The sequence below is a fragment of the Myotis daubentonii genome, chromosome 1 (assembly GCF_963259705.1).
Source record: "Myotis daubentonii chromosome 1, mMyoDau2.1, whole genome shotgun sequence".
NCBI lineage: Eukaryota > Metazoa > Chordata > Mammalia > Chiroptera > Vespertilionidae > Myotis > Myotis daubentonii.
Window position 1 is genome coordinate 189,041,520 of NC_081840.1, and position 67,782 is coordinate 189,109,301.

General features: G+C 38.3%; 3 protein-coding genes and 1 pseudogene across 3 annotated transcripts; 1 reads left to right on the top strand and 3 right to left on the bottom strand.

Moving 5' to 3' along the window:
• The first annotated feature begins 592 nt into the window (after positions 1–592).
• JCHAIN (joining chain of multimeric IgA and IgM) lies at positions 593–9,737 on the top strand. Its single transcript, XM_059669443.1, has 4 exons — positions 593–749; positions 4,043–4,169; positions 7,966–8,046; positions 8,739–9,737. The coding sequence occupies exons 1-4, from the start codon at positions 686–688 to the stop codon at positions 8,941–8,943; spliced, it is 477 nt and encodes a 158-aa protein (XP_059525426.1). The 5' UTR covers positions 593–685; the 3' UTR covers positions 8,944–9,737.
• Positions 9,738–16,262: 6,525 nt separating this feature from the next.
• Positions 16,263–30,027, bottom strand: ENAM (enamelin). The gene is made up of 8 exons (XM_059682239.1): positions 29,974–30,027; positions 28,028–28,096; positions 27,861–27,905; positions 27,141–27,182; positions 25,418–25,693; positions 24,352–24,414; positions 22,693–22,743; positions 16,263–19,112 (listed from the first exon to the last, which is right to left on the bottom strand). Exons 1-8 carry the CDS (start codon positions 30,025–30,027, stop codon positions 16,263–16,265), a joined length of 3,450 nt encoding a protein of 1,149 aa, XP_059538222.1.
• Positions 30,028–31,972: 1,945 nt separating this feature from the next.
• On the bottom strand, positions 31,973–32,101 carry LOC132223315 (U4 spliceosomal RNA; annotated as a pseudogene).
• A 13,717-nt stretch (positions 32,102–45,818) lies between these two features.
• Positions 45,819–55,567, bottom strand: AMBN (ameloblastin; the record flags this gene model as incomplete). Its single annotated transcript, XM_059706155.1, has 12 exons — positions 45,819–46,397; positions 47,294–47,338; positions 47,963–48,007; positions 48,092–48,151; positions 48,417–48,455; positions 48,810–48,848; positions 49,201–49,239; positions 50,140–50,376; positions 51,655–51,765; positions 52,253–52,300; positions 53,614–53,664; positions 55,487–55,567. Coding segments are annotated over 12 exons (1,335 nt in total), but the record flags the coding sequence as incomplete, so codon positions are not given.
• Between the last annotated feature and the right edge of the window lie 12,215 nt (positions 55,568–67,782).

Sequence of the window (67,782 nt, forward strand, 5' to 3'; positions counted from 1 at the left end):
ATCGTGTGCTCTAGAGCATGACACTTTGTTCTTGCTAGACTTTCAATACATATTGATTGAAGGAGAACAATTATGTGCTAGACTTTATAGCTTTCATTCTGCTGTTTTCTACTGCCAGCTATGAAATCTGTTTGCCTACTTATGACCCTGAAGTATTTTTTTAGTGCCTCTCAAAATTCTAGGAGACTCTTAAAAAATGAGAGAACTCAGAACCCAAAGTAACATAGATTTGATGTTGCATGTAAAAGTAACCAACATGCTCATTTATCCTCCTTTATTTATTGTTCCACGCCCAACAAATATCATCTATATTTGAAAACTTTATTGTTTAGGGAATAACATTAAACATCCCTACTTAACATTCTTAATGGACTCTTGCCTTGAAATTATTATTAGTCTTCTGCATTAATTAGATAGAGTAAATGTAAAATAAAAAGTGATTACATCAAGATGGCTTTGGGGGGATGCTTTGGGAGAAAACAGGTAAATCTAAGCCATACATTTCTTTGCAGTGCAGCATTAAAATTTCAGACTTTAGCCACAGTTGTGATTGGTTTTAGTTTGTTAGCTGCCTGGAGCGTTATTTTAAGAAAGCAGAAGCAACATCATTTGCACACTCCTTATAGCACACACACCTTAACCCTGACTGGTTTTAGGTCCAGTTTTCAAAAGAAGTGAAGGCAAGATGAAGAAGCATTTGCTTTTCTGGGGAGTCCTGGCCATTTTTGTTAAGGCTGTTCTTGTGACAGGTATGTAATATTTTGAAAATAAACCCAGATGAAAGGAAAAATATAGCACAAATCTGTTCTTCAGATCTAAACATTAATGTTTGTGCTTTAGTTGGCCAGCTAGCTGGCTACTTTTCTCTAATATGCCTTAATCTTTATATGGGCAGTGATCTTTAAGCAGACAAGACTCATTATAATTCTTTTTCTCTTATCTGTTTGAGTACAATAAACTAGAGAATAAGAAAATATATATTTCTGAATAAGTATTGATAGCTGTACTTATATGAATATCCATATTGATTCTTAAAAATCAGTAGTCCTCTTCTTGAGTGTCTTAAATTCGTATTCAGGGAAATTAAGTAATAATTACTTTAAATACAACATAGACTCCATTGGAATTTTATTTTCCGAAACAGACTAAGAACTTATTAGTTCTAAGAACTTTTCTGGATCTGGGCCTACAGATTTATTAATAATGTTCAATGTTCTACAGGGCCTATAACTTGATGACCGAACTTTGGCTATTTTATTTATTAACCCTTCAAAGTATTATAGAAAATAAAGTACATTCTAAATATAGAAGTACAGTTTTTAATAATTTTCATCTAGAAGGGCACATGATTAGTGTGATATAACTTGGCTGGATTGTTTCTAAAACTGAGTTTATTCTTATTTCAAGACTGACTATGATATAATTAAGAATAATCCTTTAAAATATATTTCATACTAATTTAGCATTAAAATAATGAATTTCTAATTATATTTACAATATAAAGATAGCAGTAAAACATGTATAGTACATGTACCTATACATATGTATAAATACACATATACACATATGAGCTGTCATTTATTGAGCACATATTAGGTTCTAGGCATTATGCTAACTACTTTACATATATGATTCTATTTATTTATTTTTTAAAATATATTTTATTGATTTTTTACAGAGAGGAAGGGAGAGGGATAGAGAGTTAGAAACACCGATGAGAGAGAAGTATTGATCAGTTGCCTCCTGCACACCCCCCACTGGGGATGTACCTGCAACCAAGGTACATGCCCTTGACTAGAATCGAACCTGGGACCCTTCAGTCCGCAGGCTGACGCTTTATCCACTGAGCCAAATCAGTCAGGGCTATACTGTTCTATTTAATTCTCACACAAGCATTTGAGGATAGGTGCTATTATAATTTCTACATATAGTTGCGCCCATTGAGATTTAGAGAGGCCAAATATCTTACTTAAGCTCACACAACAAGCATGTAGTAGTCAGAACCCAGGCCCTCTGACCCTCTGACCCATACTCCTACTTTCCTATTTTTTCTGTATAAGAGAATCGCCTTTTAGTAAATTAATTATGCTCATATGTAGAATATGTTGTTAAGTCTATTTTCTTATTTGTTTGAACTGAATTAAATTAAATTTAACAAATTTTATTGAGCACCTACTATATCTCAGTTGCTCTTTGAATTAAGTAAGGCACAATCCTTAATAATAGATTTGTTAGGGAAAATGCTGCCTGTCAGTGAGAGAGAATGTTGAATCTATACATCTTGGTGAATTGAAAGTATTTGTACATTTTCTAGCAGGTATGTAGGCTGCCTAATATTTCTATATAACAACTGTAATGTTAGTTTTTTTCCTAAGTTTCAGGTAAGAAAATAAATTATATGCCATAAATAAAATATAGACATTTTCTATTTAAGACTTAATTGTCAACTCACATATTTGATTCAATTTTTATTTTGGTCAGGTATTTCTGGCTCATTTGTACTTTAATGAGAAAGCATTTAAGGTTCATGGATACAGCAGCAGGGAAAGGACCTGCTTAATTCCTCTTACTCTTCAAAATGTTAAGAAAGTTATATGATGATCTTGAATTGACTTCATACTGTTTCTTCTCCAGTGCTGTAGACTTTTACCCAAAGGTTTATTAAGAAGTTATGAATAATAACATTATAAAATACTTCTGACAATTATAAGTACAATAACAATGATCTTAAAATGTTTTTGTAATAATTATCACGAAGACTGAAATATGCAATTAGGTCCTCTCAGCTCTGAGACCATTTCTGGAAAAATTAGGCTTTCAGTAACATTGATATCTATCCCAGTCATTAACCTTTATAACTTTATGTGCTAAATTTTTGTGTTGTTGCTTTTTTCAGTTGAGGCTTGATGTGAGGGAATTTTAAAGGTTACTTAGCTAAAATTATAGGAACAAAATATATTTAACATTATTTTTACCTAATTAGCACTATTAAATAAAGCTATTTACTCTTCAAACATCTGTTAACTGATCTAAGTCCATATATTAACACCTTTTCTTTCTTTATTCTTTGCAACATCTACCAGACCTCTTTGTCTAATATTCAGATTAAGGCTTTAAGGGTCATCTGTGAATTTATTCATTTATTAATTTTTTCTGCATTTGGGCACATTAAATTAAATATACATTTACTCAGTATTTTCTGAATTGTTTTTGCAAATTTGTAACATTTTATATCTCTATATACTGAAACTTTAAAAATAATTCTTATGAGAAATATTAATATAGCACCTGTTATTTTGATTGGATCATTATATCATAATAACCTGATTGTTACTACAAAAAAAGAAGAGTAAATTAAGTTTAGGAAGACTGTAGTGGAGAATATTTAAAATTGTAGGAAGGAAGGTTATTTTGGGGGAAGGGTATCTGTGCTCAGCTCTAATGCAATGTAACAAACTATGTATATAAAGGGGAGTCCAGTGAAGGACGTGGCATTTCACACTGGGTTTACAAAGGCTAATGTTAGTTTTTGTTCACTTTTGAATGGAATGCTTTGGTCTGAGAGAAATCCAGTCTAGCTTTTTGTTTTTTCTCTTATTTTGGCATCTGGTACTCACGTTTACAAGGCTACATCACTCAGAGACCTGTGCTCCATTAAAAGCATTGGCTTAAAACCAGAATTCTTTCAGCTCGGGTGCACCTAGACTGGTCCAAGGGAAAAAGAAAATTCCTTTTGGATGTCCTTCACTACGCTGTGAGATTCTACTCAGCTATTTTAGATTAGGAAGGAGAACAAATGGAGAAAGCTGAAATGGATCAACCATAAAACTGATTTTTTCTGCAGGAAATAAGATTAACTCAATACAAAGCTGATAAGTAGATTTTCATCCCCGTTTCTTCTTCTTTTAAAATATATATATTTTATTGTTGATAGTATTACAGGTATCTCCCATTTTCCCCCCTCCTATCTCCCTCCTCCCAGCTCTTACCACCCCACCCCCACCCCAAGTCCATTTCTTCTTAATACATTGTATTTTTCCAGCCCAAGACGAAGATGAAAGGACTGTTCTTGTGGACAACAAATGCAAGTGTGCCCGGGTTACTTCTAGGGTCATCCCTTCTCCCGATGATCCTACTCAAGACATTGTGGAGAGGAACATCAGGATTATGTATGTGGTATTTTATATTTCACTTCTTCATGTTGTAAGCAGAGATACTCTGTCATATCAGTCATTGTTTGAAGGTAATACCTATGTCTTGCTCCTCTTTGTGATACGTAGCACTTGACAGGAGATTGAATCTAGTTAATGGACCTGAGTCAATTATGCACAAGCTGGGAGCAGGAACAAGGTTTCCACACAGTCTAAAACCAGTCAGCTAGGTCAGATGATTATAACTGAAGGTTCAGATCTAGTCATCAGCATGCCCTGTTTGTATGGAGTTATTTCCATTTGAATCTGAACTTTTAGTTGCTCTTGATCAGTTCAAAATGAAACTTGACATACCACTAAAAGCTTTATTTTGTACACCTGAACTGCAGAGTATTTTACACAGTACTCAAGTGGCAGCGTAAGAGGTAAGGCAGACGAATCAAATGGACTAATTTGGTTTAGTTTTCACTTGTCCATTGGACTCCAGATATTCATTTCATTTCACATGTAGTCCAAGTTATAAGTTATGAGTCTTGATATTTAACTGCCAAAATGCTAATAATATTTAAGAAATGAGATTCCTATTGGATCCAATCAGTAAAGCCTTCCTTGTGAACACTTCTGCCTTGAATAGTTTCCTAACAATTGGGTACCTCTTTCTGAAACAACATAGCATTCAATTCCACCTAATCAATGGAAGAAGTATAATGTTTTAAAATTTTGTTTCAAGTTCTGGTTGGGTCACTGGTTGTGCTCTTGTATGCAAGTTACTTAACTATAAACTTCAACTTGCTTATCTTTTTAAAAAAATATTTTTATTGATTTCAGATAGGAAGGGAGAGGGAGAGAGCTAGAAACATCAATGATGAGAGAGTCATCGATCGGCTTCCTCCTACACACCCCCAACTGGGGATCGAGCCCACAATCCAGGCACGTGCCCTGACCAAGAGCCGAACCTGGGACCCTGCAGGCCAGTGCTCTATCCATGGAGTCTAACTGGTCAGGGCAACTTGCTCATCTTTAAATAGGGGGAAATAGTATATATCTCATGGGGCTACTATAAAGATAAATTGAGATCTATTCTTTTTAGAAAATACTAAAAAAAGTATTTGCTGTTATTCATCCACCTAACCTACATGCCAATTATCTTTATGTTACTATACTTATTTATTTATTTTTTGTCTAAAATTTTACATATGTCTCCTTTTCCCCCGATTGTTACTACACTTCTTAAAATACCTTGGTTTACCCAACATTGTTACTGCGATGAATTACAAATGCCTCGGCCTAACCTACAACAGTGAGCATAACGCTCACGCTCTTCCATTGACACTTTTTTTCACCTCATGTTTGAAAATCCAGAAATATTGTAGTGCCCTTATTTTTCCCCACTCACAGTGCTTTCTTCCTCTTCTATTTTTGCATGTTGTTCCTCTGCTTGAAGAACCCTTTCTCCCACTCCTCTTAGCCTGGTTAACTTCTTCTCAACCTGCATGTCTTAGGTTAGACATCATTTCCTCTGGCAGGTTTTCTCGGACCATTCAGACTCTATACCACTGACCTCCCTGTTAGAGAACAGTTGGAGAAGCATGCAACTGGAAGGGATGGATGGCATTCATGACATTAAACATCTTATGTTTAAATCTTCAGATTTTTAAATGGCACTCTATAATTCTCTAATTCATCTTTTTTTTCTATGACCATTCTTTTTATGATATATTTTTTTCTGAATTCAGATAATTCAGTTACTTCATCCACTTTGCCTGATGTGTATTAATGGTTCTCTGATTTCATTTCTAAAAGTTCTATTATTATTGCCATGTCATTATGGCATTATTCCCAACTCCATCACTTCCTAGCGATATGACTTTGGGTAAATTACTCGACTAATTTGAGCCTGTTTCCTAAACTATAAAAAAGGGATACAATATATGTAATGTAGATATACACATATACTTTATAGGGTTGTGAGAATTAAATGTGATAATGTGTAAAAGTGTCTAGAACACTGACTCAAAGTAGACATTCATACATGTTTATTCCCTTACCTCTATCAATATTTAAAGCCTTTTCTGATATTACTAGAGCCTTTCAAGCTAATAAAGAATAGGTCCATTCATTCATTCAACAAACATTTATTAAGCGCTACTGAATGCCACTGAGGGTTGGAGTTGGGGACTGTTGGAGAATTTACAGGTGAGTAGGGAACTGTAAACAGTTAAAAAGCCAATTACAATACAGTATTGTAGATGCTATGATGACAGGAATAGGCATAGGATGTTAGAGGGCACCCAGTCCAATCCTTGTGGGCTGGTGCAGAGTGGCAGTGGAGGCAGGAAGAATGTTCGGAGAAAGTAGTGGAAGTGAACGATGGCTGTTAGCTGGCTGAATGGGAATTAATTTTGTAAATGTGTGGGGAACGACAGGGTTGATAAGTGAGGAAGATCATTCTAAAGGAAAAGGAATAAGGGTTGCTATAAGGATTATATGAGATCATCATGTAATATATTTAGCATAGTACCAAGTACACTGTAAGCGCTTAGTAAATGTTAGAACTGTGTGTTTTTTGTTTGTTTGTTTGTTTTTATTATTAAAACTTGGAGACGAGAAAAGCCTGGTAAGTTTGTGGAATTGTCAGCTGTTGTTTAGAGCTGGCATGTCGTGTAAAGAGGGTGGCATGGTGAGAGATGAGGCTGGAGAGTGACAGGCATGTCATTAAAGATACCCTGGTATTTCTGGAGAGACACGGTAGGTTTTAAGGAGAGAAGGAAATTAGGCTCGTATTTTAGAAAGGCCATTTTGGCAATAATGTAGCCAGTGCATTGTAGGGGTCAAGACTGAAGGAAGGCATTGCTAGGAGAGAAGAGGCAGTGTCCTGAACCAAGTGGATGGATTTCACAGATGCAAAGAGTTTGAATCAATTGAACTGTGACATGGGATTAAATATAGGTCATGATAGAAAGGGAGGACTCAGGGATGGTATCCAGGTTTTTGCTTGGATATTTATATGAATATTATTGCTAAACACTGAGTTAGGAAACACAAGTTTTTCTTTGTATCTTTTGGTAGGGATGAGTGCATATGAGGAGAAAAATGACATAGATGAAAAAATGTACAAGTTAATAAGATCACCTGAACTATCTAATTTTTCTAATTTTTCATGGAAATCACCAAATCAAGAGATTTGGATTCCAGCTACAGCTTTACTACTTAGTAGTTGTGTGATCTTGGGAAGGTTGCTAACCTCTCTGATTTATAATTTATGCATTTCAGAATTGTGGGTACTAATAACTGTCCATTCATTCCACAAATATTGAACATATTCCACATACTACACAAGTAGTGAGGCACTGGGAATACATAACTGTTTTTGCCTCAAGGAACTATGTAGTCTAGGGAAGTTATGCCTCAAGCAGCTATGATATGGTGTTTGTTATAATAAAGATAGATGAGCTTAATAAGACTACAGAGGAAGGAGTTTATAGAGGGGTGGAGATGGGATCTAAGTTATCATAGAGACCATAGAGAGGGTAAAACTTGAGCTGATTGCTAAAGGGAAAAATGGATTTGCCAAGTAAGCAAACATCACTGACAGAGGAGCTGTTGTGAGGTTTATTTTGAATGGGAAATGCTTAAATTATAGCAAATTACTGTGAAATCTGAGTATGAGCATCACCATAGATTCTTTTACTAGTAGAATGCTAAATTCACTAAATGCCCTCATGAAAAAGTACTGCCCTAGCAATATACCTATTACCAAAAAATAGCAGTATCTGTTAATTTCATCATTTTGACTTGTTCTTCTCTTTTTTAGTGTTCCTGTTAACAACAGGGAGAATATCTCTGATCCCACCTCGCCAATGAGAACCAAATTTGTGTACCATTTGTCTGACATGTAAGAGATTTTCTTTCAACTACTACTAATACATATATATATGTGTATATATATGTATATATATATATATATGCATATATATATATGCAAGTTAATAACTTTAAAAAATTAACTTGTTAGTAAGAATGTTTTGGAAAATATGTTGAGGTCTAAACATTTATCAATATAATTTTAACTTTTGAATACATTAATTCTCATGTTAATTATTAGGTACCATAAATTCATAAAATGTAATCACAGATAAAAGTTAGCTATAAGTTTATTCTAACAAAGAAATACTTGCCATTAGTACAGGAAGGGCTGATTTGTCTTAATAGCTCAGTAATTGGATTTCAGGCATATTAACATGTAGGTGTTTTTTTTGGAAACTACAGAATTCAGTATCAAACAATTTCTTTAAAAATATTCTTCCTTCTTTGTCACTGTAAATAACTTACTTAATTCCAATACACAATTGGCAATTAATCTAACAGAGTAGAAGTTGCTATATGGTGTAGGGAAAACAATATTGTTTTCCCTACACCATATAGCAACTTCTACTTATATTACTTACTTTCTTTCAATTAATTTTTATATTAAAGGTTGAAAAACATCCCATAAACCATTCTACACTGTAGAGCACTGCAAAGAATGAATTTATTTTGGATACAACATTTGATGGGGATTGTCTAATGCATAGATTTGTTTTTCAGGTGTAAAAAATGTGATTCTACACAAGTGGAACTGGGAAACCAAGTGGTTACTGCCACCCAGAGCAATATCTGTGATGAAGACAATGAAACCTGCTACGCCTATGACCGAAACAAGTGCTATACAAATAAGGTCCCATTTTCATATGGTGGTAAGACCGTAATGGTGGAAACTGCCTTGACCCCGGAGTCCTGCTATCCTGACTAATTAAGTCGTTGTTGACGGCACAGCTTATCTTGAAAGGCTCTCCATTTTGATCCAGAAAGTTAATATATTATTACCAATGAATTTGAAGCCACAATATTTTGATAATGTAAAACTCCATCCTCCAAGTAATTAAAATAGTAACATTGTTATTTTTATTAGGTAATTACTTCTCAACTCTTAAGTATTGTATGTTCACATTTACAGTGTTGAATCTCTTATTGCCCTTGCCTGAAGGGGTCTATGTTAATAATATAATTTCTAACATTTAAAAAAATAGACAATGAGAGAGAACAAAACTTAAGTTTAAAAATCAGGATACAGAATTATATTTTGTGGGTGTTTTTTGTACTTTTTTCTTTTCTTTTTTTTTTTTTTGCTTTGCCTTGGAGAGCCAGAGCTTTTGCACATTCCAGGCTATTCTCTTTGACAAAAAGTAAAATGTGTAGAGAAAAGTGATATGCAAACACAAGTCAATTATAGATCTTCATTAAATAAGTGATTAGAAAACATGTTTTAGAAATATTTAAAAATAATTAAAATTGGATCTGTAATATTTGTGAAACCAGTGAGCTGAAAGTTACATAATTAAATGCAGAATTATAAAATTTGTTTTGACATAACACAGATTTGGTAGCAGATGATACATTTTTTTGGATAAAATTTAAAAAAATCAGGGTGATGTAAGAAATTCCCATTGGAAATCATCAATGTTGTAGCTGAATCTAATGAAATATGTATTCCACAATATGTATTCTCTAGCACAGTTTGAACAATTAAATAGATTTTTAAGCATATACCTGTGTGAAATAATTTATTGGAAAAAAGTTTGTGTTAACTTTGTTGTATGTAAGTTAAATATAATTGATTACTTATGAATAGTTTGTAAGTATGATGTGGTTATGCATTAATCACTGAATTCATACATGTACTTATCTGAGATAGCTTTGTGATTTAAAACTAAAATTAAATAAGAAGGCAAGGTCCCTCAGGACAAACATAGTGTTCCTAAGTTTAGTTAACATCTCTCACCTCATACAATTACAAGCAATTCTGTTTCTTGTGATAAGAACTTTTGCGGGGAGATAGTTTCTGGAGAGGCTCCTCTCTGTCTCCTCATCTTTGCCTTGGTTTTTTTTTGCCTACCTAATAGGAAAAGGTTTTGTGACCACACTGCCTCATTAAATGCCAGCTAGAAGAGGACCTCAGACTTATAGTCCTGGGACCTTCCTTCTTTTAGAAGTTCAGTTAAACTCGAAGATCCTCATATTAGTAACAGTTTAGTACTCACCATTAGCTAGGCATCAATCAGTGGTTTAAGTATTAACTCATTCAATACAAATCCAAAGTAGCTGGTGGCTCTTAAATGAGAGTTACTGAAGAAAGATGAAAGCGTTCCTGTTAGTTTTACTCATATGTTTGCTTGTATTAGTCAACAATTAGCAAGGAAACACCAAGGAAGCAACGCAGAGGAGGCAGCTCTGAAAGGAGCCTCTCGGTTGTTTGCAGGGAGCGCATTTGACCAATGGCTCTGGTACCCACCACTGTGTTTGTATGAGGTACATGGGCTGCCTGAGAGGGTAAGGATTCTAATACAGACCAGTGCCTGGGACACACAGGATTCCTCTGATGGGTGACTGACTTGAGGACTCCCCATCAGCTTCACTGGAAATTTCTTAGCACCACACCTTCATTATATATTACTGATGCAATCTTCCTTACCACCTTCTTTCCTCCACACAGGTCAGACCTGAGTCAGAGTCTGATGGCTCTCCCAGCCTTCTTGGGCTCCTGCCCCATTTTCTTTCACAGGTGTTTTTCCTAATAAATATCTTGTACCTTTAATTTCATCTTGGATTCTGCTTCTGTGGGGCCTGAATGAACATAGTAGCCAATTATGAGGTATCTGATTTAATGATGATGATGTTGATACTGAACATTATTCACGTCCATGTGATTCACCTATGTTATTTAATTTTATCCTCAGAATGACTCTTGGGCTTACCTTTATGTTATTGAGAAAATGAACTCAGTGCATAATTAATAGTCTGGTTCACTGGTCTCTTAAATGGCAATGAAAACTCAATCACTGCCATAGTCTCAACAAATATCAATAGAAGCCCTCTGATAATCATTTTGCCCACTATAACATTTTTTACAGTTACTGTGACATTTTGAGGTTAATGTGACCAATTTACTGATCTGTTATAAGTCAATTATTTCTGTCCTTTTCAAATGTGAATTAAATGGATGCTGTTTTTAAAGGACAGGTATAAGTGGGTATTAGTGGTGAGAATGTTTTTCTTCTGCATAGTGCTTAGCTATTACTTACTAGTAAGTGAGCACACTCAGCACCAGCCAGAGAAAATTACATTAATTAACAATAAGAGTAATGTTCCTTTGTGCCAGGCCCTTGAAAACCAGTAGACACAAGTCAAGTATTCACTTTAAGACTATGGATAGGAATGATTTTTAATGATCTTTCCAGGTCTTGGCTTTGGGTGGCTGTGTAGCTTAGTGGGTAAATTCATGGCCTAGATTCTATACTTAGTGACTAAATGACATCACTAAGGCAAGTTCATTCAATCTGATTAAAAATAGGAGTAAAAACAACTCTCTCATAGCTTGTAAAAATAAGGATACATGCCATCATTTATGTACACCACTCATTACAGCTATTATAGCATTCAGTAACCCTCTGTAAATTGCAGTTGTCATTGTGTGTTAATTGACTTCTGGCTCTTCTCTTTATCCAGGCAACAAATCAGAAAACAATGTGATCGTATAGGATCACTGATTCTCAGTTTTTAGCATGCATGAGATTCACCCCGAGGACTCATTGAAACAGATTCCTCCCTCCCAACCCCCATGATGACTAAGTAGTTCTGGGATACAGCAGGAGCAAGTACATTTTTCAAAAAATTTCCAGCAGCTGCTTGGAATCTTGTGAGAACCACGGCTTTAGAATTATAAGCTTCCATCTCCTCCTGGTGGTTGATTTATGAAGTACAATGCATATTCATTTTTAACATGTTTCGTTTAATCCTCAACTGCCCTAATGAAATAAGTACATTTTACAAATGATGAAACTGAGATGCAAAGAGATGAAGTAATATTCATAGGTTTTACAGATAGTGTATGGAGAAGTGGTAATTGAATCCAAGACTGTCCATTTTCTGATGAAGCACAGAAAAGAAGGTGCTGGGTCTCAGGCAGATGAAATGGACACTGAGTGCAGAGGACCGTGATTGGGGAAGTGATGGGCTTTGAGAGCCGCTTCGTCTATTTCACAATCATATCTGTGCCCAATTACAGCTCAGCTTTCTCCTTTATTTGAAGAATTCTGCTCTGCCAAATGGGATTTTGTTTGTTACCCGCTAAATCCTGTTTCTAAATCTTATTGGCCATGATTTCAAAATGAGAGATAAAGGTCTAGTCAGTGGCTGATGTTACAGGGCTAAGGGTGAGAGGCAAGGAAGAATGGGTGGACCAAACCAAAAGCTTTGATCCTGTTGTGAAATGGTGATTACCTATTTCCCAAAAGTGCAGTTTTCTGAGTTTTAATGGGGCAGTTGGTCTGAGTCACAGTGAAACCTCTGAGGTTTTGTGAAGGAGGGTCACAGTTGTTGATTTGAATCCAACATTTCTAGTTCCCTTTTTGGCTTTTAGAAATGAAGTTTGGCTTCCTGAAGGCAAGCTGAATCTTCTTTAGGGTCCTTCGGGTCATGACTGAAGCAGCCTGGGATATGTCAAAGCAAGCAATAAAAGTAACCCAAAGGTCATGTCTTGTGAATTTCCTTTGAAGGTGTATTAAGTTAAGACTCTGATGTGAATGATTAAAGTGAAATGTGTTCAGGGCATTCAAAAAGCCAGAGGAAGAATCTTCATGATGACGGCTGCTAGACTAAGTGTTCAGAGGTGGCTGGACCCTACATTCATTATCCTACTTCACTTTCTGCTTCAAGTGGAAAAGTTCAAGGTTTTCCCCAGCCAACTGGGTCAATGGCCAACTACCCTTTAAAGAAGTCTATTTCAGACTGTGAGACAGAAACACTTATAAGTCAGTTGTATTAGCCTTGCTGGATTATCTCCTATTTGCCATCCTCGGGTGTTATTTTCTTTCTTGTTTATTTACATTATCATCTAAATATATGGCTGGGATATATCCAGCCATTTAAAAATCAGCAAGTGACAGCCACAAGATGTAGGAACTTGCCATGGAAATGGAGAAATGGCAGTGGGCTGGGAGTGCTAGAGACAAGAGGGGGTCACCTCAGAGCCTGCCATCCCACTGCATGCACCTTAACTTTAGAGCTGACTTTAAAAACTTTATCAATAACTTAACACGGGCACACAGAATAATTCCTTTACTGCAAGGAACTCAGGCCTGGTATCCAGGTTTGCAGAAGGATACCTGTGCTGATGAAGAGTCATTTTCTACAGGGACATTTTCTCTTTTTATTTTCTCACTATAGTCTCAAATTTAATAGATGTTTTTGTCCCCATTGTTTATATTTTACATTACAGAGGTCTCAGATGATAAATTAAGTTCCAGTGACTCATAGATGAAGATTGTCAGCATATCTGCTAAGACAAGTGTTTGATCCATACATTTTGATGAAATAGTGAAGTGAAAGTATTTTTACAATGAAAGGCATTCATATCTAGATTAAAAAGTCATTTGAAAAAAGTAGTGAAACAAAATGTAATTTTATTTTGATGAGGATAATTCTTAAGAGACAGTTTATTTAGAATAAGTTAATGATTTAGCTATGAATGATTCAAATATAAAACCGGTGGTGCATTTATTAAGGAACTAATAAATGGCCTAGACAGTCTACCTCTAAGATCCCTTCTTACCCTGAGATTCTATAATGCAAATGTTGCCGAGTACATTAAGCTACAGACTGTGGTGGCTCATTCAGCACCCCCAATGGTTTAACGGGCAGGAAAAGCACACTGTGGTATTTTCATGGGAGCTTTAAAAGCTGTTTTAAAAAACAGTCAACCAATAAATATTTATCAGATATCTACTATGTGCAAAAGACACAGAGCTAGGAACATTAGAAGACTCAAAGGACAAGATTCGTTTCCTCAGGAAGTTTTCAACACTCTATTTTCTCAAATTTCAGAGGTTTTATGAAATCTGTCCTGATGGTCACACCTCAGAAGGAGGACAAGGGAGGGTGAGAGAGGGTCAGTATGAGATCAAACAAAAGACTTGTATGCATGCATATAAGCATAACCAATGGACACAGACAGTGGGGTGAGGGCCTGTGCTGCAGGTGGTGGGGGGTGGGGAGCAGGCTGGGAGAGGTCAGTGGAGGAAAAAGGAAACATATGTAATACTTTCAATAATAAAAAATTAAAATAAAAAAGAAAAGAAAAAAGGAGTATGACCTAAGAAGAAGAAAAAAAAAATACAAAGAAATCTGTCCCAGGAAATTTCTCCTAAGAATTCCTTAGAGTTAGAAGGTAACTTTCAAAAAAAAAAAAAAAAAAGGTAACTTTCTAGGTAATTCTGAGAATTATTTTTCTCTCGGAAAGAATATATAGATAGTGGGCCAAATGCCATTAATAAAAACAAAATACCTAGATGTATTCTAAGCAAGGCGATATAAAAATGTCTACTTTACAAAATAATTTACACTATTTAATCAAGGTATGAAGAAAGTGTGTCTGCAAATAATTCTAGTAGGACATGAAGAATGAAAATCTTTATGTTTCCCTGGCCCATGCTTCTAAGCAGTTAGAGCATCAGCCCACACACTGAAAGGTTATGGGTTCGAATCCTGGTCAAAGGCACATATTTGGGTTGCAGATTTGATCCCTGGCCCTAGTCAGGGTGCATGAGAGAAGCAACGAATTGATGTGTCAGTCATCAATAGTCCAACAGAGCCACCAGCACAGCAAGGGCCTCTCTCACATTGATCTTTCTTCTCTGTCTCTCTCTGTTTCTCTCTCTGTTTCTCTCTCTCTCTCCTCTCTCTCTCTCTCTCCCCCCTCTCTTTCTCCCCCCTCCCTTCCACTCTCTGAAAAAATATCCTCATGTGAGGATTAACAACAAAAACAAAAGTCTTTATGTTTCTAGTAGCACACAGTGCTAGAACCACTTATACTGTACTATTAAAGAAAACTAACTGTTGAGTGTTTCCTTTATTTGATTGAGAACAGTGTTTCCCAGATGATGAGTTGGTGATGGGATATAACAAGTCCTTGTCTTTTTTGTCTAAGTGCTCAGTCACAGAATGGCAGTCTGTCCCTATCTACTTTCCTAAGCCTTGTTCCCCTGCTGCTTGTTTTGGGTAACAAGCCTGTTTCCTCCTATACTTCTCCTTGAATGTGTTCCTTTGACTGAGTTGTGTTTACTTGGTAAGACCCTAAGAATATAAAAAATGAAAGTAGGTACCAGTGTCTACTATTTCTGAAATATATTCTACAAAAATGTTTAGGCTAGGCCAAGAAAAAAAAGTAGGAGAGAGATATGCAGTCTTAAGATAGGAAAATGGCACAGTAGGGAGAAAGATAAATTAAAGGGAAGAAAAGAGTCAGAGAAGAAAGGGATTGGTTGACAAGTGACATATTAGGAGACAGAACAAAGGGGGAAGAGAGGAAGACAAAAATGAAAAAGGTAGATGTAAAGACTAGTGATGGTTAAAGATAGCTTACTATGTAAGAAGTGATATAAAGATGGAAAGGAAAGAAATAGAAAGCTAAATATGGAATAGTTGAGATAGAATTGAAAGAAGGAAAATAAGAAAGTAAATAATAAAGGTAGAGAAAAAAAGAGGTAGTGGAAGAAAAAAGTGCCAAAAGAGAACATTACCTAGGGAAAAACAAAAACAAAAATGGACAAAGACCAACACAAGAAAAAAATGTACAATCATCAGGATTATACTGACACAGATCTCCATACACAAAATGGAAAGTTCATCTGCTTTTCTGTTTTGCAAAACCAGAGCATTTTGCAAATATGGGACTTTGAGAGAAAAAAGAAGAATCAGCAAGCAAAGGGAAACTAACCCAGACAAGTGGCTTCCAAGTTTCAAGGTGGTGGTGGTCATAATCTTCCTGCCTTTTTGTTTGCTTGTTTTTTAAGGTCTGCACTAATAGTGGTAGCACTGGTTGTAGTGACTCCAAGAAACCCAACCTCATCAGCACCACCTGGGTCACTACTCCTATTGTTGGAATGGGGGAAAACATAAGGACCACCAAGCGGGACAGATATTTAATCAAGTCTTCAGGGGAAAACTTTGAGAACCACTGTAAAATATCAGGTATTTTTCTTCTTCAAAGAATGCTCAGTTGATATACAGTCATTCCTAGGCCTGAAGTAGTAAGCAGTCTTGTGGATTGGTCCCTATTTGAAGGGAATCAAATGGAATGTGTTCATCTACATTATATGGGTCTACAATTATACTCTGAAACTGGGTGCCAGTAGCTAACCCAGCCAATGAGTCAGGAATTTCAGTAGGCATTATTGAATCTCCATTGAATGGGCTTTGCCTTCCAATGCTAGATGGAGTTCCAGGGCTGGAGGAGTGATACTTTGCTAATTTGGAGCCAAAACACGGTAACTGTAGAATGCTAGATGGTCTTTGTTGCTGCCTTTCACCCTCATTTCCTTGCACTTCACTTTGGATTTCTTCTGGCTTGGGGCCTTCATCAGGTGTGCTGATAACAAGCTGCTCGGGAGTAAGGTCAACAGTCCTTTCATTAAGCTGGTTGCCTTCAAATATTGGTTCCAAAGCATTGTTTCCATCTCCTCCAAGGTCATTTTTGAGACAAGGTGTATTCTTTGATTGAAGGGAACTGGCTTCAGAAAAAGGCATAATTCCCCTTTGGCCCAGTTGATTCTTTATAGAACACGGTGTGTTCCTCCTCAAAGTGGACACATCATCTCTAAAAGGACTTGGGTTTTGACTTTCTCCAGGCTGTCTTTTCTCTGAGCTGTTTCTTGGGCTAGGTAGGCTGCTTGTCGGGGAGATGGTATGTCTTGCATGCTTAATGTGGCTATCTTTTGTATACAGGGGACTGGTGTCTTGGTTCTCCCCTGGTGCAAGACCAAAGGATGGAGTGTAGTCTTGTAGAGCGAGTGGATTGTCCTTGTGTCCAACAGAGCCACCAGCACAGCAAGGGCTTCTTTGGCGTTGGTGAAATAAATGTGCTTCTTTTTGACCTGCTGAATAACTTGGAGGAATTAAGTCCTGGAAAGCCAAGTGGTCGTTGTCTGGTGAATTTAACCTAGTATTCTGCATTCCATAATTCAAATTCTCACCTTCACGCCATATTGGACTTTTCTGAAGCCCAGCTGGGGAGTTACTGGAATAGTGCGGGCTCTCTTTCTGGTGTGGTGGACTAGCAGGGGCTTTGTGTAAATTGGTTGGCCGATCCCAGAAATTTCTGTTAAAGTATGGTCTTCTTTCTTTCTGCCCTTGGGTTTCTATCCTGTGGTCCCAGGAGTTCCAAGAAGGAAACAGAGAGCTTTCTTCTTGTCCAACAGGCCTGTTGGCATAATAGCCCCTATTCTCCACAGGCGGTGGCACAGTGGGAATTGTATTATATGATGGGAAATTCTCATCTGCGTTCCAGGGGTAAAATTCACCATAAGGAAAATCCTCCCTGGGTTTCGACGGATTATCTAAGGAATAGGGAAGGTACTCCTTTGGTCGATTTGAGGTATACTGTTCATCTTTGTAGTGCCTACCTGGGGTGCCTTCTTTAAAGCGGGACTCCTCCACACCCCATCTACTTTGTCCTGGAAAAGGTTCGTCTCCAGTTGGATCAATTGGGTCCTCTTCATTATAAGGCACTGTCTCTTTTGGGTCTGGAGTATTCATGGGGTATAGCGGATCTTCCGGTAGTCCCATATTATTGGGCGAATCATCTCTTTCATCCCATGTATTGCTTCTAATGTATGGTGAGTTTTCCCTGGGATCATAGGGGTTATAGTCAGGGTAGTACACATCTGCCCTAGAGCCATGGGAAGGATGAGGTAAGTGTTCTTCCTGTCTGCTGGGGTCTTCCTTAAAAGGTGGAGAGATGTCTTGGTGGTTCCAAGTATTTCTTCCAGTAGGAAAACGTTCTCCTGCAGGGGAAGGGATGTCCTCAGGGTATGCAGGCTGATACGTACTGTGCTTCAATTCTGGTTGATTAGTTTCTGATTCATATGGGATCCTTCTTGGCTCTAAAATAATCCCTTTGGGCAAATTCTGGCTCTGGGCTTGTCCATCAGCATTTGGGGCTCTTCTGGAATCTCCTCTTGGGTAATAAGAATTTTCACGATGATCAATAGAATTAAAATTTGGGAGTTGCTTGTTACCCTCAGGAGGAGGCAGTTTATAGTTTGATTTATTAGCTCCATTATCTTGAGAGTTTCTCCAGGGGCCAGTTGGATCTCTTGTAGGAATGACGACTCGTTCTTTTTGACCTAATGGCTTTTCTCTTGGATTTTGAATTTTTTCATTGCGACCAACAGTACCATGTTTGGGACCCAAAGGGGCAACATTGGTTCCCATAGGGTGTTTATTTGGGCCCTGAGGTTTTCTTCTGAAATTTGCTGGATTTCCTGCAAGATTGGGAGAATTGCCTCTTGCAGTGGAAGCATACGGTCTGCGATAAATTGGATATCCGGGACGAACAGCTTGCTTGCCTTCCCAAGCATAGGAGTTCCACCGAGGACCCCTTTGGACTGGATTTCGGTAAAAAGGCCCATTCGGTCTGTGTCCCATGGTGGTGCCAGTGGGACGCCATTGTCTTCCCACAGGAAAACTTGGAAAGTTGGGATTTGGGTAATTTTCACGAATATTTGGCTGACCCGAGCCCCATGGGATTTGACTTCTTGGTGCCCCCTGGCCTGAAACATTAACTGCAGGGTGTGGATTGACTCCATTTTGAGCTGTAGGGTTGCCCCCAGTGTTGGGCCCATGGCCACTGTTTCCTGTTGGGCTGGTGTCATTTCCACCCGGACGCCCTCCAGGATTGGGTGCATTTGGTTGGGTAGAATTAGTCTCAGGAACTGTTGAATTAGACGAGGGCTCAGTGGCTGGACTTTCCGTTTTAGGAGGGTCTTTTTCTTTGGGTTTTTCAAAATCTTGTTCAAACATTTCTTCTGAATAATAGGGAGGACGACCCCCAAATCCGTGATATCCGAAATATCCAAAGTAAGGATTCTGTAGGGAAGAAGATAGACATTGATAATTACTCTCTGCTTCCCACCAGGTGGTGCTCAGAATTTTTAAATGTGATAGGGAAATCTTATCAGCCACATGCTTCTTTTAACACTAATGACTTAAGCTTTCTTTCTTGACATTTGATTCCTCCTTGGGTTCTATGACCCTTTTACCTTCTGGTTTTTGTACTTGCTGACCATTACTTCTCAGATTTCTTTTTCTTGTCCTGTATTCTAAACCTATTTTTTTTTTTAAAGGTTTCCATCCTCTATCCTCATTCTCCGGTTCTCATTTTACACATTTGCCTTGAGCAAGCTATTGCAGCCGAATTCTTTTACTGCGAATACATGCCAATGACTCCCAAAGCCACACCTCTGGCCCATCCCATTCTCTCCTGAGGTTAAGACAGTAAAACAGCTTCACTGAAGATCTCATGAGTCCCTCCAACAGAATGTACCCAGATTAGACTCATCTTTCCCCAAACCTCCTTCTCCAATATTCTATATCTAAGTAGTATTCACCATGATTTACTCAGTTTCCCAAGTTGTTTCTGTTTGTCTCCTTTATCTCACCTAGTGATTAATGACCACATCCTATAAACTCTAATTTTTAATCTCCTTCTTTTGTTCCCTCTTCCTTTATCCCCCAAACCCCTGAACTATTGCAATAGTTTTCTTACTGGTTACTCTGGATGTAATATTACCTACCTCTAACCTTGCCTTTCCATTGCCACCAGAGTAGTGGAGGTTGGGGGTTGGGTGTGTGGGAAAGTTCTGTCACTTTCCTGTTTATTTTTTAATTTAAAAATATTTTTATTGATTTCTGAGAGAGGAAGGGAGAGGGAGAAAGAGGAACATCAACAATGAGAGAGAACCATTGATTGGCTGCCTCCTGCACACCCCCTACTGGGGATCAAGCCTGCAACCTGGGCATGTGCAATGACTGGAAATTGAATCCTGACTCCTGGTTCCTGGGCCCATGTGTAACCACAGAGGCATACTGGCTGGGCTAAATATAACTTAAGGTTGCCCTTGCCTTACAGGATAAAATCTAAACATTTGGCTAACATACAAAGCAGTACAGTGTCATGCTGAAGAGTGGGTCTCTAGACAGATATGGATTAAAATCCCAGTTCACCAGAATTAGTAGTATGGCTCTCAATACACTTATTTGAAAAATGGAGATAATAAAAACAATCTACCTCATAGGTTTTCATGAGAGTCAAATGAAATAATATATGTAAAGCTCAGTGCCTAATACTGGTGAGGGCCTAACAAGAGTTATAATTGAATAATAATGAATAATAATTTTAAATAATCACCTGGCCCATAACTATTGCATTCAGCCTCATTTCCTCCTCCTTGTACTTTATGTGGTTGTAAATCACAGCTGCTACTTGCAGCATTATTCACAATAGCCAAGACATGGAAACAACCTAAATGTCCATTAACAGATGAAAGGATGAGGAAAACGTAATATATATATATATATATATATATATACATATATATATATATATATATATATATATTATTCAGCCCTAGAAAATTGCAATATATGCCAACATAAATTAACTTTGAGGGTATTATATATTAAGTGAAATAAGTCAGTCACAGAAAGACAAATACAGCATGATTCCATTTATATAAGGTAATTGAAATAAATACATAGAACCAAAGAGTGGAATGGTGATTGCTCAGGGCTTGATGAGGGGGAAATGAGGAGTTACTAATTAATAGGCATAACGTTTCAGTTAAGCAAGATGAATAAGCTCTAGAAATCTGCCAACATTGTACCTATAGTCAACAATACTGTAGTGTATACTTCAAAATTTGTTAAGAGGGTAACAAATGTGAAGTGTTCTTATCAAAATACATAAAATAAAAAGAAAATTACAACTAGTTCTCTGAATGCTCGATTCTCTCTGTCTTTCAGTGCCTCTGCACGTAGCTTCTTCATAGCAAACCTTCTCACTGACACATCTGTACCTCCTGGCAAACTTGACTCATTCTCAGGATTCAGTCTGAATGCTCCCTTCTCTGTCCTGACTTCCATGGGCAGAATTAGTTCTACTCGGGGTGTCCCCAGCAGCATAGACTTCTGCTATAACATTACCCCACTGAACTGCAGTTGCCCATTTTCCTGGGATTCTCCCACTTGATTCTCCCATGTGAAGGTTTTGAGTGAAAACATTCTTTTCACCTTTGTTTTCTAGGTACCTAGCACAGGGGAAGTGTTTAATAAACTTTTCATGAGTGATGCAATCATCATGAGCTCTGTTAGTGTGTTTGTTAGACATTTGTGTGGCATTTAGGTCATTTAGTTTTTCTTTTAAAAACAAACACACTCTGGGGAAACGTATTTTTAATCTCTATTTGTGGGTGGAGACGATGAGACAAATGGCTGTGGCGATGTCTCTGACATGTAGGAAATCAGACAAGGTCTCCGGAGTTGGAATACAGATTTCTTAATACCTACGCCAACTGCCTGGGTCATTCAGCCTCACTCTCTCATGTTATAGTTGTGAAAATTTGAAGTGTTAGTTTTTAGGCTGCATACAATTATCTGACTCATTTTTATTTGGGATTATTTCACAATGATTTTTTTTAAAGCACCTAATGCCATTACTAATAATAGTTTTTTTTTTAAAAAAAATGTTTTTATTGATTTTAGAGAGGAAGGGGAAGAGAGAGAGAGAGAGAGAGAGAGAGAGAGAGAGAGAGAGAGAGAGAAACATCAGTCAGCTACCTCCTGTGCACCCCCTACTGAGGATGGAGCCCAAAACCTGAGTATGTGCCCTGACCGGGAATCAAACCAACCACCAACCTTTCAGTGCATGGGATGACGCTCAGTCAACTGAGCCACATCGACCAGGGCTAACGTAGAATTTTTAATGTCACTGTTTTAACTCCCCACTTCCCAGACCTATCAGGTTTCTGCATTTCACTGAGGACGTAGCACATATCTAGGAAAAAAGAAGTGGCATGCTGTGCCACCATCACTGCAAGGACTTTTTGATGACACAGTGCTGGAATACATTAACAGCCTATCCCTCTGTGACATGCATTTGGCTCTCCTAGTGTGGTGTCATAAAAAACTCATTGAACTTTTGTCAGAAGACATAGATTCTGGGTCCAGTTTATCCACTAAATCAGTAGGTGAAATTAATTAGTAATTTATCTTCTCTGGGATTTGATATGTTTGTACACTGAGGGAGTTAGATGATTACTTCTCTTGTGGGGATAACATTCTAAGATGCGTTTACTTCTTTTTCTGTTTACTAGTTGCTCCATCACTGGAGCGTAGGTTATTAGGTTAGCCCTCTTTGACAGAGAGGAGAGTAAGAGAGAGGGAGGGAGGGTGGGAGGAAGATTCCAATACCTGTGGAAGAGAAATGATGTATCACATTTATTGTATATTTACTGGCTTGATTTATTTCACTTTTTCTCCCTTGTATGATGGGCACTTGAGCCATAGGTTCATGTGTTGGATTTTAGTTTTCTTATTAGGCAGGGATAAAAAAAGTAGAGACTGAAAGGTTGTAATTGCTAATGGGGAATGTAGCTTTACTTGTACTTACCCCCCCTTCTTCATTGCTGACTGGTGGACGTCCATAACCTGGTGGTACCCTCTGAAAGGTGAAAAACACAATGAACACAAGAGAAAACCACTTCCTATGCTGCTATTTGTTTGTTAGACTTGAGGTGTCTTAAAATAGTTTGTATCAGTGATTGGGTGTCAGCACTGTTAGCTTTTAGCATCTGAGTCATTAGTTCTCACAATCCAGCTATTAATACTTACAACTATAATTATAATCTCACAGTGAATACTGGTAAATACAATTGCTTCAGAAGGATCCTAGCTCACCCTACTGAAAATATCATCTCCTAGCATTCACCTGGCCTGTCACCTCAACACACACACACACACACACACACACCCAGATGGGAGGGGTGAGGGAGAGGAAGAAAGTGGGTTGAGTGCCATTAGCGTCCAAACATGTAATAATGAAGATTAAATAATGATGCTATTTTTAGATAATCTACTTCACATTTAGGGTGACAAATTGACAATCCTTCCTGGATTATTACTATAATGTTTTTATTTGACCAAAGTTTATTTTTCTACTCAAATTTGGAGGCTGGGTTTCTACTCAGAGGAGGGTTAGAAAAGCAGTTCAACTTCCACAGATCTTCCAGAATTTTATGGTTAATAGCTACTTCAGCATGAGACTCATGCTCATCTGCTTTTTAACTATTCACCCTTCGTTTCCTTACTTCAGTATGCCCAGTAAAAGGAAGTAACTTTCTTAAGGCAAAAAAGTAAGGAACTCTTATTGAAATGAGTTGTTCCATGTTAACAAGAAACTTTCTTGGTTATAAGGGTGATAAATAAGAAAAAACAATGAATGAAGTCATCAAATATTTATTTATGTTACTTTAACAGCAACTGGTCTTTACTATTTCTTTAGTTTAAATAGTTTATTTTGCAATTCATTTTTTTTAATGCCTGTGATGCAATTTCAATATTATATTTTATTTGATTGACTTTAAACTTTAAAGGATTCTTGTAAAGATTATTTTGTATGTTTTTTATAATAAAATTGCTGTGGCTAGGAATCCGATATGATGGAAAAATCTTTGTCTAATCATAGCTTATCTTGTGATTTTCAAATTCCATTTTGTTTAAATTTCCCCATTACGTTAAATGAGGATAATCTTTGTGTTGTCAAATCTCTTGAGGAAGCAGAAAATGGTAATGAGTAGTACAACCTTTTAAAATTAACTCATTAACTAAGTTACTAGCAGTTGTTTGATGATTTAGGGGCTGTGTTCATGCCACCAATTTGAGTAAAAAGGTCACTTAAAAATTCTTTTTTCCTACATAATCACTGATGTAATGATTTTGTTCCATACTCTCTAGGATTGGCACATAGCATTCCTTTTAGAGCAGGGGTCCTCAAACTATGGCCCGTGGGCCACATGCAAATACAAATATTGTATTTGTTTCCGTTTTGTTTTTTTACTTCAAAATAAGATATGTGCAGTGTGCATAGGAATTTGTTCATAGTTTTTTTTAAAACTATAGTCTGGCCCTCCAACGGTCTGAGGGACAGTGAACTGGTCCCCTGTTTAAAAAGTTTGAGGACCCCTGTTTTAGAGTGTATAAACTTATATTAGTTTGAGATATAACATGCTAATATTATTTTTCACTTCTCATACTGAGAAGAAAAACTCACATGTGGAACTTGCCATGGTGGCTGTTGATAGGGAAAAATCCCATTGCCGAATGGTGGGAATGCCTAGAGAGAAAGAAAGAATCATCATGATGTGGAAGTGAGAATACATGAAAAATAAAACAAAGCTGGTAAATACAATTATTTGAAACTTGGGAGTCTTCATCTCCCTTTGCACTAAACTGTGCTTTTTAATTGTTGGGCAGAGATGATAATAATAACAACAATTAGTATTAATATTATTGAACACATGTCCTAGGTATTGTGCTGAGTATTTTATATTGGTAAGCTTACTTAATCCTCACATAACCAAAGAAAATATGTGCTATTATTATTCCCATTTCACTTAAGATTCTGAGGTTCAGAGAAGTTATGCACTCGTCCCAAATCTCATAGCTGATAAGTGATTGAAGCCAGGGGAGTCTTTTCATTTAATTTTCTCTACATCTGTAAGAGTGTCTAATAATAAATGCTAACTGACTAAAAGACAATCGTGTAGAAGCTCCACACGAGATGAGATCTTGAGAAACCATTTATCAGTTTTCGTGCTTTAAGTCAGGACCATCCTGAAGTACTGGAGCAGTACTGCCTTTCAGGGCAACATTTTAGAAAATCAAAAGGTAGAACTTGGAAGGGGCTTAGACATCATTTTGTTTATTTATGGGGAACTTGGAGTCTAGAAAGGTGCAGTGACTCGCTCAAGCTCATACTACTACCATCCAGTTCTGCTGAAGGTAGAACTTGAATCTCTGTGTCCAGACTCTTCCATTAGTGCTCAGATTCCTATCTCATGTTACCTCTGTATTTTAAAAGGACCTTTTTAAGGTGAGAGTTTTTGAGTAATTTTAACTCAAACAAGAACTGAAATGGGCTCACCAGACAGTTTTGAATAGGAGGTGACAACATCACCTTGGAAGAAAATGTCAAAACTAAAGATTCTGTTTTGCTCATAGCAGTGCCTGTGCTGAGCAGCAGCACCAAAGGAAGAGTGTATGTGTGGGCAGCAAGGCCCTCCGAATCACTTTGAGGCCATACGAGTTGGTTTGAAATTTTGCTGGGCAAGCCTCACCTGAGGTGGCTGGGCTTCCTCTTGGGGCGGAGTTGGGGCAGGCGTTGGCTGCTTTAAAGGTCGCTTTGGTGGGGACTTTTTTGGTTGAGGCTGGTTGGCCTTCGGGGTCTCTGGGGCTAGATCCGTCTTGCCCTGGCGTTTGGATGCTGGAGGAGATGAGGGTTTCTTTGGGCGCCCGGTATTGGGTGGTGGCTGGGGCCACATGGGCATCTGGTACTGTGGGAAGAGCTGAGGGGGTTGCATACCATAACCATATGAGGGGCCCATTTGTGTCATCTGCAAGGGAGCAAATAGCAGTAAGGTCACACAAGGGCTGAGATTCCGGCTCTCCCCACCCTCTTGTGTCAGTCTCTATACTCAGCCAGGAATCTTAAAAATCCCATGGAACTTAACAATGGAAGCGTCAAGATCTTTAGCTAGCATTCCCTTGCATGTCATCTTATAGAAATGAATTTCATTCAGTCTTCTAGAAAACCAACCAACCAACCAACCAACCAACCAACCAACCAACCAACCAAAGCAAAGGACAAATCGGGTGAGAAATTTCAGTTTAAGAATAAAGCCCTTACAGTTAGGAACTGTAGAAGTCAGGTTATAGAGGAGTTGATGTCAAATTCAAAACCCCTGTGATGTGTTAAGAGGCTGGAAGAGGAGGAGAAAAAGCAAAAGGAATAAAGTGAGAGTGTTAAAAAAGCAAATTATGAGAGAGAGAGAGAGAGAGAGAGAGAGAGAGAGAGAGAGAGAGAGAGAATAAAAATTCTGTTTGTGTAAACACCCTTAATGGTGCCTGTGCTTCTTGATTGCAGGTGAATCCTCATTAATTTCATTTTCATTATCAGAATCTCCACAATTTCAAAGTTGATGGGGAAGCAAGAGTAGCAATAATCTGAAAACGCTAATCTAGAGATTGACCTCTTACAACATCAGTTCCCATTCAAATGCTCCTTCTCTGTTTTCACACCAGTTTCTATCTCCAGTCTTCATTAAGTAGTCTCTTGCTGTCTATTGGATGATGTACACACACATAGTGCAAATGCCATGTGAACTGATGGAAGATAAAATTGCAACTCTTGCATTAAGATGTAGTATTTTATGACAATTAAATTGGTGAACACATCAAATTACAGGCAAAGTCACTAAAACCGAGAATGAGAGTTTAAAAGAATTAGGTCAACCAATAGTCAAAAGTGAGAAAATTGACAATGATGATAATTTTAAGTGAGGGGCTTTAAAAGAGAATGACTTGTTTTTTTAAAAAATGTATCTGTATTGCTGAAAATATTACAGATATCCCTCCTTTTTCCCCCATTGACCCCCTCTACCCTGCACCCATCTCCCACACCCCAGACCTTCACACTATTGTCTGTGTCATGGGTTATGCATATCCTATATAATGAAAGCCTAATATGCTAAATGTCTGGTCGGCTGGTTGGCCATTTAACCAATCAAAGCATAATATATTAATGATATGCTAAGGCTGCTCAACCACTCACTATGACGTGCACTGACCACCAGGGGGCAGACGCTTCGACCGGTGGGTTAGCTTGCTGCTGGGGTCCGGCTGATCTGGACTGAGTGAGATGGGCCGGACATGCCCTGGCCAGCCTCCCACGTCCCTCCTTGAAACTCTTATAATTAAAATGTGTGTATAGTTACAATGTAATTATCTTTATGTAAACAAGAAATCATCAGAAAGCATAGATCATTAGACATAATAACTTACATGTGGGGAGTTCATGAAGTTGAATTGACCATACCGCATCATCTGTGACCAAAGGAACCCATTAATGTGGCACAAGTGAAACATTGTCATTCAATCAATCCACAAATCATAATAAACAAGTTGAATTTCTGATTTTAAGGTACAAGAGTCATAATATATTTTACTGGTTATTAATAAAGTTAAATGCAATAAAAACTTCTATGACATTTTAATTTTTTACTCAGAATTTTATTTTGAGAAGAATAATAGAGAATAAAAATCTTGTCTACTTTGAAGCTGTTAAATGTTCAATTCCGCTTTTTTTTGGAATTCAGGATTTGAGAGTGTGATAATTCTATAAAAAGATGATTCTCCTTTCTGATGAGTAATGAGTTTGGCTAATAATCCTGGGTATACGTCATATAAAAGTTATTTATATACTTAAATGTCTAACAACCCTTGGTAAAAATGGCTACCTTTGCGGCTTGAAAACTTAGCAAAAAAGCTATCTAATGTAATACATTTAATTTGAGAAGGAATATTGAAATACATAAGTAGGATGGTGCTGAAGAGATTATTACTTTGCCTTAATTTGAGCGTTTAAGTCTTTCAAATCTCACTCCTTCTACCTCTTTCTTAAGACATTTTATACCAGAAAGTTTTCCAACATTTTCCTTTTTTTAAGTGAACTCTCAGGACAGGGCTCTGGAAAACTTCTCTCCAGACACTGCACATACATACCTCCTCACTTTTACTGCTAAATCCAGGCATCCGGGGCATGTGCATCTGGAAGTGAAAGGATACCAATGACAAATTCAGAATGTCAGCTGAAATAAGCCCAATAATTTTCTTCAAGCTATGTAACAATAGAGCACACAAAAAGTCCTAAATTTTAAAAATATACTCACTGGCATAGCAATAGAATTACCAAGCAGACCCAGAAAGGCCAGGAGAATCCTCATTTTTCCACTTGGTACCTGAAATAAAAAACTGGATTTTATTTTTGGACTATGAAATAATTGTGCTTGGGGTACTCTGCACTTATTTAGGCACCAGCCCGCCTGTCTGTCAAGGAGAGTGCAGAAACGGACAGTGAGGGGGGCCTCTGCTGCCATTTTAATTTTACTTTAAGAAACTATTCGGTAGTTATTACCTGGTACTGTTCTAAGCTGCCCAAAGGGTCACAGTATAAAGGAGAGATGAGAGGGAGGAAGTATACGAGGGGAGGGAGGGAGGGAAGGAGAGAGGGAGAGAAATGAGAGAGAGAGAGAGAGAGAGAGAGAGAGAGAGAGTTGATGCTTGATGCTTGAGAATAGAGAAGATGGCTCATACATAGCACTGGAATGTGGAAATAAGAAATTAGGAGTTTTCCTGAGAATATGAATCCTGCTGGTTTTGAACGTCTAGTTGCTAGGCTGGTTTAGAAAGGCATAGTCATGTCTGACTATATTCATGGTTCAGAATATCTCAGTTTCAATGAGGGCACACTCCAAAATCAGTACTTTAAACTACGTTCTAAGGTGCTGTAGACAACATTCCAATATATAGAGGCTAATTAAAGAAGCTGGAATACCCCAGAATCCTATCATTTTCTTCTATTATTTTTTCATTATTATTATTATTATTATTATTATTATTATTATTATTATTTTATCTTAAAAAATCATTTCTGCTCAAGGGCTGGTCAGGAAAATAGAAAAAACATAGGCAAAACCATAAATGTATTTCTGTTAGATACTTTGATTAAACATATGGAGGGAAATATTGAAACTGAAGACATATATGAAGCTTGGAGATTGTTTTTATTTATCTTACTTTAGTTAATTATGAAAGTCATGCATAATTAGAACTTGTATTTTACATATTTGAACAAGATTTATTCTGAAGCATTTCCTTAGCTAATTCCTTAAAAAAACACACAACTGTTCTATTTGCATATACAATAGAGGAAAATAAAGGATTTAGTCAGAATGATTTATTTTCATGGTATATCAGGTAAAACACAATTCCTAGCATAGTTACCAGCATAAAGACACCATTTTTATTCCTTTTGTGCCTGCTTCTTTCTAGGCATGAAATGCATCTAGTAGTGATTTGAGCCAAAGCTCAGCCTTCCTCTTGCTTTCCAAAAATATAATTAAAGGACACTTTAACATTTTCCTAAATTTTAAGTGTAATCAATTACCTTTTATATATCAGAGAAGTTGGGAAAGTGTAATTAAACAAAGGAAGTAGTAATATGCAAATACCTTTTCTCCTAATTAAAGATTTTCAGAATCATAACATTGTGGAGAATTAAAAATTACAACTGAAACTAGTGAGTTTAGTATAGGAAGCTACTAAAGAGAATATTAGTGAATGCTTTCCCCCCACTAAACATACTTTCTAAGATTATGGCCTAAGATTTGGGGAACTTTAGGATGTTTAATTTCTTTCTTGCTTAATCATCCATTCAATCTCTATAGTAGCTGTCACTTAGATTTTTGATGTTATACACTCATGTAGGAATATGTGGTGTTATATTTTATAAATATAAAATGCCACTCATTTTCTCTTTTGTAAAATTAATATATTATGTTGGATGACTTTTAAGATTCCTTCCATCTCTAAAAAGTTTATAATTAGGTGAAAGTCTTTGATTAGTTATTTTTTGAGCTGAAAATAATACTCATGATTGCTATGGAATACAATGACTGCATAAGTTCTTACTTCTTCCATCCTATCTGTCAACTCAAAAAATTCTTTGTTTCTTCTGACATATTTAAAGTGTTTTATCCCCTCAAGTATATTTCTGACAAGATTTAGTTTGATATAAAACCTGTGTGTATAAGGAAAAATAAATGATAATACTCACCAGGTTATCTAGCTTAGGAAAAGAGGTTCCATGTCTGCACTGAAGCAGCAACATTTTTTCACCAAAATTTTCATAAGCCTTTAAGAAAAATACACATTTGGCATGAGAAAAACTCAATATAGAAATGAAACAAGCAAATGAAATGAATAGTAAAGCTTCAGTTCTAAGGCTCAGATGAAATGTTAATTATTTTGCTCAATCATGTCCTCATTAGGGGTCTTCAAAAATCAAGCTTAGTGTGTTGCTCTAAGGAAATGTGAAAACTAAATCAGAGAGAAAATGACCCAGGCATTGTACTTGGGATACTTCTAGTGCAGTGTTGACAAAACTTTACTGCTTTATTGGAAAAATGTATAAAATCACAGTGTTAAATGAGATTAAGTAGGTTGGAAGAAAACTTATAAAAAAACCCCAAATACACCCAATATGCCAACGAGTTTCAAGTTTTATCAGAAGATCAGTCTGCAAAACATGGTTATACAATGAATATCAAAGAATGCAATAAGGAAGTCAACCAATATCTCTGACCTAAGTTCCTTTTTTGGCTCTATATTATTTGTGTTGATAATCTCTAATCCATACTCACCCAATTAGAAGCTCCAATATTTAAAAAATAACTTGTACTTTGTTAGTCTGTCTTTGAAATATATTCTTAATGGTCTGCAGTGGAAATGACTACAAATTGCTGAAGCCAGAGAGATTTCAAGAAGCAAGACACATTTATTTCTTAATAATAAAACAAATTCTTCATGAAGATGTCATGTTCTGTACCAAAAGGCTCCTCCTTGTCAGAAGAGCTTGGGATAGCAAGGTCTCATTTAAGCACTGCTGCAGACCTGCACAACCAATCAGCTTTGAGGAAAATGGTCTTGCCGCCACAAGAGTTTAAGGTAAAAAAACACATCCAATGTAAAATCTGTAATGTGTTATTATAGGAGCTGTCAAATCAAGTCTCTTATTATGTATAATAACAGTCTAGGAAAATGAGCTTGTAGCAGTAAGTTTTAGACGATGCTTTCCTTGATGAATTTGGGGATTTTCAGGTATAGAAACTGTTTATACAAAGACATCTAGGAGACAAAGATGAATATTGACTATATGCTATGGTCATATATCACTGAACATCATTAAAAGGCAGGTCATTATATGTATTTAATGTTTAATTAATGTACATTTAATATATAATTAAAATGAACTGGAATGTCATGGACAACTCAGTGGGTTGATTTTATTCAAATTACATAAGGTTACACAGTGTTCTTTCTGAACTCCAATATAATTCAGCCACTGGGGATTCAGAGTTTTAGAGGCGCTGGGCAAAACAGCAAACTGACTCTCAGCTTTTCATGACAATACAACTTCTTTACCCTATGAGCTGAGAAACTCACTGAAGGGGTGATGTTATGGATTTTTTGGGAAACCTGACTTATCATAAAAAATATTTTATTTCTAAATAAATGGGACAATGATACTTTTCATTGACAAGAACAAGCTTTACTATCTTTGCTGAACTTGGATTCTGCTGTTCTCTTACGGCTCCACAAGAGAAAACATTTCCAGTGGTGATGTTTGCTTATTATGTTTGCATTTGAAAATTAAGAATGTTGAAATTTGATGGCAAAAGCTGGTTCCTACTTTGTATGATTGTGCATATCAGTTCACCCAGTGGTTGCCCAGGCCACTGTTCTCCAAAGGCAATGGAGGTGCCATGTCCTTTCTCTTGAGCCAACTAACAACTGTATTTCTTTCTTTTAAAAAATGTATTTTTATTAATGTAAGAGGGGAAGGGAAAGGGAGAGAGAGATAGAAACATTAATGATGAGAGAGAATCATTGATCGCTGCCTCCTGCACGCCCCACACTGGGAATCGAGCCAACAACCTGGGTACGTGCCCTGACCGGGAAGCAAACGGCTACCTTCTAGTTCATAGTTTGATGCTCAACCACTGAGCCATGCTGGCCAGGCTAAAACTGCATTTCTTAGCCCCACTCCCTCACCCTGAATTTAGTACCACAAATTAAAATTGCTCCAGAGTATTTGACTTTATTATTATTATTATTTTATCAATTAATAATAATCTTGCCTCGGGTAAACCTCATTGGCTATGATACTGCCACTGCGCAAAGCTGAGAGTATTTGACTTAAGCTTTAAATATCTTTCAAGTCTGTATGTTTCCAAGATGTGCAAAGGTATATCTGCTCCAAGTGCCTGGCTGTTTTTGTTGGATTTTGTAGAAACTGAGTAGAAATTATGATACTGTACATACTGTATGTACATTAAGATGAATTTTCAAGTGGCAGGATGCTCAGAGTACAGTGTATTCATGGAGGTGAAATGTCCGCTGACCCTGGCCTCTTGTACCCTTCACACAGAAGCTGGAGTTTTTATTTTGGCCTTAGACAGATAGGTTATTGGGAGATATCACTAAACCTCACTTTTTACCCTCTTCTCTATCTATCCTGTTCCCTCTGCCACAGGATGGTTAGTGGTTATGAAACAATCTGTTTTAAAAATCTAGCCAAGCTATTGAATGGGTAAACTCTTAGTAGTGGTAGCTTGGATTGAGAGAACAACCAAGTCTCTTTTTTCTTTAAAAACTTGATATAATATCTTGAAACCAGTCCTTTGTAACCTCTTTCTTTCTACACCAGTTATCTCTACTTATTTTATAAATTCTTTCTCCTCCAAACCATTACAACTGTTTGTGGACAGTTTGTGGACATGTTTATAATTTGGCTTTTTAAAAAGTTTGTGTATTTGTTCCCTGTCCCTTCTCTCTATTTGTTATCTTGTCCATAAAACAAGTCTTCCTAACTGGGATCTGTAATCCATGACAACATTGTATATAAGTATTCGTGTGTGTGTGTGTGTGTGTGTGTGTGTGTGTGTGTGTGTGTGTAAAAGCACTTTTATTTTTCCCTGAAAGAGAACTCATATCCTCTAAGAATCTGTGACCTCCCCTCTTTTCTTTTCCTCCAATTATTAAGATTTTCTCATTGTCCCTAGAGTTTAAGCCACTGGGAGCAGCAGTCTTCTGATTTTTTTACTCTAGGTGTGGTAGAAAGAGACGAGACTTTGGCATTGCCAGACCCTAGTTGAAACTTTTCGCAGATTATCCAACTATTCAATTTCCTGTTCAGTAAATTAGGGAGTAATAAGTTTATTCTAAGAAAGAAATGAAATAATGTATATAAAGTGTCTGGTACCTAGCAGGCACTGAGTGATGATCGATGACTAATGGATCAATACATGGGTTACTTGTATGGTTCCACATTACATCTTATAATGATTTACTAAGGACTAAGAGTAATAAAAACAGTCATAATTCTTAGAGAAAATAAATTCTCTCTTTTAAGCACTAATGTTGAGCTGAAGGTCTTTGTATTATTTTTAGCAAAATACTCCAACACTGCAGACTGACTGAACTTGAGACAATTGAGATAACATTGTCTTAGGAATTCATTTTTGGTGACCAAATAGTGTCTAAGAATTCACAAACTTGACTTCTCTCTGGAACCATTCATATAGCATATCCTCAGGCCCTACATTTGAGAAACTCTTCCAGCCTAAGAGAGAGGAGTGTGATTTAATTTCTCACATATTAAATGGTTAATAATGTTTTATTCCATAAACATTTCCCGAGTGGCCTCTCATGCCAAGCCCCAGCTTAGGTGTCCACCCAATCTGCACAAGGTAGGACATTTTCGGAGTCAGAACTCAGAATTGGGCTTCAATTCTGGCTTCATACAATGATTTACTTGTTTTCAAATCTTGGTCAAGTGAATTAATCCCATTAATCTCAGTTTCTTCACTTGTAAAGTGGAAGATAACAATAGTCTTTTCTTTATTGGTTTGTTGAGAATTTAATGGATAATATTTAAAGTTTTTAGCACATAGTGCAAATAAGTATTATAAATAAATAGGTATATAAAGGTTACTTACCTGTGATTATGATTAGGGCTTGCTTAATAGTTGCTTTAACACTGACCAGTGATATATTTCCTAAAGATTCTTGAGGACTGTTTCACCTTATTATGCATATTCATTAAACAAAACAAAACAAAAAACCCCCACCAAAACAATAAAAATAAGAAACAAAAACCATCCACGGAGCAATAAAACATACATAATTAGAACCTAGAAAAAATTAAATCAAGAAATGTATTAGACTTCTCTAGTTTAAGTCCAGTTTTCAGTCTACAAATGCAAATGTTACTCTGTGGTGTGGGTGAGTTACAGCTGGTGGGTGCTAATTTATTTGGACCACCCTCTGAGGTAGTGTTTACTTCTTGGAGCTCTGAGTAATCACTCTCATATATGTACTCAAGATCATCTTTAAAATGATTTAGAATTGAAGAAGACTGTCTTGTTCTCCATTTCCTCTCTTCATCCTCAGAAGAAAATGTAACCCAATGGTTAAGAACACAGATCTTGAGGTTTGAAATACTGAGTAATGGTGTTTACTGTACTTAGAACAGTACCCGATGCATACAGGTGCTTCATATGGGTTAGATGTTTTTAAACTTCTAATACTTCATATAAGCTGGTTGTAATGTCATTTTATCATGGAGACAATGTATTTATTGACCATTTGCTACAAGGATGCTGCTCTAAGCATCCACTTATCATGGATTTAACAACCCCATGAGGTAAATTCTATTATTATCTATATTTTATTATAAGAAAATCCAGACAAAAAAATTAAGTAGCTTGTTCAGGGTTACACAGCTAGTAAATGGCTAACATCAGATTGCTTGGCTCCAGAATCCCCATTCTGTTCTTCCTCTACTCCATGCTGCCTTGACTTGCATTGAAGCAAAGAGGTTAACACACAGCTTACCTAGCTTTTCCTTTCATAGCAATGGTTGCTATTGTCTTGATTTTAACTGTAGAGAAAAAAAATCACAGAGTCAGAGTATCTAGTTTCTAGTTCTTGCTTGATCACTCATCAGCCCTGGGACTTTGGGAAAATCATTAGACTTCACTGTGTTTCCCCTTTCTTAACAAGAACCTGTATTTATGTTTTCCAAAGCATATGATATTGTCCACCAGCAGAGCAGAATACTAATATTTTGGACTTTCGGTCTAAGAGAACCTTAAAATAGCTACAGTTCAGTTCTGATGACATGCCAGATTGAGAGAAGTGGTTTTAGGAAAAAAGCTATTCAACCACTCCCCTGGGAACTCCAAGATCTGCCCGTGGATTAAGTCATATTATCAGGAGCCCATACATTTAGATTAACTTAGCTCCTTTAAAAAATCACCTTCTCTAAGTTACATTTACTAAAGCTCCCAAATGAGTGATAGACATAGGAAATCTGTTCCTATTAAGTGCCCTGTGTGTTCCAGGCACAGTTTGCATGAATGGTGTTAATTATGGTGGACACTGTAGATAGAGTCTGTGCCTTCATGGAGACATTTATCCAATAGTGGATCTTGTAATATTACATGTAATATCAATTGTAGGAGGAATTTTATAGAAGGCATCCAAGAGGAAGTGAGATATCAGCCATAACCTTATGTCTGAGTTCAAGGTGGCCAAAAGAGCGTAGAAAGTGTTCAAGGCATAACACAGTATTGATGAAGTCTGGAGGAAGAATGAGCAATGTTAATTTGAACAACTCTAGAAGTCTAAATGGCTGGAAAACACTTCAGGACTGAGAGTAGTGAAAGATGAGGCTAAAAGAGATGAGCCAAACAGAATCTCAAGCCTAATGAAGGACATTTCCATAAAATAAAGTTGAAAACTGCACTATATCAGCATTCTATTCATCATATAAAATGCTACAGGGGAAATTATTTCTAGAATTTTATTTTATAAAAGACCTTGCTATCTTTGACACTTATTAATTTATTTTTCTGGAGTCACTTCGCTAGTGGGGGAATCCAGACAATATGATTTCTGGCCTTGTATCGTTGGGTCACTTGTAGAATGAGTAGGTATTGAGAGCTAGGCATGGGAAGTAGGAATATTTCTAGGAGCCATTCCTACAAGAGAATGGCTAGTAATATTTTAACTATTCACAGAAGTTGACTGTGAATCACATAAATATATTGCGCTACTCCCAAATGAAATGTCTCCCTATTTCAACTTCCTCAAAATGCCCATGCTATTTCAACACCATAGGTATTTAGGAGAAGCAGGATGGAGGGACTAGGGGGATGGTAAGAGACAGCAGTCTTAGCCAATTGTGGGCAAATTTTACCAAACCTCATGGCCATGTGAACACTGAGGGTGCGGAAGGGGCCTGTGCTTCATTAGTTTCATTGTGACTCTACCTTGGACTCCACATTGAGCCTGTCTGTGAACTTCCTCTCTGCTGTGCCTACCTTCTGATTTTATCCGTGTTACTACTATTTCTTACTGTGAACTGTCTAAAAATACTTTTTTGAAAAGAGATAGATATAAAATATTTAATTAATGAAATAAAATGGTGACAATAAGCCTTGTCATTATTGTTTTCTTGTAGTAATAGCACCCTGAAACGGGTAACAGTAATACCTTCATTTACTATGTGCTGGGCACTGTGCTATGTGCTTTAGATGACTTACCTTATTTAATATTCGCAAAAAACCTATAAGGTAGGTGTGATAATTCCCCTCACCAACATTTTATTTATTTATTTTTATTTATTATTATTTTTTTATTGCTTAAAGTATTACAAAGGGTATTACATATGTGTCCATTTTTCCCCCCCGCCCTAGACAGTCCCCTAGCCTCCCCTCCCTCACCAACACTTTACCTTTTAAAACAAACAAACACGGAATCTTAATGAAGATAACTTGCTGAAGTCTAAAAAGTAGAATGGGGATTTGAAACTAGGTCTGCCTGTGGTTAACCATTTCACTCTAAATAGTGTAGCCATATACAAAATGTTTTTGCCAGGGGTGTCAGGACACCAGGACAAAGATTCTATAAAGGATTTCTCTGTAAATACTAAGTGGGTTGTGAACTTAAAGGAGATTGCTTTGTGGGACTTCAACTCCAAATACTATCACAGGTTATAATTTTTCAAAGTTTAATGGAAAGTTAAAGAACAAGTCTTCCTCCTCTTGAAAACAAGAGGCTCTCTTGGTATTGGGAATAGAGTGCATGCTGGGCAAGATGAATCAACTTTAAATAAACAGTTACAGCAGACTAGATAATTGAGTAAGTTGAAGCTTGGTGAGTCTATCACGTCACTTCTTACCAGACATCGCCTAATCACTTTTTTCAGAATTGCAAACATCTACATGGACACATTGACGGTGAAATGACATACACATTTTGTTCAAGCTCCTCTTCCTAAACCGGCCCATCCTCATGGAGTGCAGCCCTCTGTTGTGTGTGTTCCCTTTCCCACCTGTCACCACCCAAATTCACCTGTCCCTTCACAGCTAATGGATCGCATAAGCCCACCCTTGGATGTTAGACAAATGTGTCCTTGGATTCTGATACCCACTTGTACAGAATGTGACCTAAGGAAAGAGTTGTGTACTTCAAACATTTTTTTTTCCAGAATTCTGAATAGTAGATAGTTTGAAGTGATCTGACTTGGCATATTTGGGCTTTAGGTGGATATGATAGAAAGCTTTAGAGATTCATAACAGAGAGACAATCTCTAACAGGATTTCTTTCTTTTTAAATTTTCATTAATTTTTAGAGAGAGGGAAGAGGGGGAGAGAGAGAGAGAGAGAAAGAGAGAGAGAGAGAGAGAGAGAGAGAGAGAGAGAGAGAGAGAAGAAAGAGAAGCATCAATTTGTTATTTATTCATTTATGCACTCATTGGTTGATTTTTGTATGTGCCCTGACCAAAGATTGAGCCTGCAAACTTGACATATTGGGATGGCACTCTAACCAACTGAGTTTCCCAGCCAGGGCTGAGTTCTTTTGTTTTTTCTTCCATTTTTTTTAAAAAGATTGCAGAAATGCTGTAGTTTCTGCCATCTGGAACTCAGTCCTCCTTGTTTCATGGAGGTAGCATAACCCAGACAGTCAAATAGAAATGACGTTCAAAATGTGCTAGACACATAACCTCAGGTTGACCTTTTCTATGTCAGATTTTCAAGCATGTCTTTAACACCTAGACAGTTCTAGTTTGTAAATAAATTAGAATGTAAATCCCCATCCACTCTGAAAAACTCACAGTCATTTCCTTCACTGTGCTCACTACAGCTTATTTTTAAGTCATTATCAAACCGGTTGTTAAGTGGGGCTCTTGGTAGAAAGCTGCTGAACCCTGGGGAAAGATGAAAGTGCAGGAAGAGAGCTGAAGGCATCAGCAAAAGGTATTATGACAAACAGCTTCATAATGATCATTTCTCAAAGTTAGAGCTTGTGCTTCTAATGTCTGGCCTCTGCGGAGTGTGGTTGTTGGTACGTGGACTTCCCCCTAGTCTCTAATGTTCACGGGAGAAAGGAATGATTTAAACAGCTGGTTTGATCTCCCTCTTTGGAAAAATGCAGCACAGTCTGTCTGTTGATGTTGCTTGCTAGTCACATGTTGTCTATATGCGTCAATCCGTGCCTGCTGAGCATTTTTTATGTTTTATTTGAGAGAGAGAGAGAGAGAGAGAGAGAGAGAGAGAGAGAGAGAGAGAGAGAGAGAGAGAGAGATTTGTGGTTCCATTTACTTATGCATTCATTGGTTGATTCTTGTATGTATCCTGACTTGTGTCCTGACTGGTGATCAAACCCTCAACCTTGGAGTATTGGGAGGATGCATTAACCAACTGAACTACCCTGGCCAGGACTCATGCTGAACAGTTTGGATGAAAGAGGAACACACTTAGAAAATCAAAGCTTTTATGTGTGTGAGACTTATTTTCCTAAAGAGAGTGTTTTCAAGTTCTAAAAAAATTCAGACGTGAGTCTCGGTCACTTTGAATATTTGCTTCAACTTGTACAATACCACATACTGGTGGGTATTTGAATGATTAAGCTTCAGCCATTCTGAGTAAACACTGATATTGTTGCCAGAATTTGACGTGTTCTTTCCATTTACTTTTAAAAAAGAGATTATTCATAGCTTTAATTAAACTCTTGAAAGAGTGCTTGACAGCTGTGATGGTTCTGTGTAGGGCAGTATGCTGAACAGGAAATCCAAAGGCCTAGGTTTTTCACCTTCTAATAACAATCAGAACTTGAAAAAAGACAGTACTCTTCTGAGCATTAGCCTCCTTACCCATAGTGAAAAGATTGAATTAAATCAAATTTTCTCAAACTTTGTTCATGTTCATAATCATTTATGTACTGCCTTTATGATAGCTGTCATTTCCCACTATAACCTGTACTATTCACTTAATATTTTTGAAAAAATTCAGTTTAAATGAACCTCATTTTTGCCTGGCTGGCGTGGCTCTGTGGTTGAGCAACTTCCTATGAACAAAGAGGTCACGGTTTGTTTCCCAGTCAGAGTACATGACCTGGTTGCAGGCTTGATCCCCAGTGTGGGTCATGCAGGAGGCCACTAATCAATGAGTCTCTCTCAACCTTGATATTTCTTTTTTAATTTTTTTATTTCTTTATTTTTGTTGATTAAGGTATTACATATGTCCTTATCCTCCCATTCCCCCCCTACCCCCCCAGTCATGCCCTCACCCCCCTGGTGTCTGTGTCCATTGGTTAGGCTTATATGCATGCATACAAGTCCTTTGGTTGATCTCTCCCCCATACCCCCACCCTTCCCTACCTTCCCTCTGAGTTTTGATGGTCTGATAGATGCTTCTCTGTCTCTGGATCTGTTTTTGTTCATCAGTTTATGTTGTTCATTATATTCCACAAATGAGTGAGGTCATGTGATATTTATCTTTCTCTGATTGGCTTATTTCGCTTAGCATAATGTTCTCCAGTTCCATCCATGCTGTTGCAAATGGTAAGAATTCCTTCTTTTTTACATCAGTGTAGTATTCCATTGTTTAGATGTACCACAGTTTTCTAATCCATTCATCTGCTGATGGGCACTTAGGCTGTTTCCAAATCTTAGCTATTGTAAATTGTGCTGCTACGAACATAGGGGTGCATATATCCTTTCTGATTGGTGTTTCTGGTTTCTTGGGATATATTCCTAGAAGTGGTATCATTAGGTCAAATAGGAGTTCCATTTTTAGTTTTTTGAGGAAACTCCATACTGTTCTCCACAGTGGCTGCACCAGTCTGCATTGCCACCAGCAGTGCACGAGGGTTCCTTTTTCTCCACATCCTTGTCAGCACTTGTCATTTGTTGATTTGTTGATGATAGCCATTCTGACAGGTGTGAGATGGTACTGCATTGTCGTTTTGGTTTGCATCACTTGGATGATTAGTGACTTTGAGCATGTTTTCATATGTCCCCTGGGCATAATTTATATTTCTATCTCTCTCTCCCTTTCCTTTCCTCTCTGAAATCAATAAAAATATACTAAAAAATAAAAGGACCTCATTTTTGCCTCTGCAAATGGAAAACCATCATCACTTGATAGAAGTAAAAATAAGATTATTCAAGTACTATATAAAAATATATACCATGAGCCACACAGGATATTGGATCTATTATGTTTACCACTCCAGATTCACTCCCATCCTTCTCCATTCAGAAGAGCCCAGAAAGCACTTGCTTCAATAAGGCATTATGAAGAGCTCTGTGGTTTTATCCTCTGGAGGACAGATAGGGTGATGGGAGTTGCTGCTTTGGACTTTCAGTGGGAAAAGTAAGGTTCTGAAATAGAGGCCAGATAGTGGGGCCTAGCTCTCAGAGACAAGGAGGATATAGTAAGCCAAAGATGAAATGGTGGTGACAAGTAAATCAATGGTTTCTAGAAAAAAATAGATGGGCATCTTGTTAAGGTACTACTTGACATAAAAAGACAAAAAAATTCTAGGTTCACCAAGCCTCACTCAAGTCATGTTAGTGGGATTCACAGTTTCTTATCCAGTTCCCAGACCTAGAGCCCCTCAGCTCAGGGGAGACCAGGTCCCTGGGAAAACAGACCGAATTTGACCACATCTATGTACCATGGGAATCTCCCCAAGCTTTCTCCAGAGGGACCTGGAACAGTTTACTAGAGTGACTATGTAGGGTGGGTGGGGAAAGGAAATACCCAGACTTTCTGGAGGTTATTAGACCATGGTTTGAACTTGAAAAGCCTTCATTGTTTACCAATGAAAGCTTCCAGAAGTCAGATGAGAGGTGCAATCTTGGTTCACATGCATGTAACAATGGGCCCGATGCATCTATTTATCTTGTGGTTATTTCCTCAGTTCCAGACATACAGTGAGACTAGATATATCTAAAAACTGGCAGAATCCCACCTTGATTCCTGCACCAGCAAAATGAAAGCTGTCATGGTAGGAGGCACCAAGTGGAGGAAGCTCCTGAAACTGTATACTCTTTTCCACCCACAACAAGATGGTAACTCCTTTAAGGAGAATTGCAGAGATCAGTAGCACCTTTGAAGATTTGAGAAATACCAGGAAGTTGTCCTACCACGTCCCCATTTAACTCAATTGTTCAACTGATACAAAAGCTAGGTGGGTCATGGGGAATTGCAGTGGATTATTGCAAACTCAGTGAGGTGGTGATGCCAGTTGTAGCTGTTCTAAATGTGGTACGTTTATTGGAGCAAATCAGCATAGCCCATGGCATCAAATATGTGATTATGGACTGGCACATGCTTTCTTTCTGTTCCAATCAGTAAGAAAAATCAGGACAAACACAAACTTAAGCTATCTTGCCCCAGAATTGCATAACCTCTTCTGCGATTTTTCATATTGTCCTAAGGATCCTTGATCATCTTTATATTCTACAGGACACCACAATGGCCCATGACACTGAAGACAGATGCAGTAGGTTTTGAAACAGCAAGCCAGAGGGCGAAAGATAAATGTTGTAAAAATTCCTTGGGCTGCTAACACTTCTATAGGTCTAGTCCTCCGGACACATCAGGATAGCTAAAGGGAAAGGCAGTATGCTTTTTGGACTTCTTTGTGTTTTGAAGGCAACATATACTACATACTGTATAATTTGAAAGGCTGGCAGTTTTGAGTAGAACTTAGGGGAAAAAAGGGGTTTGCACAGTAGCATATGCTTCCCTGTCACTTGGACATTAGGACACAGGGACCAAAATATATTGGAACTATCAATGGCTGCATGGAACCTCTGGCAAGCCCTGATAGAATAACATCGCAGAACCTTAAGGTTTTCTTTGTGAGAGGCAGTTTTTGCCTTGCTATTGAACCCTGATGCAGACCATGTGCTGGATTATGGGATGTCTACTGATTATGCTGTTTGAGTTGTCCATGTTGAACTAGGTGATAGATGATTCACTGAGCCATAAAATTGAATATAAACAGCAGCATTGCATTTTAAGTTAAAATGATCCCCATGAAACCAGTCTAGAAGGCTCTAGTAAATTGCACAAACAAGTGGTTCAGATTTTAATGTACTTCCTCTTTATAACTTTGATGCCTTCCCCTCATTCTACACTTTCGGCTTCCTGGGGAATTCCATATGACTAGAATAATCAGATGTCCAGCTTTTCCTTAGGTATCACTGGTTTATACCTGTTCAACATTCACTCATCATTCACGATACCACTTTTCTTTGGCAAAAGTGTCCCACTTCGGAGAATCAATTATATGGCTACCCTACCTTTGATCAATTAATGGAGAGGAAAGACTGTGTGCCTGGTTCATGGGTTTCTGTAGGGTATTCTGGCATTAGCTGGAAGTGGACAGTTAATGTACCACACTCCACTCAATGGCAGAACCTTAAATGACATGTCTGGTTGTCTACTTTGTGTGGAAGGAGAGATGGCTTGAAATGCATATTTACACTAACTCAGTCAGTGCCAGATTGGTTAGCTATTCAGGGACTTTGAAAGAATAAAATTGATAGATTAGTAATAAGGAGGTTCAAAAGGCAGGCTATTTGCATAGACCTCTCTGAATGGGATATGATATGAAGATATTTGTTTTTCATATAAATGCCTGGTACACGGATGCCCCAGTGGAGAAAATTCTCAATAATTAAGATCTCCCCACTTCTTGGGTGATATTTAGACTCTTTCTCTGCCCACGTTGGTGTTTACTCTGTGGGTCAGTATTTAAAGTGTATTGGTAGCAGGGACAGAGGTTATTCAAGGACTCAGCAACATGGTATCTCTCCTTGTCAAAGTTGATCTAACTAGTAATGCTATTAAATGCCAGGCCTGCCAGTAGCTGAGGCCAATTTTGGGCCCTTGATATGACAACATTCATCATGAAACCAGCATACGTGGTCTCACAAGTGCATGTTCCAAATTACCAAGAAGGCTCAGAAGGGCAGTGTGTGGCATGTGAACAGGAAAGCACAAATTCATTGATAAAGGGCACAATTCCGTTCTTCCATTGTTACTGCTGCCGTTTGCTGGGTTGTCTTTATGAAAAGGATCATTAGGAAAAAAGGAAAACTACTATAATTCAGCAATTTTATTTGTGTACTTTATCTCATTTTGTTCTCACAACGACTTTGTGAGGTGGGTTGGGTTGTAGCTCCACCATGAAATTGAAGACACAGGAGCAGAGAAGTTAATTTTCACTTCCAAAGACTCATAGAGGGTTAGATGTGATGTTAAGGTTTCAACCCAGATATGTCTATAGACTGCTTTCTAGGGGAGTGCATGGATTGCTAAGGTGGGTCTCAGTGGGCTCTCAGTGTAGGTCATTCTCTTACCCTTACACCTTTGTTAGTCACTGTGAGATGCAAAATGTATTTTAAACTCCTGCATGTCTCTTTAAGCTCTAGCCCAAGAATGAGGTGAGCAGGGCTCTGCCGGAGAGAGGGAGACAATAGGTGGTGGCTGTATGCTTCTGCTGAGGCTCCTGAAGTGTCCCAGGTCAGGGCTCTTTTCCTGCGTCCCTAGGATCTTCATAGGGGATGAAAGGGAGTCTGAGTTCTGTGGAGTGTGATCTGGGCTGGGCAATTTGGGAGGAAGTGGACAGAATGGGGCAGGAGGCTACTTTTCAGAGGTGACCAAATCTGGCCTTGGAACCTATTAATTTGGGCAAATAGTCTTCATTGATACATACTGAGTTTGGTGACAAGTAATGATTATTTTCCCTTGTTTTATTTCACAGGGTTGAGTCAATTCTCACATGGTACTTGGCCTTTTCATAGCACTTTTCACATGTGTGGTGGGTTTGGAAAAGTATCTATTTTGCAACGGTGTTGTGAGATAATATATGTAAAGTACTTGAGCTTGCCCCAGAGGGGCTGTTTTTGTTATTGTGGTTGTCTGTCTACTTGTCAAAAGTCTCTATTGCAGTGGTTCTCAACTTGTGGGTCAAGACCCCTTTGGGCGTCGAACGACCCTTTCACAGGGGTCGCCTAAGACCATCAGAAAACACATATATAATTACATATTGTTTTTGTGATTAATCACTATGTTTTAATTATATTCAATTTGTAACAATGAAAATACATCCTGCATATCAGATATTTATATTACGATTCATAACAGTAGCAAAATTATAGTTATGAAGTAGCAACGAAAATAATTTTATGGTTGGGGGTCACCACAACATGAGGAACTGTATTAAAGGGTCGCAGCATTAGGGAGGTTGAGAACCACTGCTCTATTGTAAGTTCTCAGGGTAGGGACTGTGTTCCTGTTGCCTAGTACGGTACCTAGGACATGGATAGGTACTCAACACTCTTTCTATGAAAGAGTGAATGAATTGAATAAAATGGGTTGAAGACAGCAAAGGTAGGGGATGAGTATGCTTTTCTTAACCATTTAAATGTCCTATATAATAAAAGGCTAATATGCAAATAGACCGAACAGTGGAACAACTAAACGGTCGCTATGATGTGTGCTGACCACCAGGGGAAATATGATGGGCATTGGCCACGGCAGGATGGTGGAGCAGACCAAGACCAAGGGGTGCTAGACCAAGGCGGGGCTTCAGTCACTGTCATGGGGGAGCCTTTGGTAGTTACTGAAAATTCTTTGCTCCCTCACGTGTGGTCCCACATGGTGCTCACACCTGCCGCCGACGCCCCGCTGCTGGTGCCTGGTGTCAGTCCCGATCACTTGGTGCTATCAGCTGGTGCGAGCAGCAGCCCTGATCACCCCTGAGGGCTTCTCCACCTTGCTCCTGGGGAGCAATTGGGGCAGCAGCCGCTGCTTGCACCAGCTGATGGTGCTGGCCCCAGTCGCTCTGCGTGTGGGAGTGGTGGAGGCGGCAGAAGTGGGGCTGCTGGCAGATGGACTGGGGCTGTGGAGGGAGGGGCTGGGAGTGGGCGCAGGTGGGCCGAGACCCGCCCCTGTGCCTACAGCAGCCTTGTGACCCACAGTTCCTTTCACGGTGCATGGATTCATGCACTAGGGCCCTAGTATATAAATAATAAACATATACTTCTTGATTTTTTCAGTGACTAAATTCTTTATTTAAAATAGGCTAGATGTTTTTACTAGATTAAATAAAATACTCTACAAATGAGAATTTAAAATCCAACATACCAAACCCAGTAATACCAGTCAGGGATTGTCCACTGATCCCCATTTAATAACATCTGAATGAAATAGCTTACAATTTTAAGAATATGTGCCTTTGCTTAGAGAAAGATATCTAAAGCAGTGTCACATTTTCTGGATACAACAGTGTCACACTAGTAAGAGACATCCTATAATGCCTAAGACAGCGAAGAAACAGTGACTTTCAAATGCAGAGAAGAATAGTATTTCTAAGTCACGGAGACAGTCGACACCTTTTATTTCAACAAGAGAATGAAAGCAAGAAGGGAACCTACACTATTTCTAGCCACTTGTATTTATTAATATGCGTTTGCTGCAGAAGGGTAAAACATGTTTTAGGAAAAAGATAGGCCATGGTACAAAGCTGGGGAGCTTATGCATACACAAAGTAGCTGATATCTCAAGGCTCTCAGGGCTCTTGGAAATGCCACCCATTATGCATAATATGGGGCTGCTGGACCTTGTTTCCTGGCATCGATGTTTGCTCTGTGTCTGGGGTCACTGTGGTATCCAAGGTCGTTTCTCCTAAGGGTGTGGTCGTATCAGCAGCATAGGGCTCATAACCATCAGCCAATCCAGGGGTCATCAGTGGGTCAGCGGCTGCTGGGGTAACCCTGGGGGATCCCTTGCTGTGCCCTGCAGGGCCCCTGGCCAGGCTGGGAATATTGCCCTTTGGGAGAGCAAGAAGCCCTCCAAGGGCACTAGGCATTACTACCTCTGGAAGGAGAGCTGGGTTTTCTGGATTGGCTAGGTTGGCCTCCGGCACGGGGGAGCCTTGCACCACTCCTTCTCCTTTCTCTGGGCCTTTGGTTGCAGCGACGGGGGAGTCAAATTCCAGAGTAAAGTCCCCACCCTTGCCTAGATTGGGAGGCATCCCTCCAAGGCTCGGCCTCATGCCTCCAAATCCTGGGAAAATGGCTCCATAGGCCATGGGGCCTCCTCTGCCTCCCTGGAAAAAAACCATTTACCAAAGACACCGTTATCACATATTATTACTATTCCATACTATTATACCTGGTCAGATTCACTGAGAAACCACAAAAAATGGGCAGGGATATAAAGTCCTTGAGAACAGGACACTTACTTATTTTGCCTCTATGGTATCTTTCAATGTTTCTAGCCCACAGAAGGCACTCAATGTTGAAATGCAATTTTTCTTTCAGTGATAGCATATGGGTGTATTTATTAATTTGACATGATCTGTAGTTGCTGATGATTTGTTAATTCAGTATGGTTCTGTTTTGCTTTGTGCTCTAACAGATGCAACATGAAATTTTCAAAGGAAAAAGCCAAATTGTGTGTCTATTAATTCACTTTTTAATGTTGTAATATGAGTGGATAGTAACAGAATAAGACTATACTTGAATTAACTTATTAATGTCCTTTCAATTTTATAATAATAAAATTTTAAACTTGATTACTTTTTTTCTTTTTGATCTCTCAGTTTTGAGGTCTAAATAATTTGTGAGCTGTTGAATTTGTTTTGAGGGGTTAAATGGTCAGAGAAGGAACAGGAACTTTGTGTGAACTGTAGGTATTGTTTTTGGTTGGAAGCATTTGCTCTTCATTAAAGTCTTTTCAAGAGAGATTTCTCCTCTCCTCATTGTCAAGAAATGGAGCAAAACCCTATGCTCAAGAAAGGCCATCCCTCAGAAATGTCTGTTTGGGAAATATGATGAAATCTTTGCACACTGCTTCAGGATCAAGCTTTGCTTTTGGAGCGGAACAATCTGAGTCACATGCTGTCTATTTGGCTGCATTCACAGCCAATGCCTCTTGCAGCCAGTCATCTGTGACTGTTCTCCCTGGATATTATTTTAAGAAGAGTTTGAAGATATTACTCACCGCCATTTCTTCTGAGCTCATGATGCCAAGTCTGGTAGGAGCATTCTGTTAAAAAAGAAACACTGCTGACCCCTATTGTAGCAACTCAGTACTAAATTAAAGGTCATTTAGTTTTTCCTTAAATCTCAATATTAATGCTGTGTCCAGAGGCAGAGTACAGTGGAGAGATGAGGATAATTGAAGAAATGTAGCCAATTTGGAAAATTCAGATAGCAAATTTACTTTTTCTTTAATGTGTTTTGTGTGTGTGTGTGTGTGTGTGTGTGTGTGTCCAGAATTATCCAGATAGAAAATGTGTCTCTTTGCCATTTCAGTTGCTAATTTAGGCGTTCAGAGAATATGGAATCCATTGTGTGAGGACAGGATTTTATAATTTTAGCTCTTAAGGTAATATTTTTACTTACTTACTTAATTTATTTAATATGTGTTTTTATTGATTTCAGAGAGGAAGAGAGAGGGAGAGATAGAAACATCAATGATGAGAGAGAATCATTGGTTGGTTGCCTCCTACTTGGGATTGAGCCTGCAATGAGGGCATGTGTCCTTGACCAGAATCGAACCTGGGATCCTTCAGTCTGCAGCCTGGTGCTCTATCCACTTAGCACACCGGCTAGGGCATTAAAGTAACATTTAATTAAAAATTATACTTTTCATAAAATATAGACTTACCAATTGGTTTGCTCCATAGGACATGTAAAACATTCCTGGATAAAGCTAAATATAAATACAATAATAATTACAAAATGCATTTTCCCAGGGAAAAACTTTGAAATAAAAGTGGTATTTAAAAAAACTTACTGAAGATGGTTTATTTTGGGCCAGCGGTCCCTGAGATATCAAACGGGCGATTGAGAATATCTTTAAGTGGTAGAAAACAGGATAAGTGATTCAGATTTGCTACAACACGGGCAAACCTCCCATTACAGCAATTTCTAACACTTTTGTGAAACACATTTTCAGATGTATTCATCTGACAAAAAAGTATTTAATATTTAAGAAAACAAAGGATCTCATACTTCATATTCATAACAAATGGAGCAATTTAAAATTTTTGCTCTTCTTTCTTAAATAAAGGATAGAAATATTTTTTTTCCAAGAAAGTCTCATTGAGATGTGTACTTACGGATGGACCATGTGGATCAGCAAAATCCATTCCTGGTAGCTGCATCATAGATAAACAGTAAAATTACTAAAATATCAAAATAGACAAACTGAACACACTTTTACTTATGAATACGATAAAACAATCTCAAAGAAGTTTCCCGATTTTTACTTTCATCAATCTCAGGGGCTACAGACTAAGAGACTGCAATTGCCTTTTACTGACATGTCTCAAGTGCACAACAGAGATGCAGATGTATTTATATGACAAGGACGTATTTCATATTTAAGAAAACAAAGGAACTTATACTTCATATTCATAATAAATGGGGCAATTTAAAATTTTTACTCTTCTTTCTTAAATAAAGGGTAGAGATAATTTTCCCAAGAAAGTCTCATTGAGATGTGTACTTACGGATGGACCTTGGGGATCAGCAAAATCCATTCCTGGTAGCTGCATCACAGATAAACAATACAATTATTAAACTACCAATTACTAAACAAACCGAACACACTCTTATTTACGAATATGATAAAACAATCTCAAATAAGTTTCCCGATTTTTACGTTCATCAATCTCAGGGGCTACAGACTAAGAGACTGCAATTGCCTTTTACTGACATGTCTCAAGTGCACAGCAGAGATGCAGATGTATTTATATGACAAGGACGTATTTCATGTTTAAGAAAACAAAGGAACTTATACTTCATATTCATAATAAATGGGGCAATTTAAAATATTTACTCTTCTTTCTTAAAGGATAAAGATATTTTTCCCAAGAAAGTCTCACTGAGATGTGTACTTACGGATGGACCTTGTGGATCAGCAAAATCCATTCCTGGTAGCTGCATCACAGATAAATAGTAAGATTACTAAACTATCAAAATAGACAAACCGAACACACTCTTACTTATGAATATGATAAAACAATCTCAAAGAAGTGTCCAGATTTTTTACTTTCATTAGCTTGGAGCAACAGACCAAGAGACTGCAACTGCCTTTTACTGACACGACTCAAGTGCACGGGCAGAGATGCAGCGTGTCTCTAGTGGGTTTGCCTTGTCTTGCACAGTAGAAAGCAATGAGTTTAGGAATTGGAGCATACCAGGTTAGTTTGAATCCTGACTCTGCAACTTAAATTTTATGTTATGCTGGGAAAATTGTATAACCTCTGAAAGTCTGTCTTTTCCTTTTAAAAAAGATAGTAATATTGCTCTTTATAGGACTGTAATCAGGATGATATGGGGAATGTTAAATGCCTGCAGCATGTCAGTTACATGGTGCCTTCCTTTTCTGTCCATCACTCTTTCCTCTACATTACTGTGAGATACTTTCTCAGGGCTGTCTTCTCTACTACCAGGTAGAGAAAAAAGAATGCAACATACTATTTGCCATGCTGAGGGATCCATCACTCTTCTCCGTCCTTCCAACAGTGAAAAGGACCCCGATGGTGGGAAGCCTGGACTCCTCTGGGCTTCCCTATTTTCGCTAAAAGCTTACATTTCTTCAACTGAGAAACCACACTTTAGAGACACAGGCTCTTTTAGAATCCATGCCCACCCATGGTGGCAAATGACAGAAGTGAATATCTGTGTTCTACTCTCAGATATGTCAGCTGCTCAAAACCATATTTGTATCTTCATGCATTATTCCCTGAAGCTCTGACTATTTAAATGGGTCTCAAATAGGGTTTCTTTCATTAAGTTAGTGGGTGACCCTGATCTAACTTCAGGGGAAGGATTTACCTCGGCCTTTGGTGGCTTCTCTGATGGTGCCACCTGCTGTTGAATCATTGGCCCCTCTGCCTGCTGCAAGGGTGGCTGTCCGTGGTAAACCGGAGGCTGAGGTCCTCCCTTCTGGACTGTGTCCTGGATGGCGGTGATCACGCTGGGCTGGTGGAAAGGTTTCTGTCCCGGCTGCTGAGGCTGCAGGGATGGCTGCGATGGGAGAGGTGGGGGATGCACAGGCAAAGAATATTCATACTGCAGAGAAATTTGAAAGGAGTGTCAGGATGCGATGGCTCACTGAACTGTGGTGGCTAGAATTTCTAAAGCAAAAGAGCTGGGGAATTTTCTGCTTATGAAGGTAGGAAGCTATGTGAACGTCCTTGTAGAACGAGTCATTTCCTCCTCTAGGTTCTCATAGTGGCCCCTGTGCATCTCTATTTTACCCCTTTCTCCCTGGATTACAATTTTTTTTTTGTTACCAATCTTTGTCCCCAGTCAACTGAGGGAGGATATGTCTTATTTATTTTTATAGCCCCAGGACTTAACATAGCTCCTAACAAGTGCCTGGCACATGACAGATGCTTAATATAGTTTTGAGTTAATGAAAAGAGAAAGAGTAATTAAATAAAACACCAATCAAATTTCTGCACTACCGAGTCCATTTTGGAAACAATCAAGAGGAGAAACAGTCACCATGAACATAACTGACTGTCCCACTAACTGTAGTTTGGTGGGCAATGCTACCTGTTGTGGGAGGCCATCTGGACTTATAAGTTCTTGTTAACACAACCATGTTTTGTTGATCTTTAAAAAATTGTTTGTGGCAAATGGCTCCCTATTATTTTTAAATTGATTGCCAGCTCCTCAAAGTGACATGGATCTTACAACAACCATTGCCCATCTCTAAACTCTTAAAGCTTTTGTTCCTTATTTCTCCTTCATTACTTATGTCTCACAATTTAGCAGCTTGTAATATGTTGTCTTCTCTTATTTCCCAATCAGATCTGAAATTCCATAAACCTTGGAGTCATTCTTAAACATCTTCACTTTCACTTCCAATCTACAATTTGATTTATGTATTAGGCACCTAATGAATAATGGTTAAAGTTAACTGATATATTTATTGATTGCTGTAGATTCATGATGTTTTAACCAGGACTTTGGCATCAGTTTAAATGTGCTTTTTAAAGAATTATTTGGGGAATCTTGATTAAAATGAGAATTGCCCAGGATTTAGCCTGTTTCTATTTTGAGGATAGTTTATTGTTATTGCTGATATTTTTAACATAGATCTCATATTTGGGAGTCTATATCTTCCTATTTGAAATAAATGTTCCAATGGGTTGAAAATTTTGACCATTTTATTTTAAATATTCCAAAGTACTAAAACTAGTTTTGATGTATTTGGTGTCTGGGTAATTACTACAGTATGTTTGTTTATTACTCTGTGGGTATTATATGACAACTTAGAGAATGTAAGTAGAGGAAGATTTTAAGGCTTGGTGTTTCAAACAATTGATGTAACTAACTTACCTGTTGAGTTTCATGTTCCCTTGGTCTCATCCATGGGAAGGAGGAATGTGGTGGGAGGAGACCATGCATCCACAAAGAATTAAGTGATTTCCCAAAGCCAAATCTTGAATACTAAAGTCATGGGGAGAAAAGATAGATAGAGAGAAATTTATTTCTATTTCAATATTGGCTTAAACTTGTTTTTCATTTTCCAAAAGATCCACAGAAAATGTAGAGATAGCAAAAGTAAGAGTGAGATTACTTAATTTAACATGGATAGGCAAACACTCTCTTGCAACAGACTTACAGCCATTCTTAGCCAGACTGCAGTATCCTCATATACTTGTCTTGGATGTAGCTTTGTAAGTACTCATAATAAAATTGATAATGCAATTTTTTTTTTACTAAAGAAAATTCAGTACTGTTTTTATTTCCTCTTCCAGCCCATCTTAGAATCTTATTGTGTTTTAGGTTATCTCAGTTATTCATTAGTTCTTCCAAAATTTAGGCTATCTCCTGTTCACAAATATATTCTATAAGTGACAATGTTGCTGCTAAGATCACTACCATCACCATTAATACAGTCCTTGCAATAAGAAATATTTGAAAACAAGTTTACCTGAGAAAGCATGTTTAATCCCTGCAAGGTGCCCAATTGTCTCATTGTCTGTAAAGAAAAAAAAGTGGGTTGCTGTTTACCACACATGTTCCTTTTCTGTATGACACAACAGATTTGGAAACATATACCATTAACACAAAGTTTGGTGTGGGTCAATTTGAATAAAATAGAAGCAGACATTAATTATCACTGAAAAATGGAAACGTTGAATGTGGTTTTTTCACTGTTGTTATTATTGTTATTAGAGTAGCTTGCTTTCTATTATTAGTAGAGAAAAAGCACCATTTATTTGAGGTCACAGTGAAATATGGAAAAATAGCTCATTCAACTGAAATATAAATGTAATTATCAGGACTTTCCTTCGCTGACTCTTTTACCATACTTTGCCTTTTTAAAATTCAACTTGAAGAGGAATTTGAAAAAACAGATGAACAAAACAAAATAAGACCACCTCCATCTCCTTCCCAAGCAAAAAAGTCCTCAAAATAAAAAATATAAAAGATGTTGGGAAAAATGGTATCTGGAGTGATTGTAAAAAAATACCAGCAAATCAATAGAAAGTCAATTTCAATGTATTAGGAAGAAGTTTAGAGTGCTTTGATTGCATTTAAGCTAGAAAGTGAGAAAGAAATAACTCAGTGAAATTAGCTTGCATGTGAAATGAGCATCCAGCCAATATAGGTACTGATTGCCCCCAGATTGTTATAATATGAATAAATATTGAAAGGTTCTTCTGATACATTTATAATTTCATAAATATTCTTCTATTTGTAACTGTCAACATATTTTATTAATATGGTCAAACAGTACTATTTTGCTGGGATTTTCTAAGCAGAGTATATATTAGTTATGAGAAGTGCCATGAGACTACCAGAGATTACACAGCAGGTACAATGTTAGTGTTATTTACAGGAGTTCTTATAAATAACTGAACTTTGTAAGGTAAATTTTCTTCATCTGAACTTTATAATAGAAGATACTATAAGGAGAAGGAACTAAATATAAACCATTTATGACTTCAGACCAATGTGTTTGAATTAATATAGTAATTACATTAATGTAGTAAGAATGTTAACGTATATATAGTAGGTATTCAATAATGCATATATGGTAGGTATTAAAATATTGCTTTGATTCACATACAGATGATATTATAAGGAGTAAAGCACCTGAGAATTGAAAATGAGGTAAAATTATAAAACAAGGCTCTCAGAGATGCCATAACCTTCTCCAGGACCACACAGGAGGACGGCCACTGTCGTCCCACACACTGGGAAGACCGGAAACAGCCCATCACCTTTCTCCCCTCCCAGGAACAAACAAACGTAAAAAGTAAACTTCAGTGCTCTGACAATACGTACCTCCAGGCTCAAACTAGCCATGCCTGGTGTCCCCGGCTGCCGAGGAAACACCTACATGGAAATAAGAATAATTTTGAGTGTTCTTCAGTGAGAAACTTCCTTAACCACCGGAAATAGAAAGTACAGCCAAGAGGCCAACATTTAGTTTATTACCTAGATAACTTGAACTTTTGGGAAGAAAGAAGAATAATTTAAATTATTGGGGAATTAACATATTATTTTCAGAAATCATCTACCCTTTGTCTGCATCATAGTGCTATGTTGCTTTAAAAGCAAAATTTGATTTGTTTGAAAGTGGCATAATAAGTACATTAAAGCAACAAAGAAAAATACTGTAAAAGTAACTTCTATTCTTAAGTGTTATCATATAGAAGAGCAAAGGGGACAAACTTGAGGTCATTTTTCTTGTGTGTTTGGCAAACCTACACGCTTCTGGTTGATGGACTGTGGCATGTGATCAGGACTTTCAGCAAAACTCTGCCAAAACCCAACTTGCCTCCTATTCAAACAGCTTCAACACGTCCTCCATCATCTTTAGTGAAAGGTTACTTTTTGTATAAAGCAGTTGATCTGTGTTTATATTTGGGGGATCATATCAAAGGTATTTTTTCTTAAATAAAAAAAGTTCTAGCTCTAAGTCATGAGTTAAATAACAATAATTACATGAATGTAAATGGACAGGGGATACATTTCCCATGTGGCAGCGAAAGGAGAAGAACATGTGATTTGGCAGGCAGTCTGCCGGTGATCCCAAACAGTTGTCTTGCTCCTATGACAAAGTGGATCTGTCATAGGTGTGGAGTAGAATAGGTTCCAATAGTGTCAAGGTATTAGGCTGATGACGGAGTCTGACCTCACCATCAGTATCAGACAAAGGTGAATTAGAATGGCAGCTTCAATTTTTCTTTCATTTAAAATTCATGTTGAGTAATAGAATAGAAACTTTTTATTTGTAGAATTGAGGATTGAGTCCTTGTAATCAGTTTTCATCCCCTTTCTCCAAAATGTTTAACTTTAAGAAACCCAAATAGCTAACCTTCTTTCTCAAGGAGCTGAAATATTTTAAAGTTCATCTAAGGCTGACTATGAGCTCCCCAGCCAAGAGACCATGCCATATTTACCTTTGTGTCTCAATGTCCAGCGCACTGCTGGGTACATGGCAGGTGCTTAGTTAACATTTGCCCAAAGCAGATAGCAGCTGAATGAAGTCCTCGTGAAAACAGAATCACATGCTATTGGCTATTGTTCAGTGCCCAAAAGAATTGTATTCTTATGAGATCACCTCAAGATATGACAGAGTGGACCAGGTGTATGACTGTAACATACAATTAGCCCTATTGCCATGACATGTTTTGATTTAAGAAATTCAGCTCTTGATCACACAATATCTTCCCTATAAGGCAAATTTATGGTTTAATTACTAGCTTCAAATGGAATTACTAGTTGAGTTTTGTAGCCATAGTAATTTGGCTAATATTGTTCTTTTCAAAGTGAAGAAAATGGACTTCACTTTTTTGAAGAAATTTTCTTTCCATTTCAATTTCATAATAGTAGCAAGTAGCTGATAAGAAAATTGTGCCATCGCATTGTGGAGACAACATGTTTCTTATCTTTGAATGAGTGAAGGGAGACTTAGACATTGTCTTTGGAATATTTTAAATATCTTTTTGAATAGAAAAAATCATTTATTTGACTTATTGCTTTTGGATGGTAAGGCTCATGTCTGAGCAACTACGACTTTTGGCTCAGTAGGAATTATAACACTGGATTAATTCAAATGAGTCCATGCATGGACTCTTAGCCCATGTCCTTCAGTGTTTTTGGGGTCCAACAGTGTCTCTGCTGGGACGCACTCTAGAAGACTCGGACTTACCGGCACTGCAGAACTCGTTCCCAGGAGGCACAAGACCAGTATCAGGTTCTTCATCTTGAAAAGTGGGATCTGAAACAGAGTTAGGTTGGAGAATTACATCAGATAAATTTTTATTCCAGAATGGTTAAAAGACAATACCTCAATGAGCTGAATCACTGATTTTCCAAAACAACCAGGTTGAAACAAAAACAAAAGCAACAACAAACTAAATGTTGCTGAACAACTGATTTGTATTTACTAGTTTTTGGAAAGAATTGACAAGCAATTAGAAAATATCCAAGAACTTTGTGTGTGTGGAGCTACAACCTAAATGAACATGTAGGAATAACCTTCATGCATATTCTTTAACTGCTATGTTTCATTTTGTAAAACATGAATTGGAAAATCCCTTCTGCTATGTGAAATTTTGGTCTATTCAGTATCGTCCATGGGAAATTATACTTTGTTTCCTTCCAGAGTAAATTTTGAATTCAATGAAAATGTAATACAGACAATAGTAATTCATAACAGACCTTTTTTTTTGCAGATTTATAAGGCATATCATTCTATGTTTAGGTTGCCCACATAACCCAAACTTACATTTTTAAAATAAGAATGAACTTAATAGTTCAATTTCTAAAAGTTTAGTGGAAAATATTTCTAAAAATTAAGTTTTTCTTTTTCTAAAATAAATTATCTCTTTTTCTAAAAAAAATGATTTTATAAGTTCAAAAGGCTCTTACCCTTACATGAACAAAAGTTTTTCTAGCCAAGAGATCTCTTCATCTTTTTATACTTTTATAAATTAGGCAATGTCACTAATAATCACAAATAGTAAAAAAACAACAACACACCAAAACACCTCATTGATGTCTTTTTTCTTTTTTATCCCCTCACTATAAAATGTTTATTAAATATAAGAGATACATTTAGATTTTATGCACCATAACCCAGCTTAGCACATTATTACAATTAGCAAATGTATTTTACCAAAATTCATTTTATGAGGTAGTACATTTATTTTTATTTATTTACTTATTTTTTTACGTGTGGATTTTAAAATTTAATGTTGTTAAAATATCTATACCACCCAAAGTGATATACATATTAAATGCAGTTCTATCAAAATCCCACCCTAAAATTCTTTTTTAAAAATTTTATTTTATTGTTTAAAGTATTACAAATAGTAGTACATATGTTTCCTTTTTTTTCCCCATTGACCGCCCTCCCCCCCCAAACCCCCAGCCTCTTTTACTCCCTGGCACATGCAAGTCTTTTTTCTTTAGCTGGAAGGTTATTAGACATATCTTCTCTGAAACTTGCTAATAATTTACAATAAGTTATTATTCTAGTGACAAATGAAGATAAATCCTCTTATAAAAGCTGCCTGCAGATAGGAAGAAAGATCTTACAGGAATCACAAGGAAATCATAAAATCACATTTTACCTTCAATGCTGGCCTGGTGATGCCAACCAAGATAGTTCTAAGAAAAGAAGATTAGCTTTTTTGTTTTTTTCTGGACTGTGTGTGTCTGGGACTCGCTCTGTATCTCTCATCAGAGTAGACCTGAAATCTTTATTTAAAGTGTCAACCCACCAATCAAAGTGAAGCAAAATGGGGGGAAAAAAAACATACCAAACTCTAGCCCACACCTTTTTACTGCATGCAAGGACATTGGCCTGGTAGAGTCTCATTATTTTTAATTGTAACTCAACCCCTGTATTTATTCAGAGAACTTGATTGCAGGGAAGATAGTGAAGGAATAATGGACATAAACTCTAAAGATAATCATTTTGGTGAGCCAGGGGGGAAATGCATGTAAAATAGGTTCAAAATAAACCATTATTTGTTTTGTGCAGGGTTTTATCTGCAGATTAAATTGGAAACCTACTGCCAACATTCTCAAGATTTCCACCCTCATGTTTGTTGTAGTAAAAGTAACTCCCCCCCCCCCCCCCATTCCCTCAACAAATACACAGTCTAGAAGGAAATACTAAAATAACTTCCCGGACTTGAAAGAGAGGATGAAAATATTAGGTAAATCATGTTATGATTCTTCCTCTTCCCCCCGCCCCTCCCCCCCACCCCCTATGAATTTCCTAGGTATTAGACTAGAGATAGCTAAGAATCACTTCAGGAAAACCTTTGGCGCATGTTCTTTGGTGGGAGAGGGTAATACATCAGAACATTCTCCATGACCCAATCAAGCCCACAGCACAACTCTCAGTTTGCTCTTTAGATAGACCCACTTTCAGGCACTGGTATTGCTTAAGAGGCTAACATCAACATGGATGTTATTTTTTTCCCCCATGAGCAAATAGGAATGTCTTGGATGTGAATTGAACTTTAGCTGCTTTTGTTATTTCTCTGACCCTCCTTGTCTTTCCAAAGTGTGATTTCTGATGTGAGAGGGATAAGAATTTAAGGTTGGTTTCTTAAAAAGGGATGAGTCAGTACACTCTTTAGGGAAGTAGGGATCTTGTTAATTACAGAGAACTTGGAGGAAGCTGGCATTATGGAAGAAGTATGCCTTCATACCTAAGTGTAGGCCTAAAAGCTTCAAGTAATGTTACCCAAGAAGCTGCTCCTGAAAAATTATTTCCCATTGACAAAATAATAATTTTTAGGATGCAAAGAAATAAGGAATGGGAATATGTTTCATAAACAGCAAAATATTATTAAAATATTTTTGACTTCTCTCTTTCTCTCTTTATTCCAGCTCTGGTATTTGATCAAGTTCCTTAATTTCTCTAATCCTGTTTCTTCTTCTTGTGATAGAAGAATAATCACTTAGCACACAGTTAGGCTTATTTTTTAAAAAATCTTTTTTCACAGTTTATTTATTATTATTATTATTATTATTTTTATTGATTTCAGAGAGGAAGAGAGAGATAGGAACATCAATGATGAGAGAGAATCATTGACTGGCTGCCTCCTGCACACTCCACATTGAGGATTGAGCCTCCAAACCAGGCATGTACCCTTGTCTGGAACCGGAACCTGGACCCTTTAATCCACAGGCCGACGCTCTATCGCTGAGACAAACCAGCTAGGGCCAGTTAGGCTTGTTTTGAGGATTTGGTGAGGTGGTGAAGATGCAGCATCTGTCATACAATGGGTGCTCAATAAATGGGATGATTGTCTTTTTTGGTGGGAGAAACTACATGAAACATGGGACCATAAAGATACTGTGTGTGTGTGTGTGTGTGTGTGTGTGTGTGTGTGTGTGTGTGTGATAGGATGAGGAGTACTGGCAGTTAGGTCCATGAGCTCCAAGGAGGGTAGAGCGGGACCTGATGGAAGGCATTTTCTCTGCATGGAAGTTGATACTAAACCCATGGAATTAAGCTTCCCAAAGACTGCTAAACAGGAAATAGAGTTTGTGTATGTCTTTTATGGTTTACTAGTGACCCAGTGCATGGATTTGTGCACATTCAAAGGAAATTAATTAGAAGGTGGCTGGCAGGGCTGACATGCCCTGGAGCCAACCTCCTATGGTCCCTCCCTGGCGTCTACAGAGTGAGCAGGGTCCCTCCAGCAGGTGGGGTCCCTCAGCCTGGCCTGCAGAGATTGGGCTGAAACAGGCTCTCTGACATGCCCCTGAGGAGTCCTGGAGTGTGAGAGGGCACTCTGCAAAGTTGGTGTCTTACAAGGTGTGGAATGCAAACACAAGTGTGCAGTAAACCAGATTTGGGGCTGACAGCGCCCCAGCAACAACATAACCCACATCTGAAGGTAGAATTGCGCAGCCCCATGAGGAATCAGGCTCCCTCCTCTCTTGTTTTCAGGGTGCATTACCTGAGAACCACCACTGCCAAGTCACTGCAGCTCAGCAGCTCCTGTGTTGAGCATCTGCCCCCTCGTGGTCAGTGCGCATCATAGCGACTGGTCAGATGGTTGGACACAGCATATTAGCTATATATATATATATATATATATATATATATATATATATATATATATATGTAGACTAGAGGCCTGGTGCACAGATTTGTGCACCAGTAGGGTCCCTTGGCCTGGCCTGTGGGGACCAGGATGAAACTGGCCCAGTGCATGGATTCGTGCACTGGTGGGGTCCCTCAGCCTGGCCTGTGGGGATTGGGCTGAATCCGTGCACTGGGTCTCCAAATTCCCCAAGGCGTCCCAGATTGTGAGAGGGTGCCACCCTCATCTATGTGGCCATGTTCAACCTCCTGCCAGCTCCTGGAGGCAGGCTTCAGGGTTAAAGCAACCCTATTGGTGTAGCACAGACACACATGGGTTTTTTGATGAGATAGAACCCATAACATCTCTTCACAAACGTGTTTTTAACTGTTCTGAGATCACACTCCCAGTCTTGGCGACTCTCAAATAGTCCTCAGCGATTCCACTCACCCAATGCAAAGACTGACCTGGGTTTCATGGAGACTGAACCCTCAACACCTGGAGTAGCCACGTCTTTTCAAGAGGAAGGTCACCTGGTTGCAGGTCCTTGCTCTTCGTCACTTTGAATATTTCTTGCCATGGCCTTCTCTACCCAGCAAAGGTCATTTAGAATTGAAGGCCAGATAAAGAGCTTCACAGACAAGAAAAAACTAAAGGAGTTCATCACCCCGATCGGGGGCAGAGTTGGCCGGCCAACCTCCTACATCCCCTCTCCGCAGCAGGCCCAGCCCAATTGGCCCCGATTGGGGCAGCTGGCTGGACCCCACCCATGCACGAATTCGTGCAATGGGCCTCTAGTATAATATAAAACATTTTATATAGTATACAAATTAATCTCATATTTGATGTAATTTTTGACAGATATTAAAAATAGCTTAAAATGCATTCCATGTAAAATACTTGATATTTTACAGTAATTTCTTACACGTATATTTATTGGAGTCAGAAGGAGCTCATTTTCCACCCCTCATGCCTTTATTTGCATGAGGGGTGGACTATATTCCTGATAATTCTGACAGTAAGCAAAATTGGCATTGATTCTTTCAAACAAGGAAATTTATGGCAAATTGTGTGTAATAGATACAATACTTTGTATGCTAAAATTGTGATTCATTTTATTTCCAGGATTATTATCATCTGCCAGTTGATGCCCGTTATAAACCCACTTAAGAAGAACTTTTGGAAGGATGAGTTGACCACAGGACAATACAGGATGACGTCAGCTCTTCACACAGTGACTCTACACACTGACATCAGAGACACTTTTACAGCAGAGATGGTACTTGGGTCTCACCTTGCCCAGGGGAAGCCTCTGGTGTAGATAATTGGTAAGCAAGTCAGAAAACATGTCTTGTGCTAGTCACATACCTGCCGAGTTTGCTAAAGAACATTTATTAAAGGCTTGCTATGAACACACCATCATATTACATTTAATGATGTAAAGAGGGACACTCAGGCTTCTTTTCCTCAAAAACGTCAGTTGACGTTATATGACACTGATACATGAACTGACATGAGTCTTATTATGAAATATCTCACCATGTAAAAGCAGATAGGGTACAAATTGCTTCGCTGCTAAGAATGTGGGCTCTGGGGTCAGACTAGTCAGGTTGGGATACATTCATGACTCTCTAGCTGTGTGTCTTGGACAGGTTATGTCACCATTCTGTACCTCAGTTTCTTTATCTGTAAAAGGGCACAAACAAAGGATTTGACAAAGGAGTAAATGAAATAGTGCACTGAGGTTCCTAAAACAGTGCCTGGTACATTGTAAGTTTGCAATTAATGCAAATTATTACTGATTTAACATAATTATTAAAGGGGTGTCAAACGAGGAGGTTGTTAAAATGGGACAGACTTAATCATAGAGGCATTCTTGCAAAAAAAATGAGTTTTAAATCCAGGATTGCAGCAAATAAAGCATATACACAGATAGTTTTAAGGTGAAAGATGCTTCATATTGATGGAATGACCTGTAAAAAGAAAGCTGATTGTGTGATAGTGAGAGTAAAGCAAATTGGCTGAGGCTGAATGACATTAGGGAATCTAGTGAAAAATATGTCCAATTAGTAGATGGGCTATAATCATGATGCCAAACATCGTGAACTTAGCTAACTTGCATACAGAAAAAGAAGAGAAACTTATTTGCCTCACCATGTCCACAGTTATTGCCATATCCATCTTCCAAAAGGAAAGACCAAGGTTTCCAATTTTAGAAACACTTCTAGTCACCTGAACTAACAGCTCAGTCCGAGAACTAAGATAAACAAACAAGACAAAACACAAACAAAAACCAGACAGCTTGGGGACACTGGATATAGAACCTCTTTCCCACTATCTTAATAGGAATGTGTGTTTGTAATGGTCATGGTGTCATTAAAATCAGGTTAGATTTAAGTCAAGAAAACAGAGGTACCATTCTAGATGTTTTGCCTTTAAAATAATGAAACGTGTTGGGATTCCTTACCCTTATCAATTTCTAGGCCAAGCACAGGCAGCATTCTGGTAGATCCACAGAGCTTGGGTGCTGAATTCCGATCTCCTCCTTTCCTTCCCTGAAGAGCAGGCTTAACAAGCCAGGAGGAAGTATTGAGGCTCTTTTTACTCCCCTTTCTTTTAAAATTGGGACTTAGAACAAGCCTCCTGAAGGAATTGCCTGTTTTCCCGTTTTCTGAGGCTCACACTAAGCCTCAAAGAGCCTACAGATGCCCCAAGGCTCACACTAAGCCTCAAAGACTCCTGAGATCCAATGCCTCCAAATCTTTTAGTTTTAGGTCAATAACTATAGGCTACAAAGCCACAAACATGTCTAATCCGAGATACTTCTAGTTTCAGAGCCTCTTTCTCCAGACCTCTCCAGCCCGCCCAGCTGCAGCTCTGCCCCTGCTGTGACAGACATGCCCCACAGTCCTGCGGGGGCTGCACCTGCACGGGATGGAGGGGTGGGGGAAGGGCTCCAGCAGCAACACTTGCCTTGGGTAGGGCTGTGGCCCCCATTCCTCCTAATCTCTAGTCAGAAGGTCCACACTGCTCTGAATTTGTGATGTTGACCTTGATCCCGTCCTTCAAGTCCCTCCATTTTCTTTTCTGCTTTCTAGAACTCCTGTTAGTTGGGGTGAGTGGAGTAGGCAGTGGGTCAACTTTAAACTTCATTTACCTGCACATTCCCTTGTGTTGAAGAGCACATTCTCTCCTAAGGCCAATGAATGGAGTATTATGGGTTATATAGTGTAATACATGCAACATAATGTAAATGAAGACTGATGTTTCACATGATTACTTCTCTTGGGTTTATTTTATCACTGAGAAGTAAATTTCAACTATTCGTAAATAGACATAGATTACAGTAATGATTGTACAGTAAGACATTTTATTGTGACTGAAACACTGTCTTGTGCAGGGTTAAACATCATAATTAAAAAAAAATTTTACTGACAATGGGAGTCTCCAGAATGGAGTTTGGAGGATTTTACTGGATTTTAGATGGAGCAAGGTAACATTCAGCTGATATGGTAGAAATGTAGGGCTCTAATTACCCTGAGCATTTAAGAACAGCTTCTCCCAGAAAGAAGCCAGATTTCTTATTCAGGCAAGATGAAGATCCTGCCTCAGCATCTCTGGCTGAAATGCAGAAGTGCAGAGAGGTACAAACCTGCATGCAAAAATGATAGAGAAAGTACCCATGATCAAGCCCCTGTACTTCTCTTTAAAGCAGCAGACTGGATTTACCACTGCCTGGGTGCGCTGTGCCTTCCAGGATATCATAAAGTGCAGCATAAAACAGGGGGGAAGGGAAAGGCTGTGTACTGGTTTCCACTTTTACTCTACCTCTGGCGCTTTCCCTATGTGATTACATTTATTCCTCACAGGAGCCCAGGGGGCAGCTGTTATTACATCCCTGTTGTTCAGACATGGAAATGAGCATCAAGAGCTTTCACAGTTTCCTCAGAGCCACACAGCTAAATTGTAGGATCAAAGTTCTAGTCCAGTCTGGGTCCAAAGCACACAGCTCTCCCACTGTAGACATGTAACCCAACATGCAGGGCTGAAATAGCGGCTGCTCAGTGACGCTGGGGGAGAATGCCTGCCTCCCATTTGGCCTCCTTGGCCTCCTTCAAAGTCTTACAGGAGCGGCCAGAGGGAGGAGTCCCAAGATACATGGTAGGTCTGCTCTTCCCAAAGTGTGTTCTGAGAAGCCTGTTGAGATGCTCCTTGAAACAAAGGCCATGTGGCTAAGTAGAAACATTGCGTTTTATTTCCTCAAGCACGTCATTGGTTCAGGGAAACTCCATAATAAAGAAACTTTCCCCCAATTTTCCCCACATTTGGTTTTCTTATAAAATTTGTTAGCCTGTGGACCTGATGTTCTGTAAAACATACCTTAGGAGATGCTACTGAAGGTGAAGGCTGTCACCGCCTGGAATGTGAGCCTTGAGGACGGGGGCTGTCATTTACTTCTGTATCTCCAGTGCCTGGTACGTATAGTTGTTGACATTTATTGGGCACAGCATCCTCTATAAGAAAGAGATAATATGCAAATTGACCATCACGCCCTCACACAAGATGGCCCCCCTATGTGGGTGCAAGATGGCTGCCACACGATGGCCAGCAGGGGAGGGCAGTTAGGGGCAACAGGGGCTGGCAGGGAGGGCAGCTGGGGGTGATCAGGCTGGCAGGGGAGCAGTTAGGTGTCAATTAGGCTGTCAGGGGTGGTTAGGGGGTGATCAGGCAGGCAGGCAGAAGTGGTTAGGGGCAATCGGGCAGGCAGGCAGGCGAGTGGTTGGGAGCCAGCAGTCCTGGATTGTGAGAGGGATCCCAGATTGGAGAGGGTGCAGGCTGGGCTGAGGGACACCCCCCACCCCCTTGTGCACAGATTTTGTGCACTGGGCCTCTAGTTTATTAAATAAGTGACTCAGCAAATAAATGAACTGATCTGGCCACTCCAGACGGGTCTACCTGAGAGGAAGGGGCAGCACAGACATGCACTTATTCAGGGCGAGAGAGGAAGATCCTTCACTTTCAGTATCGTGCCTAAGGACACGCAAGCCATCCCTCCTTAATCTTCTGAGATGTGTGTGAAATTGGATTGATTCCCGCATCGCTTTGGTGGAAAATGGGATGGAAGCAAGACAGTACATTTATTCAATATCTGTTAAATGATAGATGGTAAAGAGGCACTTTGTCTATGCTATTTCCTGTAATCTTTGTATCAGCCTTATAAAGTAAGTCTTATTGTCCACATCTTTAGAGATAATGAATGACACAGGCTCCAAGAAGTTCAGGAACTTGCCAAAGACACATACCCAATAAGCATGTCAACATTTGAATTCAGGTCAGACTGACTCCCAAATCCATACATGCTGTCCACCCTATATCACACTGTCTCTAAGTAGGGAACTGGATTTGGATAGATGATATTAACACAGATTATTTACTTTGAGACTTAGATGTGCTTTGAATATGTTGTATATGAATTCTTAATATTAATTCACAAGATTAATTCATAGTAGTTGTTAAAATGGAAGAAAGCCCAGACTATTGACTTGATTACTTTCATTTGATTATGGGCTCCTCTATATATTTTTAAAAACAAACAAAAAATCAATTTCTACCACTCTAAAGCCTGGAATTGTTAAGTTATGGTATAAGTGTTCTTCATAAAAAAAATATCCTTTTCTTTTTGTTTTTAACCCTGTGACTTTTTTAGACACTGTCTCTTTGCTCATTTCTTAGCTAAATTTTAGCATTTGTTCCAATTCTGCAAAGGCAAGAAAACTTACTGATTTTTTTTTCTTTGGAAGAGCTGGTCAGAACTGGCGGTCTCTGATTACAGGCCTAAGCCAACTTGGAGAAAATCACATTCTGTTCAGTCCACATTTCTGTCTGATAGGCAATGTCTGAAGGTGTCTGTGGGGGTAATTACTCAGGGAAAATATAGGCTAGAAAAACCAAGAAATGGGTAGACTATCTTTCCCCAAAAAAACCAAAGAAATTACCATTAACAGAAAGTAAACCAGGAGAGTCAGCATGCCTAAAATTTTAGGTTTTCATGATTCAATTAAGAGACCAATTAAAACTGGAGAAATGTTTTAAAGCTCATGAACAAAAATTTTGTGAGATAAATATATATGAAGGAATTAGAAAATGAATTTGCCAAATAGTTTCATTTCTCAAGATTATTTCTATGGATGTGTGACTGCTAATGATGATTGTAAATGATATGAAACAACAATAAAGAATATTAATGAGCTCCTGCAATGTGCTAGGCATCTATTAAGCACTTGACATACACTATCTCATTTAAAAACTTGGAAGTTCAGTCCTTCTGAATGGTAGCCATGATCAAAGTTGGGGAGCAACTGCTCCCCTTTATCAGGACAAGCATTCTCCTTATTTTTTTTTTTTTGTACCTGACTGGCTTCACTCATCTATGTTACCTGCCTTGCCTGGGCAGGCATTTTGGTTTTTGATGCCTGCTGTAAATCTAAAGTGCTTGCCACTATAGCATGAAGGGTAACTGACCAAATTCTTTCTATGCTCTCATAGAGCATACAATGTCATGTGGCTTACGATGTTACACGTTGTAGCAACAAAATATGCTTCTTCATTAATGAAAGCAAAATAGGAACAGATGCATTTTCAGGCCTCATGGAGACGGATGTCATCCAACCCCTTGTAATTGCTCTGGTATCTGCCAGCAGCTTCAGGTCTTAGCAGACACTTAGCTTTCACGTAGTGACAGTCACCATGATGGAGACACAACTGTTGCCCATGCCACTTTGAATGAGCCAGCTATTGCTAACTGCCTCTTCCTAAATTTCCAGTATAAATTTCCCCAGAGAGAGGACCTGACTGATTCAACTCGTCACCATTCTCTGCAGGAGGTCTGCATTAGGCAGATCTTTTGAGGCAGGGTGCTCCACAGGCTGTTGGCCAGAGTACCCACCCCTAGTCCAACCATTTGTGTCCAGGGAGGCAGAGTGAAAAGTATGAGGCATGATTAAAGAGCCTTTTAGAAGGGGATGTGGGCCAAGCAGGCATTCTGAAGCTCTCACAAAGGTCTATGACTGTCAGATACCTTTCTTGGCTTGTCCAGTTATAAGTTTCTTGACGCAATGCTACAAAATACAATTCCTCCCATTCTTAAGGAGGATAAAAGCTTTCTAATGTTGGGATGGGCTTCTTCTTCTTTATTTTTACTCTATTTTTCTTCAGCTCTCTTTTAAGAATTCTCTCTAGAGAAAATATTGGCAGAGGAGAGGATTGAAAATTAGACCCGAAGTCACAACAAATTGTAAGGTGAATTCAAAGGTAAAAATTCTGGGAACCTCTATTGCAGTGACATTAATTGTATTTATTCCCATTAAACTGTTTCCACATGACTCCTCATGGATGTACTCAGTGCATCCGTACGGTCATTCACAAGTACTCACTGGTGATTTATGTGAGTCGGTGTTCTCTGATGCTGAGATTACAAAGGTGAATAATCACAGTCCCTTTCCTCAAGGAGCTAACAGTCTGTGAGAGAGACAGACATATAAGGAACTTATTAAAGTTTGGTCTGCCCTAGCCAGTTTGGTTCAGTGGATAGAGTGTTGACATGTGGACCAAAAGGTCCCAGGTTCTATTCTGGTCAAGGACACGGGCACGTACCTCAGTTGCAGGCTCCTCTCTGGCCCGGGCACTGGTCAGTGCATGTGCAGGAGGCAACCACTTGATGTGTTTCTTTCACACTGATGTTTATCTTTGTCTTTCCCTCTCTCTTCCACTCTCTCTAAAAATCAATGGAAAAATATCCTCAGGTGAGGATTAAAAAAAAAATTGGGTCTGACAAATGTTGTAATACAGGGATATGCCAGGAACTAAGAACTATGCTACCATATAAAGTTTAGATGTTGGCTTATTTACTCAACCAAAATTTACTGATTTCTAACTTGCACAAAGTATAGTGTAGGACATGGCGAATAATTTTGCCTCCTTGAAGCTTACAGTCAGTTGAGGAGACAACAATGAACACACACACACACACACACACACACACACACACACACACACACACACCACCGTCAGCACTGGTAGCCGAAGGCCGTAGGAGATTAAATTCCAACTACTTATAGAAAATAGAGCCATAGGATCTCAGAGAAGAGACCTGTCTAGGCAGGAGCAGTTTCAAAGCCCTAATTTCAAAGTGCCTTAAATGAGCCTTGAAAAGAGATAGGACCACAGGACAGAGAAGAGAGACAAGGTGTTTGAAGGTGGGGGTTGCAAATAGTACCTTTTGTTATCTTTAGACCTGAAGCCCTCTTAATAGAGTAAATGTTTGTCTTTCTGAAGTGAAATTAATTCCATAACCCACTTGCACACGTAGTTTAAAAACTAAATTATGTTAAAT

What these genes read in the sequence shown, in the direction of transcription:
- JCHAIN (XM_059669443.1), top strand. Translation starts at nt 686, where the DNA reads ATGAAGAAGCATTTGCTTTTCTGGGGAGTCCTGGCCATTTTTGTTAAG. An exon ending in TAAGGCTGTTCTTGTGACAG is followed by an intron (nt 750 to 4,042) that starts GTATGTAATATT and finishes GTATTTTTCCAG; the next exon opens with CCCAAGACGAAGATGAAAGG. An exon ending in GAGAGGAACATCAGGATTAT is followed by an intron (nt 4,170 to 7,965) that starts GTATGTGGTATT and finishes TCTCTTTTTTAG; the next exon opens with TGTTCCTGTTAACAACAGGG.
- ENAM (XM_059682239.1), bottom strand. Translation starts at nt 30,027, where the DNA reads ATGTTGCTGCTTCAGTGCAGACATGGAACCTCTTTTCCTAAGCTAGAT. An exon ending in TTCCTAAGCTAGATAACCTG is followed by an intron (nt 28,097 to 29,973) that starts GTGAGTATTATC and finishes TTTTTATTTCAG; the next exon opens with GTACCAAGTGGAAAAATGAG. An exon ending in TTAGCAGTAAAAGTGAGGAG is followed by an intron (nt 27,183 to 27,860) that starts GTATGTATGTGC and finishes CTTTGGTCACAG; the next exon opens with ATGATGCGGTATGGTCAATT.